At 49.4% G+C, this 71,762-nt stretch overlaps 2 protein-coding genes across 2 annotated transcripts in view; one reads left to right on the top strand and one right to left on the bottom strand.

The window, feature by feature from the left end:
- LOC144113865 (uncharacterized) overlaps positions 1–2,840 on the bottom strand; it is a 10,630-nt gene extending 7,790 nt beyond the window's left edge. The window contains 1 exon segment of the mRNA XM_077647223.1: positions 1–2,840. This exon segment is cut by the window's left edge and continues 4,481 nt beyond it. The gene's annotated coding sequence lies outside the window, so the exon portion shown is untranslated.
- Positions 2,841–17,558: 14,718 nt separating this feature from the next.
- On the top strand, positions 17,559–64,416 carry Msr-110 (DUF3736 domain-containing protein Msr-110). Its single transcript, XM_077647222.1, has 6 exons — positions 17,559–17,757; positions 37,933–38,103; positions 39,009–39,104; positions 43,693–43,782; positions 61,853–62,009; positions 64,145–64,416. The coding sequence occupies exons 1-6, from the start codon at positions 17,662–17,664 to the stop codon at positions 64,213–64,215; spliced, it is 681 nt and encodes a 226-aa protein (XP_077503348.1). The 5' UTR covers positions 17,559–17,661; the 3' UTR covers positions 64,216–64,416.
- Positions 64,417–71,762: the final 7,346 nt, after the last annotated feature.

Below are 71,762 nucleotides of genomic sequence, written 5' to 3'. Positions count from 1 at the left end.
CAACAGACAAGAGAAAGTCATTGATCATGTAATCTTTAATGATTAGTGAACCTTGTCACACTGCACTTAGAGATGTAAACTTTCATGTTCCACGTGCTGCACCGCGATAGGACAGAAATGAGGTCATCCTGCTAGCAGTTGTGATCAGTTTCGGAGCCGTTTTGATAAATAACGGCAATAATCAGCGTAAAGTCTGACTGGGCTAGTAACACTTTAAGTGAGATCATTTGTAAACAGCAGAAAAAGAAGTGGGCCCAAAACAGAACCTTGCATGATGCCAGACAAGACATTCTTGTAAGATTACAATACGCCAACTAGAACCACTCTCTGTCTTCTATCTCATAGATGAGGTTGAGTGCACTTCATAAGTTTAGTAGGTATGTTAAGTACATGCTCCTTATATGCATTTGCTTTCCTTAATAGCAGTTGACTCTTGCAGTTTGACTAGCTGCATAGGTACGTGCTATGTGCAGCTGGAGAAAGCTGTAGGCACGGTTCTGGTGCACTATGTTTAGTAAGCGTCTCCGAGGCTTGAGGAGCACAACTTCAGTAAACAGTTAGGTCAAGTCAAACTCAAACTCTGTCTACCTTACTGTCATTTATTTACTTGGCAGGTTCAAAATGTGTAAAAACATTTTTTGTGCTTGCTACCATGTGAAAGAAGTTGAATTTCTTTTCATTATGTCAGCAGGATTTTATTACACATCTATTCTGCTTGAGGAAACCAACTGTCCCAACTATCATGACAGGTCAAGGTTTTCCCTTTATTATTGGAAGTATTTGTTCAAGAAGATATTTTTATTTCTTGCTCCCATATTTACGGGGATTGTCCACTCACAACTTCAAAACACTTAATCAGAATGCATGACCTGCTTGAGACAGGAATAGCAGTTGGAGCATTCAGTGTAATTGAAAGGTTAAAAAATTTATATTTTAACAGCTCAAATCTTCTGGTCAGTGACAAAATCTATAGCGAAGGAAGATATGTGGACTTTATGATAAAAATAAACCAGGTCATAAAGTTGTAAGGCCTAAAACACTATAGGCACCTAATTTATTTGAGTCTTTTTTCTTTTAAATGATGCATTTGAAATTAGAATACATGGATCACTGCGTGGTGTTCGTCTACAGCTGCTATATAATTTAGAATAGATTTTCTAGACTAATAAGGGAGTAATTACTCATTGGCATCCACCAAAGTGCAGCCATACGGCTACAAACTTTGTGATGTTCTTTTACTTTTGGTTTTGTCAACAGGATGGTGGCTGTGACATGCAGTTGGTGTTAAGGTCACATGAGGTATGAAAAAAACAGCAGCATAATTGCTCATGCATAGTTTTGATTCTCTGCAATGGTCAAGCTATCCTGCTTCAAGTGGTAGAGTGACAACAGACAACATATGGTTAACCATACTGCAATTTTTTTTGCATGCCTCACGGTACCTATAAACATCAATTTCATGCGACTGCCTTCGTTCAGTTTGTGAAACTACAACAGCACCGGGAAGAAAATCAGTTATAAATTTAATGGTGTTAGTGAATATAATGGGGTAATCCCTGTATGCTAATGTCTAATGCGACATTTTAAAGAAGAAAACATGAAAGCAAAACTGAGGTGTCCATAGATATTTAAAGAAACTACTTTTTGAAGTGGAGATGGAAAATGGTAACGCCGTAGCAATTCAATAGCATCTTGACATTGCACGACAACTCTGCAACAAAAATGAGAAGAGACAAGCGCATGTGCTCTGTATGGATTGCAGTCAATTTCGTTTCTGGAAGTAACATATGCATAAAAAATTTACTGCAATTTGGCAGAGTCAGGAGTCTCAGCATTCTTGTTTCTTTTTCAAAGAGGCCACAGCCATCAGGGACAGACAGACAGAAAAACTTTATTCAGCAAGTGAGTTTTAGACCCAGCTGGGTCCCTGGGCCAATGCGCGGTCCCGCACTGCATCAAGTAGGTCATGCCGGGACATGACGTCGGCAGCCCGAGTCACCGCAGCAAGCTGCGATGTCGGGTCTGCAGACATAAGCAGGACCTCCCAGTCCTCCCAGGTCGAGATGGCGTGCTGTCCATCAGGGAAGACAGTCACTGCCTTCGCTCATACAGCACAACTGAGCTCACTACATGTGACATGACATGCCAACGGTGTGGACTCGGATCCCACTGGCTACTTTGTTGTCTTTGCTTCCTGTTTGTGAAATTATTATTTTCAGTCTTAACAATTATGCAGCCAATTCCCCACCAAGATAAACACTACACCCTAAGAAAAAAATTTTCCAATGCGTTCTTGGTTGCGGTGACATGGCGTCCTTTGTATGTATTAACGACTGTTAAAGGCCCTGTTTTTCACAAAATCCGGCGTCAGTGTCATTGGCATTTTCGGTGAGGCCGGCTCCCACGCATTGATCACCAACTGAAAGTCGAACCCGTCTTTGCTAGAACTAATCTCTTCTTTCATTCACCTCTCCTCCTCGTCATCCGTCAATGGAATCTACTCCCTGGCACTATTGCATCTGCCAATGATTACGAAGCATTTGTAACCACCCTAAAATGCCACTTTGAGCTGTAACCTTTTTATTCTTGTTGAAGCACTGCTGTCCAAAAAAAACTTGAATGTTTGTTGCCATGTGTCTTTATATTTTGAGTGTTTGATGTGGTTTTCAACATGGTGTTCCCGGCCAACGAATTTTGTACTTACTGCAGTTTTTTTGTTGCTTTGTTTTTACTGTTGTCCCCCCTATGTAATGCCCGCTCGGGCCTTTAGGGTATTTGAATAAATAAATTAAAGTGTTCCTGTATTCAAGTAGCATGCATAATAAAGTTACACGGTTGTTACATGTTTTGAAATTGAGATGTCTTGATTCCTATATGTCTTCCATTACTTTTCCAGCAATAGATTACACTTTGAAAACAACTTTCGGTGTTTATTTGACCCTTTGGGTTGGCATACAATTTTTGAACGTTGTCTTTTACTTGTATCTCGTACAATGCTTTTGTGCACCCTACAAATCGGTTATAAACCCGAGTTATACTTAAGTGTTAAGCCTTTTTTAACAATTTAGTCAGTACATCTCTCCTGCATTAACGATTCGCATGCACTTCCTTGCATTAAGTTATCATTCTTAATTGTTAGTTTCCTGTTGTACCCGTAATTGTTAGTTTTCTGATGTACCCGTAACGTTATGAACGTTTGAGATTAAACATGTTACCAGTTAAATTATAATGCACACCAATGTTCCCATTTCTAATGCTACACTATAGTTAGGCCTCATACGTTAACGTTGTTCGAACAACTAATATGTTGTATGTTGAATTTTAACGATATTAACTACGTTCACTCATAACATTCAGCGTTAATGTAACATGCGCAACGAATATAAAACGTTATAACATTTTGTGCTACCTGGGGTGCACTGACATCGCACAGTACACTGGCCGCTAGAATTTCGCCTCCCTCGAAATTCGACCGCCGCGGCCGGTATCGACGGTCGAATTTCGAGGGAGACAAAATCCTGGAGGTCCGTGTACTGTGTAAAACAAGCAAGACAAGGACTCCGAGGCGTCTGCTCCCAACTTGGGCGACAGTACGATGCCGCAATAATTTGGTGAAACTAGTTTGACCGGGGTCCTTTATCTCTCGCCATTTTTTAACGCGATAGCGTTGTCGCAGAAAATCCGGCGTCGTCGTTGACCGTGAGCGGAAAGTCCACGAAAAATCCCCCGAGAAGCGACCTAGGGGGAAGGTGAGCCACCGAGGTCACATGACCTTGCGGCGTCATCACAATCTGCCCACCGGATAGTGAGAGAACTGCCCACCGTGGCAGGCGGCAGCCAAATTAATGATTGGTCGCTCGTGAAGAGCAACCTGGGTCGCACAAGGCCCACCGGTGGCAGCACCTGCCATCGCAGGGCAGTACAGAACGATCAATTCAATAAGTTGGGCATTCACCAATTAACCTGTCGCGTCATAGTCTTAAGGCGTAGCTTAAGTGTCCCCTCAAGTTTTGTTCAGTGCGCTAGCAGTTATATTTAATGGCCATTCCACACTTTTATTTTTGTGCTGTGATGCACAATGAACCACGTGCACCTACTCGCCCAGATTTCAGGTTTAATATATTGCTCCTCCTCATCCTTTTTTTTTTTTCTGCGGTGGAGGTAGTTTAAGAAGAGCGGGGAAGGCGGATTGGAGTTGCGATGCTTACTCGCGAAATGCGTACGCAGGCCGACTCCCCGCTCAGCAGAATTCCGGCGAGTCAGCTGCTCGTGTTTTCGCACCGCTGACGGCCCTAGAGCTAGACGGCCCGTTTCCGCAGCGATGAAGCAACTGCCTGCGTGGCCAATGGCAAACAGCTCGGCGCTTTGGCCACGTCGGCCCGACCCGCAGCATCGCCGAGGCCTTCTCCAGCATATGTTTCACGTAGAGGCTTTGTCTGGAAACAACGCCGTCACATCGACGCCGTACGTGCCTAAACTCTTGTTTCCAAGCGGTGCTTTTGATAGCTTTCAAGCAAGAAGTTCGCCCAGTACTACTTCCATACTTGGTGCCTGAGTGTGTCGCGCACATTTTTTGAGGAGCGCCTTATGTGGTGTAGCATGTGTACACAGCAACGGTCATTGGATGCAATATCGAGGTGCCGTGCCAGAGTATAGTGGCCTAGCTAGAAATATTTTCCAGGGGGTGTTATACGGCACCGGTAAAAAAAATAAAAAGAGACACTTCCTTGAGGGTATGACACGATAGCGTAGTGGGTTAGGCTTTCCATTCTGAGCAGTTTGAATGCGTTTTTGTTTTTCAATTGTTTCAATTCATTGATCAAATACACACTCTAAATTTTCATGATCAGCATTATCAAGCATTGGCTTTTCATCCTGAGCATTTTGGCACCTTTGAACCCCATTTTCTTCATTTTTTTTCATTTCTTTATTTAATAAATTAATTTGAATTATTTCATTAACTCGTCATCGCCTATCACACACCAGACAAATCATCAATCACTAGGACCACACATTACCATGATCCGATTTTCTTTTATACAGCCCCCGATTATTTCCGACACGTGGTGCCGACTATAGTATATACGCCGACGGCTTTTCGACCGAACGAGCTATCAAAGAAAGCTTGCGCCCAAACAATGTCTCAGACGTTTTTCTGCTTTAATAAAGCCGAAGGTTGTTTCGTTCTCTGTAATGTCTGCATAACAATACGAGTACACACAGGACTCTGAGGACTTTATTCGTAAAGAACATTTATTTTCTCACAAAAAACACTGATACAGAAAATCGCGGCTTACTACAATAGTTGCTATTTACAAGCTTTTCCTCTGCAACAAACTCAGCAAGTGCGAACGAATGGCATTTGTAAAAACTTCTACCCCATGCATGTGGACCTGCGCCTGGCCGCAGAGGCGCTTTAAAAAAAGCACTTTTTATTTTTGCGGAAGTTTGTGATCAATGCAAAGGATTACAAACTAAGCTGACGTCAGAAGGTTTGTTCAACTGGGTGAACTGCGCCTGCAATTAAAAGGAGTGCCATTCGTCGTGCGATGGCGAAGAGAGGGACTATTCTGCAGTAACTTCCGCTTCCTATTATAGAGCCGCGACAGCGTACATCAGTCTTTTTCGAGAACAAACAACAGAGAACTCAAATGTACCGGAACATTCCTGAATAATTACTGAAACGCAAAAATGACGGCCACTGCTTGAAATTCAACGCGGAACTGTCGGGTGAGGAAAAAGAGCGCTATTAAAATATGGCCGCGGCAGGATGTTCCGGCTGTAATTAACAGGGAATACCTTCAGCAATTTTTAAAAATAGGATTTTTGATGTAAAAATATGGCTTTCGCGGCATGGTATTGCCAGCGTTGGCGGACACCAGAAAACCGGTGAACCATCTTACCAGTAAGCTGGTTAACTAATTTCTAATAATTAACTTTTTAACTATTAGAGTTAGGCGCCTGGTTGCAATTGGAGATCTGTAGCCGGTCGCTAGTAACCGCCATACCAGTTTTTAGAGTTAGAAGAAAACGCGATTGTATACCCTTGCCGCTGTGGCTCGACAAAGTTTGGCTATTTCGACTAGTTACGTGCACTGGAAGGGTTGCTTTACCTTCGTGGTCTTCAAATGCGCATGTACTTTGGCACGATGTAGCCAAGTAGCTGGTATGACTGTCATCAGGCTCACAAGCAGCTCTGAAACACCTTCTGTAGAGAGTACATAAACTCGCTCAATTCCTACATTGGGCCATCATAACACCTGAGCTAATTAAATGAGACACTTCTACACGCAACAGAGAGAGGGAGATAAAACATTTATTATTTCATTGAAGTGTTCTACGAGTCAAGTAGGCGGACTCCTCAGTTCAGGACTCCGGTGGCTTGGGCGGATGCTTGGACCAGTCTGATGATGCGACACTGGTCCTCCAGACCATTGCTGGTCAGGGCTGCCTCCCACTGCTCGTATGATGTTTGTAATGTTTTTAGATGAGCTGGTTTTTGGGGACAATTCCAGGAAATGTGAAACAGCGTAGACTTTTCGCCGCACCGTGGACAGAAGGGGCGGTATTTGGAAGGGTGAATGAAGCTGTACAAGTACAGGTTAGGAAAGGTATTCGTCTGTATTCGCCTCCAAAATGTGGCTTCTTCTGTGGTGAGTTTAATATGAGGAGGTGGATATATTCTACGATCTAATCTAAGCATCTCCAGCCGTTCCCCATAGTTTGATGGTAGAGGGGGGTGAGGTACGGGCAAGGATCCGCTCGGTTTGTTAGCTCACGAGCTAGATCGTTTGCCGCCTCGTTGCCTTCAAGACCTGAATGGCCCGGGGTCCAAGTAATGTTATGGGGGCGTTGAAGTGTACCTGAGAGGCCCGACGGTATGAGTAGAGCCGCTGTCATTTTTTGGACTCTCCCTGAAACGTAATATTGACAGGCTCGCTTCGAGTCAATTATTATGTGAGCTGATTTGTCCGCCAGATCACAATGCCTTATGGCAAGGGCGATGGCGGAGGCTTCCGCCGCGGCAGGATCCTCAGCCCGGAGTGAAACACTCGTCAGTAGTTGAAAATTGTGGTCAAGGGCGACTGCAACAAAGATGCTCGGTTCAGTGTACGCCGCCACGTCTACATAGACTGCTTTGCGATCTGACTAGACGCCGGCGTAAATGAGTGACCCTAGCCTCCCGTCTGCCTTTGTGGATTTCTGGATGCATATGTTCTGGGAGCGGAGCCACCGAGATCTGTCTTCTTATGTTTGCAGGTAGGGAAGTGTGTCGCCAGAGCTCTTGTAGATCTCGTGGTGTACCAGTTCGCTGAAGAATGGCTCTTCCGGTGGTGGTCTGTTGGAGTCAGGCTCTCTGCGATGCTAAGACCGCATCTCTGATCTCCTCAAAGGTGTTGTGGACTCCAAGCTTGATTAGACGTTCGGTCGAGGTGCTTGGAGGAAGGCCGAGAGCTGTTTCGTACGCGCTGCGAATGACAGTGTCGGCCTGCCTAAGTTCTCTCTTTGTGAGATGATGATACGGAAGGCAGTATACTATTCTGCAGATAACCAAGGACTGTACAAGACGAAGAGTGTTTTCCTCGCGCATGCCTTTCTTGTGGTGTGTTATACGACGAATCATACGTGTAATTTGGTGGGTGGTTGTTTTGAGAGTTTTTATGGTATGTCCTGCGCGTAGGTTACTTTGAATCCAAAGCCCGAGAATTCTAGTGACCGAGACCTCTCGAATCTGTTGGCCTTCTACATAGAGATCTATTGGTCCAGAATTTTTTTAATTTTGACCGTGCACCCTGATTACTTCTGACTTCTCCGGTGCACAGCGAAGGCCACTACTAGCGGCAAATGTTTCGACAATCGATGCCGCTTCCTGTAGGGCTTGCTCCTTCTGTGCAAGGGATCCCTTAGTCGTCCAGATAGTTATATCGTCTGCATACAGTGTAAATCCTATATCGAGTAATTCCTGCAGCCGACGAGCCAATCCTATCATGGCAATATTGAATAAGAGGGGAGAGATTATTGATCCCTGCGGAGTGCCCTTGTTTGGCATTGGTATGGTATCTGATCTGGTATTTCCAATTCCAATTGTTGCAGCGCGGTCCGTGAGGAAAGCTCTAATGTAGTTGAAGATCTTCTGTCCACATCCCAGGGAGTTCAGTTCGCGGAGGATAGCTTCGTGTGAGACATTGTCCAAAGCTCCCTTAAGGTCAAGCGCCAGGATCAGATGCTCGCTTCCTCTTGGGATGCCTGTAAGAACTTCCTCCTTAAGCAAGAGAAAGGCGTCCTGGGTTGAGAGACCGCGCCTGAAGCCAATCATGGACTGTGGAAAGAGATCCCTGTCCTCAATGAAATTCACGAGGCGGTTTTGGATAACTCGCTCATAGAGCTTCCCGAGACAGGATGTAAGGGAGATCGGTCTTAATGTTTCAAGCGTGGGCCGCTTTCCGACCTTAGGAATTGTGATAATCTCTGTATGTCGCCACTCGTTTGGGACTCGTCCTTCCTCCCACAGGCCATTAAGGTAGTCGGTCATTTGCTCAATATGTTTTGAGCTAAGGTTTCTTATCATTGCGTTGGTCACTTTGTCTGCTCCTGCGGCTGTGCGTTTGGCAGCTCTTGCTGCCGCATATACTTCAGCCACCGTGATGGGCTCGTCTAGATCAGTGTTCAGAGCTCCTGTGTATTGAAGATTGCATGGTGGGATTCTTTGAGTGCCAATGTACTGGTCTTGTAGGGCTTGTTTCAATTCCTCATCTGTTCCTTGAAATTTGTAAGCAATTTCTTGCAACGTGCGATTGACTGTGGTTTTGGTTTTGCTCGGATCAATTAAGCTTCTTAGTATGGTCCAAGTTTGAGAGGTGCTGAGTGTGCCTTTGAGGGAGGCACAAAAATCTATCCAGTTTTGCTGAGCGAGTTGCGTTGCGTACTCCTGGGCTTGTTCGGAAAGTGCTGATATCCTAAGTCGGAGTCTGCGGCTTAACTTTTGCTTCTTCCATCTGCGGACGAGACTACGACGAGCCTCCGACAAGTGTAGGAGGTGACGATCTACTTCCGGGTTTTTCGTTGTGCGCGGTATACTCTGTGTGCTAGCTTTGTGAGCTTCCCTGATGTGTTCACTCCATGTTGTTATGTCTTCGATGCCTTCCTCGGATGCGGGAGGCCTGCGATAAGCTTCCCAATCCGTAATATTTACTTCACCGAGCGTTCGGCGAAGTTTAGAGGTTGGCATTGATGTACTAAGGATGTAGTGGTCACTGCCTAGTTGTTCCCCCAGGTTTGTCCAAGTAGCTGCTGTAATGTTTTTCGAGAACGTTAGGTCTGGGCAGGTGTCCCTACTGACGCTGTTTCCAATTCTTGTTGGGATTGCAACATCGGTAAGGAGGTCTAATCCTTCTTGATCCACCGCTTCCAGGAGAAGTTTGTCCTTTTGGGAGTCTACCGCATATCCCCAAGTACTGTGGGGAGCGTTCAGATCTCCGAGTATGACCAGTTGGTTTGAGCCTGCTATATGAATAGTTTCATGTATAATTGGTCTGAAGTCTTCCCACAATCGCGCGCGAAAGTTGGCGAGTCCTTTCTGGCGACTTTTTCATACTCGCGCCCTCCTCCGTCGCACGCTGTTTGTTGCTTAGATTCTTTCAGGCGTCATGCAGCTGCCATGGCAGCGGCCAGTCAGCAGCATCACACCTGCGGGTCAGGAAGCTCCGCCCTACGAGGAATTCCCGTGATGGGGCAGGCGGAGCAGTGCGGACCTTTGAGCGTGCAGAAATTAAGTGTCGAGAGAAAAGGAAACGGCGCGAAGACACTGAAATTCAAAACTTGACTACAAATAACTAATGCAGCTTCTACGAAACGCATTAAAAAAAGTTCTTGCTGGAGGATATTCGCAGAGCGATGTCCTTTGAGATCCAAGGAATACCGCACCTTTTTTGGGAGCCCCTAGCTTTCAGAAGCCCTGAAGCTGAAAATTTGATCGCGCCACAGTCAAAGCTGTCTTCTTTTATTGTCAATTAGATGCGCATCAAAGAAAAGCTGCAGTACCATAAGCAGCCGGACTGCTTTGTTCGGCACTCTGAAGTTGGCACGGGCGATGCAAAACTGCAGTTTCAGCCAACTACTTGCTTTGCCTTGTCAATAATTAACTGTCCACTTAATACCGAATTCCAGAGGGGGACTACTTCACCAAGGGCCCCACTGGTGCTTAACTTCATGAGCTCATACTATTCATTATAAAAAAGGGCAGAAGCTTGCGTTTTCCACATCTGCTTCTGAGTCACTCCGTATGGCTCGTATCGTAATGCATCCACAGTATCCCAAATCTCTTGAAGATAGCAGGAGAGCTACGGTTCCCCCTTTCGAAGATCAGGACTTTCACGGCTGCTACAGGAGCCCCACTACAAGTTTAGAAGCTATCCCCCCCCCCCCCCCCCCCCGAATCTAAACTTCAGACAAAGGCTGTACATGCCACGACGACGATTCATGTCAGCGGTACTTTGACATACAAAACTGAACATCCAAAGTGATCCTAGAAGGCCTCTGTTCCTGACTTTTCGAGCCCGTGGCAGGGCCAAGTCCCTGCCACGGGCTCGCTATCTAAGTCCTAAGCTCGCTATCCTAAGTCCTCGCTATCTAACTAAGCTATCTAAGTCCTAAGCTCGTGTACCCGAACAAAATTTTTAAAAATGAATATGGCAAGAGCCATTCAGGTACTATTCCCAGCTGTAATTGCTGCCTTGCAACATTTCAAAGAACAAGTTGGTCACACCTGCAGTAGATCTTCTGCAACGGCGGGCTCAACCGCCCAACCATCATATTTATGAGGAGCCTTTATCGCTGGTTTTTCCTCCTCGATACATAAGCAACACAACGCAGCATCTGTGCCAAAAGTTCCCAAATGCTCAGCATTATTGTGACGATGCCAGTGATGACCGGCTAGACTGGCTTGAAGTGGCAGTTTCAATATCCTTGGAGGAGATAAAAAGCAGGTGTGCACGTCCCCGTGAACTCTTAACAATTAAGACTTATGAGGCGTTTTTTATTATTATTATTGCGACTGCGTGCTTTCTGGCATAAGGTATTAATTTACAAATAAAGATACGCGCCGTATTCCCGAAGGAAGTCCGGCGAGGTCCGGTGGTGTGACCCCAAGCTCCAAGCGTTTTTTATCCGAACGCACTCTACCCTGTGGCTTTTGTGAGATATATTTTGAGAGTTGAGAATTTCTCATTCGTGCTTACTCGCAAGTGCACCAGCGACCCGACAGATCACTGTTCGGGACGCTGCGCATGTCATCAGGATTCAACGACACCTTGGATGTTAGTGCTGCCCTTTCGGGGATTTAAAAAGTAATGCATGCTGTCGAGCGTTGCCCACACTGAAAAAGCAATACTTTCTCACATACAGTCTCTTGAGACAACCCCTGCGCAGGCAGGCCCAGATTTGCAACTTTCAAAAGCTGCTCATGTGCATAAAAGGCTACATACAACTTCATGCATTCAGTACAGATCGCTCTGGGAATGCATGTAACGCGAAAAGGGCGACAAAAGACAGCAAATGGACGGGACAATTAAGCGCTGTTGCGTGCAGTTGGTATAGGGGTCGATTGTGTATGGAATACCGCTCTCGTGTGGGTAAAGTGTACATTGGTTAGTCCGGACATTGTCTTAACCGGCGCCTTCGTGAGCATGAAAAATGCTTGGAAAATGGGACTGCATAAACCACAGTTAACAGAAGTAATGGAAATATCTCTCCCGTGGGGCCTGATTACTACAGGCAAAGCTTCGGTGCGCAGATTACAGAAAACCAGTTTGGTCCAAAAGAATCGACGTTTTCATCTTTTGGCACATCAAGCACCGTCTTGGCCAAAAGTAACCAAGCAACGGGGTTTGCTTCTCAGCAGCGGCAAATCGATTTCTCTCTCTTTTTTTTTTTCGTAACTCGCTCACCTTCATCTTTATCATGGCGAAAATTTATGGGGAAATATGCAGTACAAATTTAGAAAAAAACTTTTTTTTTTTATGTGTGGTGGTCGAAAACTAAGCGAATAATCGCAGATTCCACAGGCTTCCGACGACGGAGCCCCACCATCTTTGTATCATCTTGAATAGGAGAGATCAGAGCTTCCGCTGGTTGTAGTGTCGCATTTCTCTGGACAAAAGCAAAATCGTACGAGGTGATAAACGCGGGAACGAACTTTAGGGTTTATTTTCTCAGCTTTCATTGTTTATGCTATTGGTATCAGTATAACGAATGACAGTAATATTATAGTGCTTGTTGGGAATGAATCCCGAGACGGCGAGGAATGCAATAAAGTTACATAGCAATTTTTCTGTGTACACGTGCAATATTTTTTAATTTATTTTTCTAAAAAACGTATTCATGTAAATATGCATGCTGAAATTCAACTTTTATTTCCATAAGTATAGTAACCATCTAACAAAAGAACTAATATTTTTATTGCGAGCAGGGCTTTGTGAACATGCTACCATAGAAAACTTGTGCACTTACTAATTATTTAACACCTGGAGGATGACTTCGCGAAGGTGTTAATTGTAATACTTAGCAACTATAACAGCAAGTTTAAATTAAAATTCAGTAATGAAATTAACATGCATAGTTACATATCTGGACCAAATTGATTACAGCTATTGAGCAGTCTGCTCAATAGCTAAGGAGAGCCTCGATTATGGCAGTTTTCATGTCATAGGTAGCATACGAGGGTTCTGCACAGCTTCCGCCCTCACCGTTCAGTCACATTCCTACATGGCACTCGCGGTAATACAGGACGTACTACGTCCGCCGCTATGGACGCGGGTGGCGCTGGTGAACGCTCTAAAAGTTCGGTTACACTACTCATAAATACACCCGAAAGCAGATTGGGCAGCCGTCGCCATAGCTCAGTTGGTAGAGCTCTGAAGCGAAATTCGGAGGTCGTGGGTTTGGATCCCGCCGGCGGCATGTGTTTGTTTTTCTTCTGCTTTCTAAGCAATTATCTTTAAAAATAATTACCCTGTTAAGCTATCATGGATGAGCTCCACTAATTATATATATATATATATATATATATATATATATATATATATATATATATATATATATATATATATATATATATATATATATATATATATTGTATAAGAACTTCTTGCTATGAAAGCTATGCACCAACTCGCCCAGCAAGAAGTTCTTCTACAATACTTGACTAGCACTGAGGGCCCTTTTCTTAATGTTTCTCCTTCACCTGTCCAAGTCAACGCCTGCGTGGACCTCATCGTCAGCTCAACGTGTCGTGCCAGGTACATCGCCTTCTGTTTGTGGAAGGGTCTCATTCCTGAAGATGTAAGTTTGCGCTCTTTCTGTCGACCTACTCTTTCCCGTGTTCGTCTCGTCGTGTGCGCAACGCCATACCAAGAAAATAGTGTGTCCCTGATAGATCCCTGTGAGGTCCCGTGCAGACATGGAAAGGAATCTCCCTGGGCGGCTACGGCTCAGTGGGTGGCGTTCGGCTGAGTGGGCTTGGCGGTACGGAAACGATGAGCCACACTTACCTGAGAAATTTTCCCGTCTTGCTTGTGCAGCTCCTTGGCATGTGGTGCGTGGACATCGGGGCTCCTCCCCGCAAGCCATGCCATGTCCCGCTGCCCTTCGTTGAGCCTAGCTGACATGCTGCTATTCCAGTCTTCGAAAGTCTTCACTTCGAATCGCCGCTGCAATCCTCCCAAGATCGTTGAGTCGAATCTCAGCTCGGGAGGCCGCATTACGTTGGGAGCAAAATTCGAACTCGCCCGTGTGCTGCGCGGTAAAGAACCCCAGCATGTCGAAATCACAACCTTCTCTACGCCGCCCCTCACAGTAGAGCACTGCACAGAGCCGGGCCGGCAAATGTGCGCTTAAACATGGCTTGGCCCGGAAGTCTCGGTCGTGGCTCATGCCCGAGCTTTAAGTTGCGGGCTTGGGCCGAGCTCTGGCCTGTACACAGAGAGGCTGCATACGGCTTTTGTGATACGTTCTAACGATGACATAAATGAAATAGAGTAATAGGGTGGGTTCAGAAAAAAATTACTTAGTGCTCATTTTCTTATTTTGGTGTCTAGCATTTGTAGACTGAGTTTAATCAGCGCCACTAACAGTGCAGTATTTAAGTAACTTCGTATGCGCACGTCTGGCCGCATATGAAGTCTCATAAGAACCGCTAGAGAAGGACCTTCATTAGACTGCTCGACGGGCAGGCGTCTGTTCCAAGATCACGAAGTCTTTGAACGCCGGCCCTCGCCTCCCCCCCCCCCCCCCAGAAAAAAAAAAAAAGAAACGCATCTCTACGCTACGAGAAACACCATTGGAGAAGAGCTTAATTATTGGTTTAGGACCCATCGGGTCTTCAAATACGCACGCAATAAGCACGCGTTTGCAGGCAGCGTCTTTTCCTCCACAGGGCAGCATAGCGTATAGGTTAGAATGTCGTTCTCTACTTTACATTCATAGATCCCTGGGAGCCATCATACTCCTCCTGGTGCAATGGGTGCTGCGCCACTGCCCTGCGATGCCAGGCGCTCCCAGCGGTGGGCATTTTGCGGCTCAGGTCGATCTTCCCGAGCGACCAGTGATTAATTTAGCTGCCACCTCCTGCGGTGGGCAGTTTGCTCGCTATCCGGTGGCCAGGTTGTGATGACGCCGCAAGGTCACGTGACCTAGGTGGCCCACCTGCCTCCTAGGTTGCTCTCTGGACACCACCTGCCACGGTCATGCTGGTGATTCTTCGCTCTACGCCGACGCTGGATTTTCTGGACAACGGGGACCCGCCGCGGTGGCTCAGTGGTTAGGGCGCTCGACTACTGATCCGGAGTTCCCGGGCTCGAACCCGACCGCGGCGGCTGCGTTTTTCTGGAGGAAAAACGCTAAGGCGCCCGTGTGCTGTGCGATGTCAGTGCACGTTAAAGATCCCCAGGTGGTCGAAATTATTCCGGAGCCCTCCACTACGGCGCCTATTACTTCCTTTCTTCTTTCACTCCCTCCTTTATCCCTTTCCTTACGGCGCGGTTCAGGTGTCCAACGATATATGAGACAGATACTGCGCCATTTCCTTTCCCCCAAAACCAATTATTATTATTATTATTATTAACGGGGTTTTTGACACTATCGCGTTAAAAGGGCCACGCGCCTGGTGCCAACCAGTTCGCACTCTCTCCCCTCGCCTCTTGCTCTCTTTCCTCACCGCTCGCCTTCCTTTGCCCTTCGTTTCTCCGCAGACGCCGACAGGGCTACGACTCAATCTTGGGAAACGAGGGATTAACAGCTGCCGCTGTAAAAGAAACTTTGGGCACCTTTGTTTAGATCATGAGGTGCTTGGCTGGAAACAATGTTGGTTGGAATGGCATATGCAACTCCGTCAGAAGTTGTACGCCTCTCTGCTGTTAACGCTCTGGCTCGTGAACTAAGGGTGCACGTGCATGCTTGCGTGCCTCGTGCTCTACATCGACATGGGGTTCAATTCATGACACCCGTGCCGTCCCAGCGAGAGTTTACTTTCGCCCGGTACCACGTCAAGTGCAACTGTCACTCATGACGAGGAAATGGTACAACCCTCTCGCTAAAGTCCGCGCTGAGAGTTTGGGTTAGCTGTACTCAAACAAACGCTATTACGATTCAGCACCCAATAATTATAAAGGACTCGTATAATGTTGCAGAGGTGCCATTGTGGGTCATTCCACGTCCGAGGCCACTCGCACGTTGCTTCATTCCGGGAAAAGCCAAAAAATTGATAGTCAATCTCGCCGTCGATAATAGAATTAAGCACGCGCCCCATTTTGGTGTGTAGCGTCAGAATGCGGTACTAAACCGGACTCCAGGACCTTCAACACGGCCGCCGGGCAGCGGGTGCTGGCGCCGCCTACTCTTATTCGGCACATGTTCCTCTCTTTTCTCACGGCGCGGTTGAGGGATCCACCGAGAAGTCAGATATAGTTACATACTGCGCTTTTCTTTTCCTCAAAACCAATTTGCATGCATGTGTGTGCGTGTGAGTGAGTGAGTGGACACGCATGCATGCACGCGCGGACACACACGCTCGCGCGCGCGATTTTTTTTTTTTGTAAGTTTAAGCACAATGTATTTTTTCTCTGTTACTCCATGAATGCCCCACCGACCCTCCCTCCCTTCGCGGGGCCCGGAGCTCCTGACCACTAGTGCTCGACAGACCCGGCCAGGCAGATCGCCACTGACCGGGCCGCCCACGTCACGGAACTTCATGAACGTATAGTGCAGTGTTGTCGTGCGTAGAACCCAGGGACCTACGTGTCCCAAATCCCCTGCTCACTGAAGTTATTACTCTCTCTCTACGGATATAAATAATCGCTGTTTCGAGAGGCGCCTAATAAGTGTGTTTTTATTGGACTACGGCGCCCACCTGTAGGCCCAGAGGCACCGCGTAAGTACAGACACGGTCCGCATTACATCTATATCTCGAGGCATACACGCACACTGTACCGCCCGGCGTCAAGTATATTGGGCACTTCCGGCAAAGAAGAAGTGCGCCGCTCGCCCCGTCGGAACGTGCCATGTATACACTCGACTCAAAAGCTTCCGGATGGAGGCAGCTGCCTGCTGCTATTGCCGTCTCATTATTACCATTAGAAGTGTACTTTCCAGCTGTTCAGCTGTGCACCATTTAGTGCAGAAATCTTACTCCTGTACTCAGAAGAGAATCTGTTCAGCTCGTCTGTTCGTGGATTTTGAATTCGTGCTGCGCGGTGTCCCCAGACGTTCCGAATGCAATGAATGGAACCGAAGATGGCTTCATTTACGAGGGCGGTGAGGATCCCGGCCCGAGCAGCGGGTGACAACGATAGCGATGAAGAGCTGTACCTGCAACTAGGAGCCAAATGTAGTGTCGGAGTGTAGGTATAGATGCAAACCGATCCGCTACGGGAAGCGGCGGCAGTGTTGTACGCGTTCGTCGCAGAAAATGGGAGGCACCGGAGGCTGCAAGCAGGTGATCTCCGGACCGACGCAGCCATTTCAAGGTGTGCATGAGAACTTTGCAGCCAATCCGTTCCACCCTGGCAGAGCTCCTGGGTGCCTAAAGGCTGCTTCCCATGCAAGAACGTCTTTAGGAAAGGAATGAGTTACGCAATAGCGCGATTTCGCCTCCTCCCGCTACAAAAAGAAAACGCGCAGCATTGCACGAATGAGACTGCCGCATCCGGCCGCGTGTGTCGGGACAAGCCCAGCAGCGTGGGACACGGATTTCAGCGCTCTTATTCTTGCGACACTGAAAACTCGGCGCACGCGTTCTGTTGTGCCGCCAAGTGTTTTCGGAAGTGCATGGCATGCTGCGGCAGCTCGCGAGGTGCGTGCAGCGGTGGCGGCGGGGTTTCTCGGGGCTTCCTCGGGGAGTTGTGGCGCGTCGGCGTGCCCGCTGCGTGTCCACGCGAGGCGAAGCCGGACATTCGGCGTTGTGGGCCACAAAGGCGCCGAGGCGCGCCGCGGTGAGGGAAGGCACAAAATGGGGCTTTCCTCGGGTCGCGCTCTCGCGGGCGGCGTTCAACCTGGTTGGCTGGCTGCGAGTGCACTGTCCTACTTCGGACGGCGTCACGGGGCCTCGCCGCTTGGCCGGCTCCAGTCGGCTCGCTGCAGGTGCTCCCGCTAAACACGCCCGCTGCTGCCATGGACAAGGCCCAGGAAGCCGCCGCCGCCGCCGCTGGCATGGACTACCCGGCCAGTGAGCTGGGCTCCATCGGCAGGGACCTCCTGCCTCCTCCGGTGAGTCCTTTGGCTCGGACCACGAACACGTTTAGCGCACTCCCCACGTTACTCCTTTTCGAGCCTCGGAGATGGCGTGACTGACATAGCTGTCAGCGCATCACCAGGTTGAATGGAAATGTATGAATAGGTTGGCTTTATAATTCACAGCACACTTCTTGAGCAAAAATATTACTCTGGCCAAGGAACAGGGAATGTGTCTTTATGTTGTTTTTACAAGGTGAGTGCTGACGCCGAGTTTTTCTTCGAAAGTTTTGTCGAATCGATCTACCCAGTGGCACTCTTCTTGAAACGCGGCTTCCTCGTTGCCGAGGCAGTGTCCACTAACCTGGCGCCGTACCCTTGCTCACATAATTTCGAGGGGAAGAGCACATCGACAGGCGAATACCACGATCTCGTCCACCACAACCCTAGTTATGTTCCGCGAGGTGACGTACTACAGGGGGACGTGGCGCCGCAGAAGGACAAGGGCTCGCTGACCGGCCCGGTTCTTCCTGCGTGCTGAGCTCTTCGGGGAACAGCACTGCAGTCGGCGGACGAGAGTGCACCATGCGTAGACATTGAGCAGATTCGCTGCCATTTCGCACTGCAGTGGGCTTGTTTGCAATCGTCGCCTGTGTCGTCGGCCTGCATTTAAAATATACGTAATGAACTCTTTTCGGGAAAAAGAGTTTGTTGTCCTTGATTTATTAATGCGCAGTACACATAAAAATATGACAAAAACTAACTTTGGCTTTTCTGAAAAGTTAGCGGATACAAGGCTCGTCCTGTTGGTTTGTCGTATCAGCGACCCTCAGTACAATGGACGGCACATCGAAGGGGAACTTTGATTTATTTATCCATGGCACGCAGCCCAAAAATGAATCTATCCGTGCTACGTGAGTGCAGGCATGACCAGTAATTTCTCGATCAGTGATTTCGTTCTTTGTTTTTGGCGTGAGCTGTCCAATATAGGCATAGCCAACGCACTCTTTCAGGGTATGCCCCATTGTGCTACATCTTGTTGCTCACATCTTGCTTCTACAAAGGTAATGACGAAAACGTCAGTCTTGAAGTTACCGAAACATCGCAATTGTCTCTTACTAAATTCTGCACTGGCCAAGTGTATTGTACTATACGTATTGCTTGCAAATCATACCAGTATTGTATGGTTGCTGTCAATGTGTTGTGCCCACTCTTGGCTGCTACAACGCGAGAAAGGTCAGGTTAAGCCCCAATCAATGAAAAATGGCAAGTACATCCAAGATTGGCCAAGACAAGGGTGTGGCAACTGCACACCCTCTCTCCCTCCTCATTTTCTCCGTATTGGGCACCGTTGAAAGATGTTGCTCTTGCGCCATTATTCCTCCCCAAGAAACCGTTCCGTGAATATTCTCTTCAGGTCCAATCGTCAACTGCAGCGGTCAGCGATTTTCCATTCAGAGTCAGGTAGGCCTCAGCATTCACCCCTGTTTCGAAAAACCAGCTCTTCCGTTCACAATCGGTTATACAAGCACGTCCCAAGATCAACTCGCTTCTCTGAGATGCCTACAATCCGTCATCTTTCCCGAGATGCACAATGGCGCATCGAATTCTCGTTTATTTTTTTTATTTTTTTTTGGGGGGGGGGGGTCATTGTGCTAGCAAATATGCGTGCCCGAAATGGCAGAACACCGAAGAGATTTTAGTGGGCCCGCGCACATGAAGGCTACCTTATACAAATATTATTTGCCCGTACACGTCCAGCCTTCTCGGGCAAAAATTTTGAAAATTAGAAAATCGTAAGACACTGTTAGGAAAATATTGAAGGTAATTGGTTGAAGGTGATGATTGAAGGTGAAGGTAATTGGTAATGGTCCATTATTCTCATATGTGGCAACATCTTTCTTAAGATGTAAAAGATGGTCTATATCTCTCAAGGTACCCGGGCGTGGTATACAAGATACCGTGTCAAGTCCGTAACACCGCTTACATTGGCGAAACCGGAAACTTCAGACGCAGGCTCAGAGAGCATCAGAATGACGTCACGAACGGCCGCTCCACATCTAATGCTTTGGCGGAACACAGCGTATCAACGGGACACACCATCAGTTGGGACGAAGCATAAGTCATTGCCACAGAGAAAAACTTATCGCGCCTTCTTTTAGAACCCTTTCATATACATAACACGAAGCATATGCTCTTAACAGGACACGTGTAAATCTTCCAGAGATCTACAATCAGACATTACGCAGTTTTAACCGTACTTAAGCCACCCTCGTTCCATGCGGCGCTCTATGTGAGCAAGGGACCCGTACGGGCACCGAAACGTCGTGCTTCCTTTTCGTCGAAACTTTTGGCGAGTGTATCTTTATTTCTACAATGTTCACCCCTCGCCAGACGGTATTCCATCAAACTCTGGACTATATTGATTGTTATAGTGAAATCTTACATTATATTTTAAAAAAATGCGTTCAAAAACAGTTTCCCGCTCAAAAATTCTTTTGTCCAGAATTGTTGAGTATGAGCCGCCAAGTAGTCTTGGTACGTATGCATTTGTATGGCTGCAAATAGGTATATAGGCAATTTTTTTTTACCCGGGCTCTATAAAGACGTTAGCCGCCGCGGTGGCTCAGTGGTTATGGCGCTCGGCTGCTGACCCGAAAGACGCGTGTTCGATTCCGGCCGCGGCGGTCGAATTTCTATGGAGGCGAAATTCTAGAGGCCCGTGTACTGTGCGACGTCAGTGCACGTTAAAGAACCCCAGGTGGTCGAAATTTGCGGAGCCCTTCACTACGGCGTCCCTCATAGCCTGAGTCGCTTTGGGACGTTAAACCCCTATAAATCTAAAAAAAATCTATAAAGACGTTAGCTGGAGAAAATAAAACCACTCCCTGCAAGTCCATGGGTTTGTACAGATCGACGAAGCTTGATCTCTGGTTAGTTGATGGGCCACGCATGCGGGGTGCAGTGCTGCGCAGCAGATGTGTGCGCTAGACAGTTACACAGCGCTTGCTTTTGCAGCGTGGTGTTGCTTCTCAGCGTGAGATCAAATTTCGCTCCGCTCGCGCACGGGAGTCGCGGATGGTCTCGCAACTGCTGATAGAGACGTGCTGGGTTCGCTGCGTTTCACAGAGATGTCGCTGGCCCCTTACGTGGAGGAAACTATGTGCACGCGGTTCGCGCGCGTGTGTGGCGTATGCCGTATACGTCCTCGAACGTGACTCGGTGAGAGCGGCGCCGATTTTATCATCATCAGTCGCATTTAATAAAACGACAAAGTGAGCACCATTTCCCTCTACGTAGATACAAAGTTGTTTGAACCACGCTGCAGGTTTCCTCCCTGTTTCCGAAGCTGAATTCCAGGGCCATGATCTACATGGGTGGAAAGCAAGAATATAGAAAGCAGTCCACTACCCGCTCCATCAAACCAGTGTAAACTTTGTTTGCGGCATAAGAAGCCACGTGTCCTTTGTTTGTCAAACATTTCATTCCAGAAGGAACAGCAGTTAACAACTGGGAATAATAATAATAATAATAATAATAATAATAATAATAATAATAATAATAATAATAATAATAATAATAATAATATAATAATAATGGCCAGCACATGTGGGCGAAGCAAGGTGCATTAAGGTTTGGTTGTCATTACTTTAATTGTATACGTGCCACATCTTTGATCTCGCGTTGGAATAAAGAAGAACGATGCCTCGCGCGGGAGCAAGTTGTTGTTTGCTCTAAAGAGTGCCTACGCAAGCTGTTGGTGCTGGCATGGCTTTCTCACGATTCATCCTACGAGCAGTTTGACAATGTACTTACGTCTTCCTTGCTCAGCATAATTTTAAATCATTCAACATAATTCTACGTTATATAGACATTTTCACTGTTTACAACTTGACTGAGCCATCTGCATTCTGGACTGTTCCGGTGGCCTCCGGCAGGCACCCTATATTATCCGCCAGTCGGAACGCTACTGTCACAGGCCAGTGAAAATATGACTGCGTCCATACGGGGTAAATCTGAAACGAAGGAAAAAAATGACGCGTCATTTTCGTGTCATCTAAAATTGTTTAGGGTTGTCGCAGACGGACAACTATAGGCAGGAGTGCTACTGTTGATCAGGATTTTAGAACACCGCCAGGGCAGAAATCGGAATACGAAGTAATTAGGGAGCACGAGCGAATTGTTTTTTCCTTTTTTCTGCCTTCTTAGCACTCCTCGAACGCACAAAGCGGAGAAGGGACTGAACGCGATACCCTAGCTCCGCCTCCCTTTCTCCTCTTCGCACCCCATAGACGCTCTTCCCGACAGGAACCGAGAAGCATTCCTTCTTACGTCCTCTGTACGACGGAACGGGCTAAAATCGCTGAGGCCTCATGTAGTTGCAATTGCAGGTAGATCAACTTAAGAAGCGGGCGTCAATATTCCAACGCCGTGTGGGAAAACAGAAGCGAAGCAGAGCGAACGATGTTAGAACCAGCCCTGGTCGGAGCAATGTCCTCGGTGGCGCGCTTGCTAGCAAGCATCGCGTGATGGGCTCCCTGGCGAGCGGTTCACGCCAGCGCCATGTCGCGCACTTTGCCTTCCCCGACGGGCGGATTTGCAGCGGCCTGTCCGCTTGGCCTCCAGAGCGTATAGGGGTCGCTTAGCGCGCGCGCCACGCTCGCCCGTGGGCGTCGCCCCGCGCTGGGGCATCCGCAGGCGCGAGCTCAGACACTGCCGAGCCAGCCGCGTTGATGGCCGCCGATTCGGTTCCTGCTTCGAAGAGGCGCCGGCCTCGGTTCGCTGCCATCAATCTCGCGGGGAAACATGCACGCACACCTAGCTAAACACAAAGACCAGGCACGCAGTGCGCGAACGACTGGCTTCTGCTGCGTACATTTATGCGTAGTATGAGGCCTTGCTCTGGCAGGACTCCTGTCGATTCTCCCCGGCCGAGCGAGTTGACGCTGAACGAGCTCTATGGCTCCGAACCTTTGTCAGTGCACGGGAACAATATCCTACCATAAGTGGCCGGAAGTAATTTTTATGACACTGTACAGAGCTTTAGCTCCATCGTACGGTAAGCACGGTAACTACGGCAACTGCTTCCGTACGGCAAATGTGGCTTCGCAAGCCTGGCAACGGTAGAAACTGAAACGTGTTACCGTATTTACCGTACAGCTGTCCGGCTATGCTAAAACTCCCTAGTGTCAGTGTCTTCGGTGTCCGTTGCGGCCAAATAAAGGGATGGGTTATTTCAGAGAACGAGCGAAGGCTACGAACGCGACGGCCGTAGGAGGCTCGCTCTGCCCACTGGGCGTAACGCCCAGAATGTGCGCTGGCGCCACTACACGCTCAGCGAGCTCTAAGAACGATTCGAAATTTAGTGAGAGAGAATGCATGAACGGAAAGGCAGGAAGGTTAACCAGGCGACGCCCAGTATCGCAGCGAACACCACGCCTGGCATGGTAGACAAGCCAAAATCAGATGGCAAGTCTGTTGTGTAATACACTTTTTTTTTGTTCTTCTTTGTCAAGCACGTTCCCCCGGACGTAGAACTCTGCCTCACCCCTTTCTTATTTCGTGCTGCTGCTTTTTCATTACATCGTCTCATCGTCTGGATGTTCGAATACGCCCCTCGTTTTTCGAGCAGCAGCAAACGACGGAACGGGTCCGGGAGCACTCCCCGCCGCCGCTACTCAGCCAAGCTCCGCGTATCGGTGTATCACTTCCGGCCGCTTGCACGGCAGAGCCGTATTTCCTGGGAAAAATACAGAGCGCGGAGAGAAGGGTGCGGTGGGGCACCAGAAAGGGGCAAACCGCTTGAGCCCACACTCAGCGATTTCGCCGATCTTTGAAGCCTGCTTGACCTTGAAGCAACCTATGTGGGTCACCTAGGTCACGTGGCTTTGTGACGTCATCACAACTTGTCCATCGGATTGTGAGCAAACTGCCCATCGTGGCAGGTGGCAGTTGAATTAATGATCGGTCGCTCGGGAATACCAACCAGGGTCGCACAAGCCCCACCGGTGGTGGCAGCACCTGCCATCGCGGGTAGTGACGCATCGCTTAACCGCTGCACCACTACTGCACCAGGAGTGGTGTGAGCACTCCCAGCGATCTGTGAATGTAGAGAATGACCAATTCCGCATATGTGGGCATTAACCCATTAACGCTATCACGTCATACCGTTAAGGCGGAGCTTAAGTGTGCCCTCCAGTTTTAGTGCACTGGCACTAAGGCCACCACCCACCGATTTCGGCGACCTTTGTCTGAAGTCTGCTTGACCTTGAAACCCGAGCCTCGAAACGAAACCGAAGTGAGAACCGAAGTGCTAGTGCACCTAATTTGCATTTGCCTAAGCACACTAAATCGTCCGTCATATTTTGTTTTTTCAGCGTTTCTCTCCCGACGCAGCTGGCTTACTCGCGTTGGCATATCGAGCAGAAGAGAGCAAAAAAGAAAAAAAACATTTATTCTCCAGCTTTATATATATCGCGTTTGACTGCTTGTTCGCGGCAAACAACGTCGAATATACCACCGCGAGGCGGAAAAAGTGTCTACCTGCGAGAGAATTTACACCAACGGGAGCAATATCTCACTGAATAATAGCCATGATGGATGTGACTTCGTACCGTGCTATGGTAAACAGGATAAGCTTTAGCATCGTAAATCCAGCTAAAATGTATGCATTTTTGTGCGCAGGACAGAGGAGCAATGAAGCAGGAACAAAAAAAAAACTTACTTAAAGGGAAACTTAAGCGCTGGCTTAAGGATATGACGCGATAACGTTAATGGGTCCCTTCCTGCGGCCATCTTCGCGCATCACTTCGCAGACGCGGACATTGTTCTTTCTTTCACCATCACACAATGCTTAACCTAAGTTAAGAGTATACAATGCAACGGCATTATAGATCCCTCCCACTCCTTCTCTGCCGTCTTTCTGCCTACATGCCCATGTATTCGGAATTGGTCACGCTTTATTCCACGTTCATAGATCGCCCAGAGTCCTCGTGATACAACTCCTGGTGCAGCGGTTATGCCACGCGCCACTATACCCCGGCAGGTGGCTGTTTCAAACACAGCCGCGCCGGGGGTGAGTGATGACGTCACAAGGTCACGTGACTTAGGCGGCATGTATCCGCCTGCTTTTCTCTACACGCCGCTGAACGGGAGCCTTGGAGCTATACCGTTAATTAATGAGCTGGTCGCGAGAGGTCGCTCGGGTACATCAACCTGAGTTTCACACGTCCCAGATTCCCTGGGGATTTTTCGCTCACGGCGCCGCCGAAGACGCCGACGACGACTCCGGGTTTTCCGCTGAACGGGACCCCTAACGTTATCGCGTTAACGTGCCCCCTTCTCTCCTAAGACGGCAATCACGAAGTTTCCGCGTGCAATGCCCGAACTGTTGCGCGTGGTACTGGACGGGAAGAAGGAAGCACAACTGCCTCAGGCACCGCCAGCGCCTCCTAGAAGCATTGGTGTCGCGGCAGCCCCGCTTGAGGCAGACGTCTCGCGACAGAAAAAATAAAAAAATAATAAGACGGTCGATTTGCGTGGCCAGGCCAAGTGCGAATTAGGTGAGCTAGCAGTGTGTGGCGATTGTTTTGCATTGTTTTTCGTGGTTATGCTTCGTTAATCACGACATTGCTTTGTGATTAAAGCGATATGTCACGTGTGTTGTGTGTGTTTGCATGGCGTGGATAAAGCACACTATACTATACATGACATAATTTTTATTACAATCGTTCGATGCATGCATGTCACCCACGGGTCCCGTTGTGCAGAAAATCGAACGTCTTCGGCGGCGTTGTGAGCAGAAAAGCAGCTGCCCACCTGCCACCTAGGTCATGTGGCCTCGTGACGTCATCACAACCTGCCCACCGTGGTGGCCAACGCCTAATAACTGCGTAGTAACCCTATTATCGGGTGTAACCAGATGCGAAAAACACATGGCGACCTATATATCCAGGTGTTTCAGGGAAGACTAAAAAATTTTCAGAAATAGGCTTTTTTGGGGTAAAAATATGGTTTCTTCAGCGTAGTATTACCAGAGTTGGCGGACGTCAGAAAACCGGTGAATCTTCTCAAGTATTAAGCCGGCTAACTAATTTTTAATGATTAACTTTTTAACTATTTGAGTTGGGCGCCTAGTTGCAATTAGAGACTGGTAGCCAGTCGTTAGTAATAGCCCTATCAGTTTTTGAATTTCGAAAACGCTATTATCCTCGGCGCTGTGGTTCAACAAAATCTCGCTAAATTGTGCCAAAATATATGCGCTTTCGAAAAGCATGCAGGCAAAGCAACCTTTCGAACGCACGTAACTAGTTAAAAAAAACACACAATTTTGTCGAGCCACAACGCCGAGGATAATCGCGTTTTCGAAATTATAAAAATTGATGTGGCTATTACTAACGACCGGCTGCAAAGCTCTAATTGCAACTAGGCGCCTAACTCTACTAGTTAAGAAGTTCATTATTAAAAATTAGTCACCCAGCTTACTACTTGAGACGGTTCACTGGTTTTCTGTTGTCCGCCAACACTGGTAATACTATGCCGCAAAAGCCATATTTTTACCCCAAAAAGCCTATCTTTGAAAATTTTTTCAAAGGCTTTCCGTGCCTTGTATACTTGAGCTGACGGCTACGAGAACCGTTCAGACTAAAATTAATCGCTAAATCACCCAAAACTGAACACTTTTCTCGAGCCATGAGATGAAACAATGAACCTCTCAATCCTTCGTTTATTCGCTGTTTTCTTCCTTTGCTTAATTTTTTTTTCTTTCTGCACATCCGCGAAAATCGCTCTTCACGCCACTCTCTCCTTCCTCAAATTGGTATCTTTTTTTTTCTTACTTCCAGTAGGCGAATCAAAAGCTGACCCAAGTTGCGCGCAGTATACTGCCGCATGGATGCCTGAAGGACAACTCACGGCGTCAGATGTTGGTCGTCGGCAAATAACGCGCCAGAATTCGCTGCACCGAGAACGTTTTGGCGGGGCGGGTACGTGTAGCGCCTCGCGATGTTACTTCCGCCCAAGATTCAGGCGTTCCCCGTATTTAAAGAATCATTTTGCTCGCAGACGCTGTGCACGTTCGCGCGCGGTGATGTTCATTCTGGTGGCCCTCGTGCAAAAGCAATTCGTACAAAAGCAAGCAAGAAAAGTCTGGGAGTCTGCATGTGCTCTCTCTCTCTGCCTCATGCGCGTTGGCGTGAGCTTATGCTCTAGGCTACGGCGACCGCACTTCGATGGGTTCGAAATGATAGACCTAGCCCGAGTGCATAGGCCCGGACTTTGTGGTGCCCTATCCGAGACCTCTAGTATCTCTGCTCGCTTTGTATACGGTGTATCCTCCGGTTCTGGTGCCCGTCGTATAAATGGGTGCACTGAAGCCTCCCGAATCTGTTTGTATACGGTGAAATTGCGACACAGTGAAAGTGTTGATGCAAAGGTGAACTATTCTCTTTGTTTCAGCTACTATTTCGTGTACACCTCACAGACGGTCTTGTTGAATGTTTCTTCAGCTCCGACTTCATTACAGCCCTTCTCGCTATAGAATGGCTCCTTCTCTTTCGTGTTATTGTTTCTGTTGTAGTCAGCTAGAGTTTTTAGTGTTTTATAAACAGGCTTTACGATATGGCTGGCAGAAACGGACGAAGAGCCGTCTGAGAGGTTCGTGGATAGGCCGACACAGCGCTGCGCCGGGCTCGCTGCAAAACGCGGAAAAAAAGAGAATTAACTGCAGAGAACCGGGAGAAAAGAAAAGCGTAGGGCATATTGTGCAGACGCTCCACTTTCCAGGATCCCGGGCGGACCTACTTTGGCCCGGCCCGGCTAACCAGTTCTGCCGTGGCGTACGCTTCTTCCGCTTCGATACGTTTTACTGGCGGACCCCGTTGCACGGAAAGGCGCTGCGTCATCGGGCAGCGCGTGCTGCGCCGTCTCGGCGGGAAAAAAGAAAAAAAGAAGCGAGATAAAAGAGGACGCCTTCCCTTCCTGCAACGGCTACAGATGTCCCGCAGCTCGCACGGCAGTTCTGAGCGGCGAGCCAGCCGGCAACAGGCATTGCGGAGGCTGTCCCGGCGTCCCGCTGTAGAACAGACGAAGATAAGACTTTCTTCTTTTGTTGGCGCAAGTACGCGCCGTACCGGCTTCTGTGCCGGGAAGAGTTCCCCAGATTCTCTGTCTTGCCGCACGCTCTGTCGCGTTTGCTGGTTCTCAAAAGAAAAAAAAAATTCGGTCCAGGTCCCAGCGCGTGAGTAATTGTAAACTATCTTGACTCGCGCAGTCGATTGCACGACTTCTGACTCGCAGCATCTGCCAACGGAGTAAAAATTAAGCGTGGAACTTGAAATCAAGATGTTCCACGTTCGCTCCGAGAAAAAACTGGCGTCAGGCTTTTGACGCACAATCAGATCTCGGTTCAATGCGCCTCCCAACAGCAGCACCGTAGTAGGCTAGTCCTCACCATTGTTCGGAAACATGTTCTTAAACACAGCCGTGTTGCTTGTGTTGGATCGTTCGTGTTTTACAGGGCTGGAGTCCTTCTCCTTGGTAATAAACGCCAGGGTCGGACAGTAGCTGGGTGTGTGCGCACCAAGGCGTGCTCGGTGTGATCAGTATCAATTGCCCGTATGTGCCGCCTCCAGTGAAGCTATCCGCACGGAGGAACGGTCCGTGTATGGCTCGCTCAGACACTGCGCCCTCGACAATCCCAGCGATGCGACAACTAAGGCGCCTGGACCATTCTAATAAATGAGAAGTGCAGGCAAACGGCTTCTTATCTGCTGAATGTAGTAGTAGTAGTAGTAAGTGTTTAATCAAAAATCAAAAATTTAAAAAAGGAAGTTAAAATATTTTTGCTCACCCCGGCATCTGCCATCACTTTATCGGCGGCACCTGAGCTGGGGCAGCGGAAATAAAGGATAGAAGGCAGTATGAAGAAGAGAAACGAAAGAGGTAAGGGGATAGCAAGAAAGGACATAGGGAGTATTCATATTTACACTATTTACAGAGTTCAAATATAATTGTCCAGATCGTGCGCGTGTACAGTCAAAGAGGAAAAAATAAAAAAAAAGAATGAAGAATTTCAGTGAGAACGAGTATAGTGCGGAGAACGTGAACCTAACACTTTCAGGCACACAAATCAATATGTCCTTTTCCAACCCAGATATAATATAGCGTCAGTCATCCCTTAGCCTCCGTCTCCTCTAATTTCTTCGCAGACGCGTATATTTCGCGATACTCTCGAGCACCTCATTAGAGTTGACAAGAGATTTTTGGGAGCAGGCAAGGTAGAGCGGCACCAAATCGGGTCAGCGAGCCGCCACACGCGTATCCCGCTCGGGCAGGATCCGTCACACTGGCTTCGCACGAACAAAGAGCCCTGCGGGTTCAACGACCGCAGCGGAGCTAGAAAGCGCGCTTCCCGGGCGGTAATTAAACGAGCAGAACAAAAGCAGCCGCACGACCATCGTGCCAAGGGTGCCTGCGCTCACGTTTCAATGAGGGCAACCGCATATGCAGACGCAACGATCGTGTTCTTCGCGGTGTCTGGGATTGAGAGTCACAATGCGTGTGGTATACCCGCTCAGTGTTCCCTCGTCATCGAGACTAGTCTGGCAGATGCTTTTAACAACACGGTCGGCGCGCAAAACTTCGTACCGCCTCCCAAGTCGCTTTCGGCCTGATGAGGCCTTCATCACGACACCCCGGTGCAGGGAAAGAATATAGAGAATGAATAAAAACAATTTCTCATTTCGTATGCGTGTCGAGCGCAATGGCTGTATCCAGTAATGCATGATTACTTGGGCAGGTCGGCGTATTCTTGCGGGACGAAGTGTAAAAGGAGCGCTCTGTTGATTAGACAACCGACGTACAAATCGGAAGACTTGGTGAGCTTCAGACGCAACAGTAGCGGGACGGAGATACATGCAACCACCGGCACATATCCAAGGGGAGGATCGAGGGGGCCCGGGCCACCCTCGAAATTAGACTCAACCCCCTCCCCTCCCTCAATCCGCCCGGAGGTTCTCTCGTTGGACATGCACCTGCCCCAACCGGGCCCCCTTTCTCGAGACAGTTACCTTGGGCGTGCAAGCACAACGTAATACGTTGGGATTTTTTCCCCCCATTGGGCCGCACGTGAATGCAGCTAGAAGGTGTTCCGCGTGTTCCGCTCACGTTTCGTGCCGACTGTGCAGCGAAACTTGGCGACGACGTGCCAGCTAGCCGTTCAAAATGTAGTTAATTTTGACGCTGTATTCAGCCTTCGTCATTTCTTCTGCTGCGTATCGTGCCGGGCAGGGACACTTTCTTTTTCGTTCTCTTTATGGTCCCACAGTAATTTTTGTCTCATCCGGCGGTGCCAGGCGCAGGGCGTTTGTCAAGGCGCTTTTGGCACACGGCTCTCGCGACAACCACGCGGCGTGCTCGTCGCGGGACACCACGTGTCTGCTCCGCAGGGAACTCGTAGCCAGAGGATAGTGCAGGCCCCAGTACATTGCCCGCCAGATAACGAATGAAAGCTAATGCTGATGGTGTCCATGTTCGACGCCACGACCGCATTATATTAGCGGTTGAAGGCGAGAGTTAGTATTTACGTGACTGCGATTGAACCGAACTACAAAGGCGAAGCAACTGGGTGCATATCTGAACCGCGCGCAAGCAGCGAGGATTTCAAGAGGACGCATTCGTGTCACGTACTACGCGCAGCGGCATCGCGAAGAGGCCGACGCTGGCAGTCGCGTGTGGACGCACCCCGTGCCACCACGCCTTGCGTCCACCCTGCGGTAGTGACAGCGACGAATGAGCGTTAGCGCCGTGTCCAGAGGCCTGCGTCGCACGCGTGGCTCCGCTGTGCGGTGTTGGCCAACTTCCGTCGTCGCAACCGATTTGCGGGCGCTCGCTCGAGCTGATGGTGCTGTGGGAGCACCGCTGTCCCGGAGCGGGCGGCGTCCCACACAAAGGGAACAGTTCCGACCTCGAAGACTAGCGCTGCCCCCGCGACGTTCCGGCCTGGCGGCCTGTCAGGGTCTAAATATAGCGTCTGGCTTAGTCCACCCCAGTGGCCGCCGCGAGGAAAGAGTGCCAATGGGCGATGCGTGCCCTGTCCGGCCGACGAAAAAGGGTTCCCGCCGTCCGCCCCGCGACGCCGGGCGGCCTTGGGGTCTTCGGTCCAGCGGCCTGCCGCGAGAAAGCCCACGCCCGGCCTCCAGACGTCTCTTTCTCAGTCATTTCTTTTACTCCCCTTATTTCGTTAAGCAGAGAGGAGGTAGTATCTAGCCCTTTGCGGCTGGAGAAACATCTAGACCAGCAGGAAACTGGCCGAAACGGACGAACGCGGTGGCCGCCGCCGTAATCTCGCACGCGAGGGGGAGGCTCGCTATATTTCTCTCCCTCTCTACCCCCGCAGTATTAGGAGGCAGAGAATATATATATATATATATATATATATATATAAAGCGAATAAAAGTGGGCGCGTTCTCAATGCACTACGTCGGCCGCAAAAATATAGGAAGTGGCGGCCCTGGTCGGGGCTGATTGTTCTCTGCCACTTTGGGGCCCATTGTTTGCGCCGTCGGCGGCAGCCGGGCGTGGTGACGCGGGTTATTTCGCCTGGAAGGGGGTCAGCCGGCCATCAAAGCGGCGAGTTGCGCACGATGAGACGATGGGGCCGCGTCTCGATAGTCGGAGGCCTTGCAGCGCCGCAGTCTCGGGCCCGGGGTTCGCGACGCCATCATCCCGTAAGTAGCCGGCGCACTTCGCTCGCGCCGTGCTGAATAGGAGGGCGTTAAAGGGCCCTTTTATGAAGGTAGGCGTATATATGAGCCACTCGGCGCCGCCTTCGTCGTGCGTCATCGACAGGATATGAAGAGCCGGGCTTTTCTCGCTCGCCCCGCGCACATCCTGCATCGACAGCGACACTTCACTCCGCTCCTTGGCCACCGTCAGCGCATAATTAAAGCTGCAGACAGAGCGCGTCGTCCTGGAGCTGTCCTCGTGGCGACCGCCGTAACAGAGCTCGTTCGTGGATGGATGGATGGATGGATGGATGGATGGATGGATGGATGGATGGATGGATGGATGGATGGATGGATGGATGGATGGATGGATGGATGGATGGATGGATGGATGGATGGATGGATGGATGGATGGATGGATGGATACGGCTGAACCCTTTAAATCGGCCGGTGGCTCAAGCCACCTAGCCATGTCTTGTGAAATTTTACTCCTGTCTTGCTTTTAGCCACCGATCAGATAACCTTCGCTTTGTTACTTCTAACCTCTTAAAATCCACTTTCCCTTCACTATCCCTAAACCCCAATGCCTTGGGTAAGTCAGCCCCGCTGCCTTCCACTGTAGGGTGAAGCCCTTTAAAGAGAAATATCAAGTGTTCAGCCGTTTCCTCCTCCTCTCCGCACGCAATGCACAAAGTGTCTTATCTCCTGGTACCTGACTCTATACGTCTTAGTACGCAAAACTCCAGTCCTGGCCTCAAACAACGAAGAGCTTCCCCTACAATTATCGTAGATATTTTCTTTGGCAATTTCCTGCTTAAAGATCCGCTATATTCCCAGTGCCGAGTTCGTCTCGTCGCTTGCAGCGCCGCGCTGGGGGAGAATGCAGGCACCGTCCGCGCAGCGGTGCTTTGGCGCCCACGGTGCGACGACCTTCTACAAAGCAGGGAGGCTTGAGACGTTTCCCCGCGTCCGGTCGCTCGCTGGGCTCGCCCATTTGGCTCGCTTCTCGGCGCTCCATGGTCAGCACTCAAGGATGAAATTCCAGCCGACCTTACACAAGCGCTTGCGGAATCGCCTTATGAAAAAAATGGCTCTCTGCTGAGGTCTCGCACATTGAGTACACTTGCTGCGGCACCGCTCCTCACTCAGGGTAGGAAAGAGGGAGAGAGAGAGAGAGAGGCGAACAATAACCAAGCAGGATCTCCACCGGACTGAACGAAATTGCGCACCTTCACTCGTCTCATTCTTGTGTCGTCATGTATTTCCTCATAAAAATATGCCCCATCTCTATCTCTAGTTATATTGTGTAAATAGTTTGTGTATATTACTTCTCCCCCTATCCTCTCTTCTTTTCCCCTCACCTCTTTCATTTCATTTCTCCATTCTGCCTGCTATCCTTTATTTCCGCTGCCCCAGCTCAGGTGCTTCAGCATCGATGGCAGATGCCGGGGCTAGAAAAAATATTTTCCTTCCTTTTTTTATTATTATTTTAATAAAACCACTTACTACTACTACTATCTCTAGCCGGCTGCTTCGTGACCATTGTCTCAGAAGGTGTGACATCGTCCCTTTGCTTAGAAATTCAGGCGCTGCGTTACAGCGCGGTGTGAAGGACCACTGGGCAACTAATTCACTGAAACTAAAGTTCTGCGCCTCCAAAACACGTTCGCTCTCTTTTACGCGCGTTTAAACACATCTTCGTTTCTCGTTTCTTCAGTTATTTTATTCTGCAAGGAAGCGCCTTGAGCCAAACCTCTGCGTTTATCACGCCCTTAGCGCCAATTATAAAGGAAACCTGATGAGCTGCTATTTAAGACAATGTGCACAAGGCAAGGTGAACAAAGTTTCGTGCGCTATAAAATTACTTCACACGCAGTAGCTAATCCGAGTAACGGCGATGCCTTAATTCAGTGCTTTCATATACTGACCTTCACTTTATAAACAAAATGAAGCTCTGGATTATGGTCTAATAGTCTAGGAGTATCTGAAAGACCTTGTAACACAGCATACATACAAAATTAATAATTAATGTTCACTTTTTCGCCCTGTGAAGGTTCCGCTCCTGAAAATCTATACAGAAGCTGTTCCCAACCGCTTCATTGCTTTAGCTTTCCTACAAACCTTTATTAGCTAACCGCACGGACACTGGGGGGGGGGATTAAATGCTAATGTGATTAGAGCGCCAACGTCCGAACATCTCGCAGGTCTGCAAAGCTTGATGCCTCCATTTGGATTAAGCAGCGCACAGAAAAAAGACTGTCTGGACTCGCACAATTTTTCGTTCGCTACACTGCAGCACACATGGCAGGATATGCATTCGTATAGAGCGTCGAAGACTATAGTTACCTCATGTTAGACTATAGAGCATGCCAGCATTAGTGCCCACCGTATGAAATTCTCGCCCACTCACCAAGCAAAGAATGCCAGTCGTCAATTAAACCTACTTCTTAAGAGGAAATCACTTCCCTCGATCCGCACCTGTCTAGCAAATCGTACCACACACAAAACATCCTCTCTCGCGTTTATATCGCGCACTTTAGCGCTCGTTTGGTGCGGTGTGAACATGAGCCGTGGCGCACGAAATCAGTCGCGCGTACTCTGCTGTGTGCAGGCAGCTCTGTCAGATGTGAGCGACGCGTAGCGCTTTATACCTCCACGCCTTCGTTATTTCGCCAAGGCCTTGCCTATAGCTCATCATCAGCGCAAAACATGCCACCGAGGAACACGCGGCTCGCACCCTGCATTCCTGGGCGTGCCTGCATCACAGCAGAAGCCGGCAAACAGCTTCGCGCATCCGCTTGAGTATTTGCACTATAGCAGTTCCGCAAAAAGAAAAAGAAAAGAAAAACCGAAAACTATGCGGCCTGAAAAGGTCGCAGTCATCGATTCAATAGGGCGCTTAAGAAAAAAAAAAGCAAATATTATTTCGCGCTTGTTGGTCTCGGCCAGAGGACATTTATCCTCTTTAGTGCGGAGTTTGGCCGCTTTCCAATTCTTTGGCGTTGCGCAAAAAAAAAAGAACATAATGTTCCATCGCGGTGGTTCGCACCAAAATGCTTGTTTCCACGCGTGTGATGGAAGGTTTATTAGAGACATACCCCCGCTGACCTGCGCGGGGAGGAATGGCGGCCGAGCGCAATGCATGCAGCGGTGCGTGTCGCTCTGGTGACGAGACGCCAGCTCAGACGACGGCCCGGGCGCTGTTGCGTGCTGGCCCCGTCGTGTGGACGCATGACTGGTCGTCGGCAATCAAAGCCGCGGCTGCAGCTTGGGGGCAGTAGCCCAATGTCTCAATCACTGCTGCTGCAGTGCGCCCGGGTGCACACAGATGTGTGGTCACGGATTGACTCCTCACTTCTTTTTTTTCTTTCTTTCTTTCTTTTTCTTTCTTTAATTCACCTTCTTTTTCGGCCAGTGCTAAACAGAAGTTGCGCGTTTGCAGCTGCTACTGTAGATGAAGCCGCTTATATAGGTATAGTGTTTGGCCAACGTAAGCTTGATGGTCAACGAACCGTGAGATATATTTTCCGCTGCATCTCGTGGAGGCTGGCAGCTACGAGCACCCCGCCAGAGGTCCTCGATCCCAACCTACGGACTATAGTCCGCGGTGACAGCGTTAACGTTGGCGCGCGCGGAGTACTGACGCCTGATTTCGACTCAACTGACATCTAGTGACTGAAATCGCACGCATCCTTCTAAAACAGCATGGCGCGCGCAGCCGTTAAGCATGTCCTTAACAGATTCTCAAGGTTAGTTTTCGCTCCAACAACCAATTTTTTGTTCCTGTCCTGGTTTTTTTTTTTTTTTTCGGTCGAGAACACGCAGAAAGTTAGCGTTCACCTCGGCAGCTGGCGGCGCTGGCCGAAGCGAAAAGAAGCTGTCTGCGCGTATTCCCCCCCCCCCCCCCCCCCACACACTCCTTTCCCCCCAATCTCTGCTCCCCTCGTTGCTTGAGGCGCGCTTCCGTCTAGGAGGCACCGCGAATCGAAACATTCGTAACAGTCCTTGAGAAACTAGGTGCCCATCTTCCTAACACCAACTGGTGACGGACAATAGTGCTAATCTGCACAGCTGGCATGCAGCACAAATGGGCGAACATATATCTTCGTGCCTGTATAGAACGACTCTGAAGCCAGGCGGGAGAGGAAATGTATGGCAATTTCTATCCGCAGCTTGTCAAAGCACACGAGGCGCTCAAACGCTCCATATAATTGTAAGCAATGCCGGGAAACAATTATTGCTGCTTTTTCGAAAGAATTAACAAGAGCACAGAATGTGAATGAGGATAGAGCTGGAGTGTGTTTTTGAGTGAGTGAGTCAGTCAGTCAGTCAGTGAGCGCGTGCAAGAGAGAGAAGAGAGAGAGAGAGAGAGAGTGTGTGTGTGTGTGTGTGTGTGTGTGTGTGTGTGTGTGTGTGTGTGTGTGTGTGTGTGTGTGTGTGTGTGTGTGTGCGTGCGTGCGTGTGTGCGTGAGTGAGTGTGTGCGTGCGTGCGTGTGTGTGTGCGTGTGTGTGTGTGCGTGCGCGCGCGTGCGTGTGTGTGTGTGTGTGTGTGTGTGTGTGTGTGTGTGTGTGTGTGTGTGTGTGTGTGTGTGTGTGTGTGTGTGTGTGTGTGTGTGTGTGTGTGTGTGTGTGTGTGTGTGTGTGTGTGTGTTTGCGATAACTGAAGCAAATAAACGACATAATTTCAGGTTGTTGAATAACGTAAGGTTAAACTTGTTCGTTATATAGTGAAAACATCCGCTGGCCACTCAGCTTGTATAGCTGTCAATGTTGAAGCCAGCGTTCAGGTAACGTTGGCATTATTTCCGCGGCAGATCCACGCACGGCGCTGGCTAAAGCGGTTATCCTCGAACATCTCAAACTCCCGGCCGGCTCCAGCGTAAAATAGTAGCCAGTCATTCTTCTGTCCCGCCCCATCGTTGGTCCTCTCAGCTCGAAGCTGCGCTGTGAGTTTCAACTCATGGCGCGGGATATTTTAGGGTGGTCCATGTCATGCACTCACAAAGGCGAAACTCCTGCGAAGGTTTCGTACGTGTAGTGTTAACGTGATGCGCCCATAATGACACAATCCTGTGCAATACCAGTGGAAAAAAATTCGGCAGAGACACTTCAGACTGCTTACGCGTGGGAGTGCGAAAACATTATTGTCCCTGGGTGCATTGACACCTCGCTACACGCACATGCGTGTGCATGACACCACGCGGAACGCTGTACGACGAACGGTGGCATCACAATTTGGATACAAAAATCAGTTTTATCGGTTCTTGAGGGTTACCCGCCGCGGTGGCTCAGTGGTTAGGACGCTCGGCTACTGATCCGGAGTACCCGGGTTCGAACCCGACCGCGGCGGCTGCGTTTTTATGGAGACAAAACGCTGCTAAGGCGCCCGTGTGCTGTGCGATGTCAGTGCACGTTAAAGATCACCAGGTGGTCGAAATTATTCTGGAGCCCTCCACTACGGCGCCTCTCTCTTCCTTTTCTTCTTTCACTCCCTCCTTTATCCCTTCCCTTACGGCGCGGTTCAGGTGTCCAGCGATATATGAGACAGATACTGCGCCATTTCCTTTCCCCAAAAACCAATTATTATTATTCGGTTTTTGAGGGAAGGAGATGCCACACTAACTGTCTCGCATCTCGGTGAACACCTCAACCGCGCCTTAAGGGAAGGGGTGAAGAAACTGCGAAGGCATACAATTGAAGGTGCATATGTCGTCGGTTCGAATCCCCGTCGCAAGCTAGCCTCCAACTTGACTAGAACATGTAAGCTATGCAACCAGAAATCGTATGACACCACCCGGAACGCTGTATACGACAAACTTGCGTCACAATTTTGGTACGCACGAATGTTGCTGGGAAAACTGGCGCCGTGCACACTGAGGTCGGCCAGTGGGTAGTGTATTTAGTAGAATGAATAGTATAGGACTGTCTGAAGTGGCGGTGCCCGGCTTGCCGCGTGCGTCCTACGGCCGCTTAATGACGTCAGCCTGTTTTTCTTTTCATCGCTGGAATTTTCTGTGCCGTCTGCGAGTGCACTAACAGACACCGCTGGCTTTTCTCGTAATGCGACTAGTAACGCTTGCGAATTTAAAAAAAACGCAAATGGTGGCGGCCTAGTGACTGCCCCCTCATGTTCATTCTTTCGCGCTTTCGCCCCGTTGAATATGGCTAGGACTTTTATCGGTAGAGAGCTAGGCGCAGAAGACGTTCTGTGTTTAAGAAAACAGCAAAAAAACTTCAATCACTCATGCTGGCGAGGTCGCTGCTCTATTGCTACACTCTGTAAAGGTTGCGGCTTCGATCCCCAGCCACTGCATGCCTTTGGGTTGAAGACATCAGAGAATCCCATCTCTGACGCGAAATGATGCGGACTTACGCAACCCAGCTTCGCCTCTGCCTTTCTTCTGCAATTGCTCGCTGTCGGCAGCGTACGCGCACGCCCTGTACGCGTGTGCGAGCGCCTGATTCCATGACGCGCTCGGTTACGCAGGCCTACCAACGGCCGGGCTCGGAGCGGCTCAAGGTGAGCGTGGTGGTCGCCAGCGCCCTGGTCGCCATCAGCCTCGTCGTCGGAGTCGTGGTCGTCCTCGTGGTGCACCTGCGCGCGCAGCAGCAGCTGCACTGCGCCTGCGCACCTCCTCCCCAGGCCGCTGCACTCAAGGTACGCGCGGCGTCGCTTTTGAAAAGCTGGGCAGCCGCTTGGCCACGGGCGAAATGACCCTATCACGCACGTCGAGGAGCAGGCATCGTGCAAAAAGCCTCCATCTAAAAACTGCATCCCAGAAATGAAGGGGTCGGCTTTTTTTCTTTTTTTGCGCGACACGCCTGAATATCACCGCGTTCCTCTCCGTCCGAGATTTGTGCGGGCAGACAAAGCGCCCAACGGCCCCAGCATGCGGGCCGCCTCCGCGCGGCACTCGCTCTACACCTGGCAACTACCGGACGCAGACAGTCTCGTGTGCGACCTCGGAGCGCGGCCTCCTCTCAGCCTGGGCCGCGCACTGCAACCGGCGGCCGGTTTCTGCAGTGCGTGCCGAAGAGCGGGGCCACCGTGATCCAGAGGCCACTCGGCCGTGGCGCGTGAATAACGGCCGTCTCCTGTGTGGGCCCTGTAAATAGCCCCGGCGCCGCCACGGGTCCGATCGAAAGTAGGGCCCTGCCGTATACCGCCGCAGTGATCGTCTATGGCGGTCACCTGGAACCGGGCCTGTTTTGCTGGATATCCCTTGCTGGCGACTGCTGCAGAGCTCGTGCATAACGTTGCAGTATTCGGCGACCAAGTGGCGCCTCATTCTCAGGACGGCGTGTATCTGGCGCTGCCACACGTGCCGCGCGCTATCCCTGCGCGCGTACACGGTCTAGTTCGCGTGCAGAGCGGTGAACGCCAAACAATTTTTTGAAATTAAATGAATTCTGCGCACACTATTTTGTTACGAGCAGAACAGCCGCTATTATTACAGCGCCGCTCAGCGTAGTGGAAACAACTGCGCAGATCCGTTCCAGCCGCTGAGAAGGCGACTCCTCGTTTGCGGTCTTCTCCCCTGTACTCACTGTGCGCTCTCGCAGACGCGGGCCGGCGGGGAGCTGTCGTCGGCGGCCAGCGGCAGCGTCATCTCCAAGCTGCCCATGCCACTCAAGCTGCAGCTGGACCCGCTCGCCGGGGTGAGTGAATGCATGGAGCACGTGGCGGTGACCTTCCGGGCACACCTCTCCTGGCGCTGTCATAGGAGCCGCAGAATGTGTGCCATCGGTGGGACCAGTGGTGACGGCACGGCTAAACCGCTACTGTCATTTAATTTCCACTTCGAAAATTGCCACTGATTTAACCGCCTCATTCAGCCGTGTGCGTACAGGTGTACGTTCTACCTGCATTACGTTGATCTGATCTCTCCGCGTAATTCTCCATAATTTGGTCCAGTAGACTTTTGTCAATTAGCGCAAGTCGGCTGAAAAGACGCAGTCTGAAGCCGCCGGGTTCATAAAGCTTCTCGTAAGTCTCCGTTCGATGATTGCTTCATGGCTGGCCGCATCCCCCCTCACCTCGTGCGCTGATAGCACAACGAGCCGGCAAAGAGACCTATCAAGAAAATGGCTACAAGGCTTCGGCCACATGATCACGAACCAATCTTACGAGGAAAATATGCCCTCCTGATTTTTGCTAAAAAAAAAGAGAAAGTGAAGTACTGAACATATAATAACGTTACTGTTCTGCGCCACTTGGTCCAGCCTTTGGAGAAACGAACTGGGCGCTGATATTCGCGTTAATACGATATATCCGCCTAAAAGCGATTAAGCGCCGAGGCCGCGGCGGATTCCGCGGCCGTTGCCAACTTCCAATTACCCACAAATGCAGGCTAACAAGCCACGCCAAGTACTGCTGCCGGACGGAGTGCCACAAAACTTGTGCAATATATCACGTTTCGCGGCCAAATCCGAGCCGAAATGAGCCAGCGGTTTTAACGTACACTCCTATTCTCTGATGGGACTCCAGCACTCATGCGGAGCCTTCGAGTGCGCGCTGTAGTATACATTCGACCCATAGTAGCCAGCAGCTCGCCTTTGGGTATCGGCAGAGGAGCCGACATTTGCCTGCGACGTAGTACCACGCCCCCCTGATCGAAAGTGTCCGTTCCGAGGGCCGACGTGGCGGACAGGTTGAAGGGGCCTCGCGAAAGCACCTGCTGCTTCCTTATGGAAACAGATCGAAGTGTAAGGTGGCTACGAACTGAGGCAAAAGCCCGTTAGCAACGCAGAGGCGGAGACTAGACTCCGTTACGCGCGCAAACAGCCGCTTTTTTTTTTGTCTGCGAAATTATTTTTTTTTCTTTTGCCTCCATACGGTCACTTTATTCCTGTGCCCTTCCTATTTTTATTTTTTTTTAGCGCAAGGAAAGCAGGTTAAACGATATAGACTGGAAATCTGGGGCCAGTCATTTGGGCGGGGAATTGTTTTTCCTTCGTGCATGACATGGCTGGACAGAGCCTGCGATCGCGAAGCTGCGGTTTGCGCGGAGAGTAGAAAATCTCGGGTCATCGCGCGGCCATTAGGCGTTCCCCTCGACTGCAGGCTTGTGAAATGGCGATGCAAAAGTTGCACTCGTAAAAATGCGATGGTCGTGTTTTGTCCTTTCCTAATTCGCTTACTGCCTCATTTTGGTGAGCTTAATAATGCTCGTTGCTGTTTAAACACGCGGTTTAATTAACGTCTCAACCACCAAATATGGTGGCGGTGGGGAACGTCTATTAGAAAAAGAAAAAAAAAAGACTCCAATCCCGCACCCTAGGGCAAGGTCTTGCTCTGGTCACGTTGCAGGCTGACCAGGCGTGTCATCATAAAGGTTCGAATAAAGGTTCGAGGCTTTGCCTCCACGTCTGGTCGTTAAATTCTAGACACGAATTAGCCTATGTACGAGTGAGGAGGAAGTATAGCTGTCCCCTAGGGGCAGGGTGTGCTGCCGTAGCCCTGCAGGGTAGATTATTTCCATCGCTAAAAATACCACTTAGTGAGGTTGGTGTTCAGCATGTCTGCGGCGGGAAGAATGACGAAAAGCAAAAAGCACGATCCAATGTTTCGAACGCAGGGAGCAACAACTAATAACTGCCCATGCCACTAAATGTTTCGCAATATTATCACTGAGAAGGACCAGCGAAGACATCGATCACGATCAGTACAGCACCTCAAAAAACGCGCGATGGAGTGTCAAGCGCAGTCTCGTCACAGCCTCGGTATAGTCTCTTGAAAACTACGGGCCTTTCTTCCGCGCATGCGAAGACAATAATAATAACAATAATAATAATTGGTTTTTGGGGAAAGGAAATGGCGCAGTATCTGTCTAATATATCGTTGGACACCCGAACCGCGCTGTAAGAGAAGGGATAAAGGAGGGACTGAAAGAAGAAAGAGGCTCCGGCATAATTTCGACCGCCTGGGGATCTTTAACGTGCATCGCACAGCACACGGGCGCCTTAGCGCCCGTGTGCTGTGCGATGTCAGTGCACGTTAAAGATCCCCAGGCGGTCGAAATTATTCCGGAGCCTCTTTCTTCTTTCAGTCCCTCCTTTATCCCTTCTCTTACGGCGCGGTTCGGGTGTCCAACGATATATGAGACAGATACTGCGCCATTTCCTTTCCCCAAAAACAATTAAGGCGCCCGTGTGCTGTGCGATGTCAGTGCACGTTAAAGATCCCCAGGCGGTCGAAATTATTCCGGAGCCTCTTTCTTCTTTCAGTCCCTCCTTTATCCCTTCTCTTACGGCGCGGTTCGGGTGTCCAACGATATATGAGACAGATACTGCGCCATTTCCTTTCCCCAAAAACCAATTATTATTATTGTTATTCAAGGCATCGCGCCGAACGGTCGATGGCTTTCCGTGGACCCCTTGGCAACGCTGTAACACGCTGTCGCATCCCACTCTTAATAATAATAATAATTGTTTTTTTGGGAAAAGGAAATGGCGCAGTATCTGTCTCATATATCGTTGGACACCTGAATCGCACTGTAAGGGGAAGGGATAAAGGAGGGACTGAAAGAAGAAAGAGGTGCCGTAATGGAGGGCTCCGGAATAATTTCGACCACCTGGGGATCTTTAACGTGCACAGACATAGCACAGCATATATAAGTGCCACTTCCAGACGGAACGCACTTTACGTTAAATGAATTAAACCGTAGTTAACTTTCTTTCTTTTTATTTTTGTGGAGCCCCATGCAGGGGCAAACATCCGGTTCGCACGTAGACGTAGTCTACGGCACTATTAAACAATTTTAGCCCTTCGAGGCTACCAGACTACAGATACATAGCACGAAGCCCTGGTGGCGACTGCCCACAGAATCCGCCCAGAGCAAGCTTTGCCTGGCAAGTCGAGAAAAAAAGACTAACAATATGCGCCAGTTGTTCTTAGCCATAACTGAAAGTTTTCCAAGCCAATTCGACAGAAAATTCTTATGCAATAGATCATATAACTAACACTGTGAAAAGGCATGATCCGTTAATGCAAGAGCGCGCAATAATGGCGAATAATAATAATAATAATTGGTTTTGGGGGACACTGTGAAAAGGCATGATCCGTTAATGCAAGAGCGCGCAATAATGGCGAATAATAATAATAATAATTGGTTTTTGGAGGAAAGGAAATGGCGCAGTATGTGTCTCATATATCGTTGGACACCTGAACCGCGCCGTAAGGGAAGGGATAAAGGAGGGAGTGAAAGAAGAAAGGAAGAAGGAGGTGCCGCAGTGGAGGGCTCCGGAATAATTTCGACCACCTGGGGATCTTTAACGTGCACTGACATCGCACAGCACACGGGCGCCTTAGCGTTTTTCCTCCATAAAAACGCAGCCGCCGCGGTCGGGTTCGAAGCTTTGGCTGTGCTTTTTGCAGTAAAAAAAAAAAGCGAGAAAAAGAAAACATCAGAGCTATTTCCTTGAAAATTCCAGGGTCTCGTGGAAACGGCCATCGCAAATCGCATAACCACTGTTCCAGAGTGATTTCAGTAACAGCAGGGAGGAAATGAAAGCCTCCGACGGTGCACCAATGCCAGACTCGCAGCGTTTGGCGTTTCGAGAGGGGCGGAGGGCCGTGCAGGACGAATTTCGTTGCGCCATGCCGTCTGCACGGGCTGCACAAGGAAGTGGCGCTCCGTCTGTCCGGGGGGAAGGGGGGCGGGGGGGGGGGGGGGGGTAATAGGCCGGCTCGTCATTATGTACCCGTCTGCCAGCACACACGGCGGCCACGTTGTGACGCGCATGCAAGGCATTGCTGCGCCCCGATTACTGCGCGCCGAGACACGTGGTGCGCTTGTACCGCCACAAGCATCAGCCAGGCGCGTGCACATTAGCACCCAGTGCGATTGCGACAACAATGCTCCCCTGTAACGGGAGTGCAGTCGCGTACACTGCAAGAAAGCAAGAGGCATCATATCCATGCATTCTGTTCCACACGCTTTGCTCCTTTTCTGCGTGGTACTCTGCTTTGAATTAAAAAAAAAAGAAACAAAGAAATGTTTGATGTACGAGACCATTACGATATGAGTTTCCGTTCTAGGCGTGTAAGCGTCAAGTGGCGTAGTCGAAAATGCAGGCTGGTCCTCCGCCTAAGCGGCTTTTAAACGTTTGAAGTGGGTGCAGTTGACCGGAAGCTTTGTCAGATGTTACTAACGCTTCCCACGAAGCAGTGCATTTCTGCGTGCTTGATCAAGTTGGTGGGGTTGCCGTGTGCTGACCAGCGTCTCTCTGCCCTTGGCTGCCGCAGCAACTGCTGAAGAAGAACCAGCGGGCCCAGGTGAGCTGCGTGGTGGAGAAGAAGAAGGCCAGCGAGGTGATCGCCCACGAGCCCCGCACGGTGCGTACACACAGCGACGCCGCGGTGACCCGGTGACCCCCCTGGAGCGACGCTTCCTCGATGCGGGCACCCCTCTCTTCCGGGCGCCCGATTTCACTCGCGTCGGGCGACCCGTCCGTCCCGCGTGGCGGATGGCTGCTCCCTTTCCTACGGCTCATTTTCGCGTTTGCTAGTCGGGCAGTTTTCTCTGCCTTTGGTGCAATGCGTTCGCGGCAGAGGTCTTCCGTGGGAGCAAGCCACTGACGCGACCTGTCTACACGAATGGAACACGTACTACGCGTCGTCGTTTCCGCGTCGGCTGTTGCAGTGGTACTTCGTCTGCTTTCCTTTTGGTGTAATTTCTCGAACGCGAAGTATTTATGGAGCTAACATTAGCGCCTTTTCTGATGCCCGCCGCAGCGATGTGAGAATGCAGTCTTATCCAAGCTGGCCGGAGAGACGAAGATATACAGGGTGTCCCAGCTAACTTTAGCCGGGGTTTAAAGATATGCCACGGCACTCTAAGACAGCGCGACCAAATGCACGTTGCTGGCTATTGTATACATCAACTCGCACTAATTTTTGTATTGGGCTTAACTGCATGATTAGCCGAGATTAATTAACCAACTTCGCAAGCAACGAAGATAGGCGAAAAATTCCGATGAGAAAGTTGTAGGACGGCCCGCAAAACAACCGATTGAACAGTTTCTAACTTTACATCTATGACGCATTAGGTTTTTCTCGCTCACTGCAGATGCCCGCGAAATACAAATACCACGTGACATGCACGCTTGCGCGCCACGACTGCAGTGCTCTCAGACGTTCCGCGCAGGAACGAACAGATCATTTAGCCCGGCGTGTTGTTGCTCAAAAGGCGACAAGGCGGCGAGGCGGCAGCTGGCTGTGCGATTTACGCCAGCGGTATGCTTCCCTCGCGGCGGTTCGTTGGTGACAGCGATAAGCAGACGCACCCCTTATCGCTTCCGCTCGCGTAAATCGCACAGCCTGCGTCACAGCCCTGTCACATTCTAAGCGGCAGCACACCGGGCTGAATGATGTGTTTGTTCCTACACGGAACGTTTGAAAGCACTGCAATCGCGGCGCGCATGCCACGTGGTATTTTTTTTTTTGTATTTCGCGGGCATCTCCAGTGAGCGGAAAAAAAATAGTAGGTAGTTGATGGAAAGCTAGAAACTGTTTAGTCGGACGTTTTGCGGACCTTTCTACAACTTCATCATTGAGATTTTTCGCCTATCTTCGTTGCTTGCGAACTTGGTTAGTTAATCTCGACTAATCATGCAATTAAGCCCAATACAAAAAAAAAAAACAGTAAGTTTCTGTATACAATAGCCAGCAACATGCATTTGGCCGCGTCGCCTTAGGTGCCGCGGCATATTTTTAAATCCTGGCTAAAGTTAGCTGGGACACACTGTGTAGCCTCGACAATATACATGGAGTTTTTATGAGAGCTGCCGTTGTCCATGCGTTCTTGCATAATGCTCAGAATACTCATCTTGCGTACAGTGCCTATCCTACAGTTTCCTGTATAACTCCAAGGAACCCTGAGAATGCTGAGCGCTTAGGATACCTTCAAGACGTGCCAAAAAGACAGCCAGCTTTTTCTTTGTGATTAGACCGGTAACAAAAACGTGCATTTTACTAATTCTTTCAGCGTACTAGAGTGAGTCGTTAGCCAATCATTTCCTCTAGCATCAAAAGTTCTAAAACCTATGTTGTTGTTGACCTCACACAATGGACGTAGCTAGGAGCTTTCTTCTTCTTCTGTCAATTAATTGCTCACCAGTTATTTTCTTTTCATTGCGAGACCGCGCAATCGGTGTCGGAAGAGTCTATTTTATCAAATGAAAAGTATTTTGTTTTTTATTCAAGACTGAGACATCTATGTAGGTATTTTTTTTTAGTGCTTGTTACGAATGCATGTGGTGCGACAGTGGCACCAAGTGGACGGTGCAAGCCGAACAGCAAGTGTTACTAAGCAGTGCAGTGTAAATACGACACAGGACACGTCAATGTTCCACTTTCAGGTGCGCCCGATCACGAACGAAAGGCTGGAGATACCTGTCTCATTAGGTCTTTTTCCTTCGAGTGTTTGAACAAGACCGGTGCCGTGAGTAAAGCGCTAATGGTACCAAGGTCCTACAGGCACACAACAATTTCTATTCTTCTCTGCGAGACGTCTCCGCGGAAGGACCGATCATCCCAAGCGGCGCATCCTGCTCAGCATGCCACGTCTTGGGGGCTAGGGTGATAGCGTATACTAGTCTAGGCTTGTCACGACCAACTTAAGTAAGGTCGCGAGCGGTAATGGTTAATCGAAAATCGCCGCCGCCTTCACGTGCACGGACTTCTCCAGAGAAATTCTTGGCGTACGCTCGTCGCCTGTTCGCGAGCAGCCGACGAGATCGGAGAACTCAGCGCACGGATTTTCATTTTATTTTTTTATCTGCCGACGCACCTTGGCAGAGCTCAGCGTTTGTTCCATTTCCAGCTGTCTTCATCCTCGACTATACTTGGTATTCATCATTCTGCGTGTACCTGGGAGGAGCGGTGACGATGCGGCGCTAAAATTGTGCAGCCGTTTCATATCCTCACTGCGTAAAGTGGGTGGAGTATACGTGCACGTGTCCTCATACTTGCGGGCGATTGGCGTCCGTGACTGCGCCGAAATAATTATTTTCCCGCCCACCCGTATCCCGTGAACCGCACATAAACGAAAATGGTTTTCTGCAAAAAAATATTGTTGGCGTCACGATTCTTTTTTCGTATTGGTTTTTTGTGGAAAGGAAATGGCGCAGTATCTGTCTCATATATCGTTGGACACCTGAACCGCGCCGTAAGGGAAGGCATAAAGGAGGGAGTGAACGAAGAAAGAAAGAAGAGGTGCCGTAGTGGAGAGGGCTCCGGAATAATTTCGACCAGCTGGGGTTCTTTAATGTGCACTGACATCGCACAGCACACGGGCGCCTTAGCGTTTTGCCTCCATAAAAACGCAGCCGCCGCGGTCGGGTTCGAACCCGGGAACTCCGGATCAGTAGTCGAGCGCCCTCACCACTGAGCCACCGCGGCGGGGTTGAACCGCACATAAACGAAAATGGTTTTCTGCAAAAAGAAAATATTGTTGGCGTCACGATTCTTGCTTTTTTTTTAATTGTTTTTTTGGGGAAAGGAAATGGCGCAGTATCTTGGACACCTGAACCGCGCCGTAAGGGAAGGGATAAAGGAGGGAGTGAAAAAGAAAGGAAGAGAGAGGTGCCGTAGTGGAGGGCTCCGGAATAATTTCGACCACCTGGGGATCCTTAACGTGCACTGACATCGCACAGCACTCGGGCGCCTTAGCGTTTTGCCTCCATAAAAACGCAGCCGCCGCGGTCGGGTTCGAACCCGAGAACTCCGGATCAGTAGCCGAGCGCCCTAACCACTGACACCTTCATTAACACAAGTGATTGCTGTTTGTTCTGATGCGAACCCAGTATGCGTTTGTGAGCCATTAAAATTATGACGCGATAGCGTTTATGGTTATTTGCTACTCTATTTCTTAATTAGTACCTGTTTCTGATTGCACACACTCATTAGTATACATGCCGCCGCGGTGGCTCAGTGGTTATGGTGCTCGGCTGCTGACCCGAAAGACGCGCCGGGTTCGATCCCGGCCGCGGCGGTTGAATTTCGATGGAGGCGAAATTATAGAGGCCCGTGTACTGTGCCATGTCAGTGCACGTGCCCAGGTGGCCGAAATTTCGGGAGCCCTTCACTACGGCGTCTCTCATAGCCTGAGTCGCTTTGGGACGTTAAACCCCCATAAACCATAAGCCATCATTAGCATACATCAGGAGGCATGCTAGACCGCGTGATGGGCCCAAGACACTCAACACCAAGTCGAACTAACGTGCTTCAGTGACCTATGCAGGCCAGGAAGGAAGCTGTGTGGTGACGAATTGATCTGTTCGATGGAGCCGCTGTGTTTCTTGAAACCGTGTTCTGAGTTTCTGCTGTGAGCGAAACGCATGTCCGCTCCTGATTTTGAAAATCGAGTGCCGAACTTAATTTGCTTGTGACCTGTTGTTGTAAACTGTAGAAACAGGTAATAAAGAAAAAAAAAGTGCCTCAATGACCTAGGGTTAGCATATGTCTGTCTCACAACCCATGCATGCGTCATGGGTTCGATTCCCAGCTGATCAGCCCAATTTTCTTTCCAGCGTAATTCATTCACTTTGCATCCTTATATGTCATAATGGCATTTCAGTCATTATATAACCCCCTGATCACGGTTTAACTGGAGTTGTACTAATTTTTCATTCCACAGCTCAACCTGTGACGTCACAACCCGCTGGACCAATCCTGAATTAGGGTGACAACGCCGCACAGCTTTTCCTCCTAACGTCCGCCCTAACGCTGTCGCGTTTATAAGTTTACTTGCTAGCAGCGCTGTGACGAACCGGTTTCATAAACCGGTCCTCTGCCCACAGTGGGCATAAGCAACACCCTCTAAATACTTTCTTCAGGCCTCTCCAGGCCCTCCTTTCCACACGCGCTACGTCACGCCAAGTGTCCGGTCAGGCTGCTCACCAAGCGCGGCTCCGCTCCGCTCGGTTGTCTCCCTCGATGTGCTCGCGCTTGCCCGGGCAAGCACAGACACGAACGCAGTCTTGCAGTGAGCGTCTAGCTGCTGCTTGAGTCTTTCAGCCTGGCGTTGGGTGCATTTCCGTTCGCTCCTCGCACGGCTGTGTCTGTTTCGTGTGGCCGTTTCTTGTGTGGCGTGCGTACCTGTGCTAGCGCACGAATGGGAAACTGATTGCCTGCCGTGTAGCGAGTGCAACTTCGTGAAACATGGGCCGGTGCTGTGTTCCCGGGTGCCGCGGGAACTACCAGAATGGTCCCAAAGTACGTGTTTATTGCTTCCCAAGAGACGAAGTACGAAGAAAAGCCTGGTTGCGAGCCATTCCACGGAAGGATTTCACACCTACAGAGCATTCGAGGGTAAGACTCTGAAATATTGCTTAATAGGCGCTGGTAATTATCTTAGTTGTGAGCTGTCGCTCCCGGAAAGGCATGCTGTCTTTGTAGGCAATGATATCACTTCTTACACTTATGTATGAATTGTCCAGGAAGCATTTAGTTCTGTGGATGTGCATAAGGCTTGTGTAAAAGCTGTGTAAATATGTAAAAGCTGTTCACTATTCAGACTCTTTTTACTTAGTGTTTTAGGCAATGGAGAGTCATGGCGAATGGCCTTGCTTCATTTTCTCGTGCAGGTGTGTGAACTGCACTTCCACGCAGGCGACTTCATTACGACGTTGTCACACCAAGATGAACTGACAGGGAAAATAATAGAGGTGAAGCGTGACAGGCTACAGTTGAAGATTGATGCTGCGCCTTCTGTTTTTCCAAACTGCCCAAAATACTTGTCCTCAACGCCTGGACGGAGTGAATCGCCAGAGACGAAAAAAGCAAGAAGGGAAAACGCTGCTTTGCAGGAGGCTATGAGGAAGTCACTTCAGTCTAATGAGCTTGAACAGAAAAGAAACAAAGTTTCATCTTACGAGGAGTTCAAATCTAAGTTGCCTGGAATCTGCAACACGAAATTCTGGACCGTTTCTGTCGATGAGCAGTGCGTTAGGTTCCTTCTCATCGAGAATGATCCTTCACCTAATGTGAAATGCGCCTTGGTAGTTCTCCCTGATCTGTCACTTTCTGTTTTCTTGAATGGAGTGAAGCTTCTGTCGCTTCCTTCAGGCAGGATTCTGCCAGCTCAAGTATGCGACACCTCCAGCCTGTCCTTGCTGCTAGAAGAACTCGAGATAGGCTTGCATAATATACCTGAGGTGACGAAAGAGTCGAAACATACTAAAGTATTGCAGTTTGTCGGTTCACTGCTTGCAGACCTCATTGAGGACAGTGATACGACGAAAGAACAGTCTTCTTTGCTGAAATTTCTGGTTGAGCAGATAGAGCTTCTCCTCGCGAAACAGCATGTGTATAGCGCAGAGCTGCTGGTATTCGCCAGTATTTTGAATTCAATTTCTCCTCACGCATATCACTTCACAAGAGCTGCATCAAGAATCATTCTGCCCCATCCTTCCACACTGCGCCGTGTTTGCTCAAATTACAAAGCTGACCCTCTTGTGGAGCAAAATCAACCGCACTGTCTCTCCTACATCCGAGAACGAGTCAAATCAATGAAAGACCACGAGAAGACAGTGACCCTGATGATCGATGAGATCCACATAAAACCATACTTCGACTACAAAGGGGGCACAATAGTAGGATCGTCGGTTCATTCAACGGAACCAGCAACAACAGCCCATGTGTTCATGGTACAATCACTCCTTTCTGCAAACAAGGACGTCATTCACATATTACCTGTGAGCAAACTGAGCGCAGAAATTTTGCACGAGCATGCTAAGAACATAATCATTAATGTTGAGAAAATGGGGCTCAAAATTATCGCTGTGATAACGGACAACAATGCTCTGAACCGCAAGATGATGTCGTTATTTGCTACAAGTCCTCAGGTGAGCATTGTCTATCCCCATCCAGCCGATAACGCTCGCCCTCTTTTCTACGTGGTCGATCCTGTGCATCTCTTGAAGTGCATTAGGAACAATTGGATTAACCAGAAAAACCCTGGAACATGCCTCTATTTCCCTGAAATGGACTTGAGTGGAGCAATGCCCGAAGGGCCTCCTCGTATGAAAGCTGCTTCTTTCGCAGCTGTGCGGCAGCTTTATTCTTCAGAGAAGACGTCGCTTGTGAAGGCTGCTTACAGACTGAACGCAAAAGCCGTGAATCCAACCTCAATGGAGCGGCAAAATGTAAAGCTCGCTCTCGACGTCATTAATCAGTTTGTTTCAAATGCCCTCAGGACACATGGTTCCGCGTTCAAGATTCCTCAAGCTGAGTCGACTGCTCTTTTCATTGACGTTATCCTCACATGGTGGCAAATAGTCAATGTTAAGACCCCTTGCAAAGGCCAGAGGCTAAGGGACAGCATGCAAGACCCTGTAAGGTCTGTTGATGACACACAGTTAGCTTTCCTGAGCGGCGTTGTGGACTGGTTGGACGCTTGGGCAAGAATAAACATCACCAGTGGCTCGCTGACGAAAGAGACTCACAGTGCTTTGCGACTGACATGCTATTCTCTGGTAGAACTCTCGCGCTACTGCTTAGAAGAACTTCACTTCAAGTACGTACTGCTGGGCAAATTTCAGACGGATGCGCTAGAAGACCGGTTCGGCCGTTACCGCCAGCTGGCAGGATCACAGTACCACATTTCCGTGCGTCAGCTCTACGAATGTGAGAAGAAGCTTCGTCTTCAAAAACTTTTGACATTTCCACGCGAGGAAACAGAGTTTGAAGACGTAAGTGAGGATCTTGTCCCATGCAACTTTTCTGTGGCTGTCAGCGACGACGATATTACACACGCCCACTCTGACATGGATGCTATTGTCTACATTGCAGGATACGCTGCTCATGCTGCTTTAAAGAAGCTTTCATGTTCTGCTTGCTTCAGCACATTGGTGATTGAAAATCGAGAGATCGAAGCGGAAAATACTGCCATGATAGCTAACCTGTCGAGAGGAGGGCTGAAGTTTCCCCAGCCATGCACAGTTCACATGGTACTGATGACTAAACTAGTTGCAGAGAAGTTGTCTTTTGGAGCAACCGCGGAAGATTTTCTCTCCTGTAGAAATCAACGTGGTGTCGTGATTTCACAGACGATTTCCCTCCTGGACGAACACGACATTGAGACATGTGAAAATGGCCACACTGCACAAACTCTCCTGCGCTTGGTAGTACGCGTTGCAACCAACGTTGTTCTAAACAACTTTTGCAAACTAAGAAATGATGCCATACAAGACAATGCGCAGCAGAAGGCCGCAGCCCGGAAAGCAGCAACGCTTAAGAAGAAGTAAGTTTTATTCCCAAGCAATAAAAATGCTTTGCGCACACTTCATTGCTGGTGTCTCGTCGTTTTTTATTGCAAGGGTCAGATTAGCTGTACAAATACTCAACAGCGCAACATTATTGTGAGTGTCATTATTGCTGTGTGTGAAAGCTTTAAGCAAAACACAATACAGAATAAAACTAACACAATGCGCAGTAGACGGTGTTTTTTTTTTCAATGTTCACGAACTTCTACTTTAACAACTAGATATACGCATGTGCGGTCTGTGCGGATGGATTTTACCGCACGGCAGACATCATGTACGTGATAGAACCTAATAATTAGATGATTAATTGAAATTAACTAATCAATTTTTTATTATAATGACCAATAATGCGAAATTGGCGGCCGTATGCTAAATTGTTTATTATAAAAAACTGTATTAGCAGCTCGAACTTTCTTGACAATAAGGTGTTCTGCAATAAAAAAAATATATAAAGCAGATAAAATGATAGCCTAAGGCGCGCACAAACTAGCGAATTTCTTTTCTGCAGCAACGACAAAAATGAAAATGAAGGAATCACTTATAAGGCAGCTACGTACGGCAGTACCCGAATAGTGCAGACGGGCGCGGCGCGCTGAAATCGCGGAGCGCGGGGCCTGCACGGTCCCTTGGCGTGACGTCACGCGGCCGGTGGAGAGGCCTTAGCATTGAGAGGGTGTTGGCATAAGGAGGTGGAGGCACTGACTCGAGCACGAGCCGTCACAGTTCTTGTGTTCCCGTTGTCGCGCTACTTTTATCGCTCCTCCGTTGCTCCGAAAGGAGCAAAAAAAATAAAGGAAGAAGCAAGGCATAGCGCAAGGTGCTCCGCTTTGCGCGGAGAAATACTGTCGACGCTGAAATCGGCGCAGTCGCAGAGGATCGCACGCGACGCGGAAGAAACGCGTGGAAGAGTTTCGGCTGCGAGGAACCCGCTTGGCCGACGCGGAGCGAGGTCGGTTGCACGAGTTCGCAGACCGGTCGCGTCTCCCACCGCGAGGGCTTTGAATGAAACTATACATAGAGCACACACAGGCGCTCACTATCAGAGAATTGTCCGCGTACGCACCGTCGGCTTTATACTACGTGTAGCAGAATTATCGATAACCGAACCAGTGTCACGCTTTTTTTAGACCAGGAAAAGGAGCAAAGCATTTTGCTTCACCGTGTTGAGTCGCGCTTGTCGCGGAACTGTCGCGATACAAAGAAAAGCGAACAGCGCGGTCACGTATACGGGCTCCGCTGTTTGCATTTATTTTCTTCGCGCTTGTGCCTGGGTGCTAAGAAAAAGATTGAGTCGTCCATAATAGAATCATTGAAGACTGCAGCTCATTTTTCTTACCAGCAAGGTACATGCACGGAGGAAATGAATGCAAACAGCGGAGTCCGTATAGGCGCCGCGCTGGTGGCATTTCTTTGTATCGCGACAGTATACGTCTTTGTGTGCTGTCTCTCCTATTTTAGAGCGTGAAGCCATAGCACGCACAGCAACAGGAGGAATTCCGTACGGAGAAAAGTACTTATGCGACGAGCTCATTTTCTGCACCATTCAGCGAGTTCTTTTTGGCCATCAATTGGCGTCACTGGTGCACACGAGGTCGATAAGAGCTTGCGTACAGGTACGCGGCCTCTGCATCGGTGCTGCCGTACCCATTGTGCCACGAGCATTGGGTTTCGGAGGAGCCTCTTTAAAAGCGGCAGCTAATTGGTGATAAGGGGGCATTCACGAGAATCCGCCGTGTTATCGCCCCCCTCGTACTTCGGACCCATGCAGGGCGGCCGAGGCGCCTTTCGTGTGACGCAATCGCGCTCCACGGATGCCCGGAAAAAGCGCGCAGCAGGTGTTCAGTGCACGGGAGCGACAGTGCCTGAGGAAACAAATTATCGTGAGGCTTTGTAAAATAATAATAATAATAATAATAATAATAATAATAATAATAATAATAATAATAATAATAATAATAATAATAATAATAATAATAAATAAAGTGCCTCTGCCTGCGCCATTTGTGCCTGAGGAAACAGAGAGAGCCCAGGATTTTCCGGAGCAGGGAGTGACGGCGTCGGAAGTTTTACGAATTACCCGTTTTTACGCGGATGCACGCAAGTAGCACGATTGTGTTTCGTTGCGTCGTTTGCCTACCGCATGTGGCCCCTTTGTGCAGGCACAGCAGTGCACGTACGCATAATTCGAATGAGTGAGAACTGTGTTAAAACGCACACGGTAGACAGAAGGCAGGAAGATAGGAATGCTGACTACACAAATCAAAATCGTAATGGGTCGAGACAGAGACCCCCCTCCCTCGTTGATTGCGCACAGCACAGAGAAGGCACGATGCATGCCACACCCGTAGAATGACTTCTCACGCCGTCTAGGTTCCGTGCACTGCTGAGAACGCCGTGTCCTCGAGCGCTACTTTCAGCTGGTCGCGCACGGTAACGGAAAAAAAAAATGAGGGGGGGGGGGGGGGGGAACGAAATCGTAAAGCGTCGCGTATGTATGAACAGTTAAACTCAGTTTCGTATCAGCCACTTCGGCGATTGTGAAAGCCCGGCACGGGATATCAGAGGTGCTGGACATTCACGCACCGTTCCAACGAGCGAACAGCCTTGAGAATAGTAGTAGTAGTAGTAGTAGTAGTAGTAGTAGTAGTAGTAGTAGTAGTAGTAGTAGTAGTGGTTTATTAAAAAATAATAAAGAGGAAGGAAAATATTTTTGCTAGCCCCGGGCATCTGCCATCGATGCCGAAGCACCTGAGTAGGGGCAGCGGAAATAAAGGATAGCAGGCGGAATGGAGAAATGAAAATCCAATCCTTGATTTCCGAACGTTGACTAACCTTCCTTTCAGCGGCAACAAATTCGGCGGTCGTAAGCGCACAGACAACGATGCTCGGCTGCAAGATACGGAGTGTTTCTAAATTTATTTTTTTTTTTCTGTAGTGAAACGGAAGGTTGAGCTAGTTGGTGCGTCTGATTCGTTGAAAAAACACGGACAAGCAAGTAGACGGGACGAGCACTGATGAAATCATACGGCACACCCTTCTGGCGGTACCAGTCGTCTACCGCCAAACTTGCTTGTCCGTGTCTTTCGCGTTGTTTTGTACTGATATTCCCATTTCAAATTACTGCTCTTAAGTAGCGAACAAACACGCCTCAAAATGAGGGAACTAAAACAATTAAGGCCGCGTTAGACGAGCTATACAATTCATATGTGGCACATCCACAGAGGTGCACTAAGCTGAGCAATGTGCGTAACGGAAAAGCAAATAAAAAAAAAGGAAAAATGCCGCTTCTCTGGACAAGTGGGGAGAAGAGAAGCATTGTCAACACTCTTTCGGTGTTTTGAAGTGTCAAAGTTCTATGCCTGCGCTTCACGGCTCATCATCCTGGCAGACTTCTGAAAAAAGTTGGTGCACAAGTGCACGTGCTTTTGACGAGGACAGCAGCCTCCTTTCTTCGCAGTACAAAAAAAAAATGTATGCAGCCTCTCGTCCGGACTTGTGAACATTTAGATCTGCACTGGAGCCGCATTAGGTGACTGCGTTGTTGCCGGAGCACAGGGCCAATCAATGCTCGTCGCAGAAACTGAGATGCAGGCCGAGTACCCTTGCTGCACCGACCAAAAGAGGAACGCACTCGGAGATTGTTGCGAAGTGATTCCAAGTTGCAGGGGCAGCCCATAACTGCGCTTTTCGCGCGCCCTCGAAAGCAGAGGCCTCTCGGGGCTTCCGCTCAGGCGCAAAGGGGTCTTATCTGGCGAGACGCTACAAAAGGCGATGGTCGCGCCTCTCCCTCGTTTGGTGCGCGGACCGCGTCGGCACTCGACAGCTGCCATTTCTCCAAGATAAGGCGTGCAGCTGGCGCCCTTTGTTCGGCAGCGAGCGCGGGTACGGTCTTTCCGCGCGCCGGCCGCGGAATGCCGCAACCGCTCGTCAGGCAGCGCATGACCCGAGGCCGGGCTCTTCGGCCGCCGCTCGCACGGGACGAGAAAAAGAGCTGACGGCACAGAGTCGATCCGCTCGCTGCAGCCGCAAGGCGCGTGCCGGTACGGCCCCAGTCACGGCTGGCGGCAGTCGTGCAGTCTGCTCTCACGTTGCGGTGTGGCGGTCAGAGAGGTGCCGAACGAGGGCGCCTGGCTGTTACTTTGGGAACGGTAACGCCGCACAGCAAACAAAAACGACTGAGGTTTAGAACAAGACCTCCCGGTCGCCGCGGTACCATCTGGCTATCGCGTTTGTAGCGACGTGTAGAATAGCCATTACAGCACCCTGGGCTCGCTGTGTGTGCTTCTCTTCTAGTGTAATAATAATAATAATAATTGTTTTGGGGGGAAAGGAAATGGCGCAGTATGTCTGTCTCACATATCGTTGGACACCTGAACCGCGCCGTAAGGGAAGGGATAAAGGAGGGAGTGAAAGAAAAAAGCAAGAGAGAGGTGCCGTAGTGGAGGGCTCCGGAATAATTTCGACCACCCGGGGATCTTTAACGTGCACTGACATCGCGCAGCACACGGGCGCCTTAGCGTTTTTCCTCCATAAAAACGCAGCCGTCGCGGTCGGATTCGAACCCGGGAGCTCCGGATCAGTAGCCGAGCGCCCTAACCACTGAGCCACCGCGGTGGGTCTCTTCTCGTGTCCCGTCTACGTTATGCGTTGTTAACATCAGCCTGTAGCATAGGGCGGGCCAGAATTTAGCGAGTGATTCGCGTGAACGATTGCATAGGTCCACAAAATCATGAGCAAGTAGCACTTTGGTTTGGGATAGTTCGTTCATAACTCAAATTGACTCTAAGGACGGCGCAAACGAGACAGGGACAAAGGAGGCGCATTACAGCAGCGGGACCGGTGCCGCTTACAGCTGAGGTTTATTCACCCAAACTCTCCCATTCTTCTGATAGAACCGAGCTGCATCACAGAGGTCATTCGCCAAAACTTAAAAACCACCAATCACAATACACATTCGTGGCGTCACTGCAAGACGGGTTAAAACAATTCCACGCATGAAAGCACATCACTAGAGACGAAAAAAAAATCAGATCAAAGGACTGAGTCCCAAGACTATCCAAGTGTACCAAAACAAAAATCAACAACACCAGGAACGCGAAGCCATGCACACACGCGTACTTGTCCAAAGCGAACAAGACGCTAAAAAATTCGAACACTATATACGTGAGATAAAATAGTATGACTTTTGTGCAAAGTAGCCTTGTGATGCCAGCTGCCCAAAGCTAGCGTCATTGCGAAGATATTCCGTTTGTATCCTGAAATGCAAGTGTTCGGGCGAATAAACCTCAGTATAGTAAGCGGCACCGGTCGCATTGCTCTCACCTGCCTTCTTTGCCCCAGTCTATTTCGCGCCGTCCTTCCAATCAGTTTCAGTCATGAACAAGCCTACACCACAGCTCAGTTGGTATACGTGCCATTCTGTGGCTGAGCACGAAATCCCGGCTTCGATTCCCGACAGCGGCCGCAACGTTTACATGCATAGCCGAAATGAAGAAGCGTTCGAGAACGGAGCCCTCCAATGAGACGTCCTTCGTAGTCTAGGTATAACTACGACGTGCGTCAAAATTCATTCATTTATTAGGCGTGCACGGCCCACTTCAGCGCACATATGTATATTGAGGCGGGCGCTTCATTACACTGACTCACAACTCGCATCCCGAAATTGTGAACATAACTGCACAGCTTGGTTTGGTTTGGTTTATGGGGGTTTAACGTCCCAAAGCGACTCAGGCTATGAGAGACGCCGTAGTGAAGGGCTCCGGGAATTTCGACCACCTGGGGTTCTTTAACGTGCACTGACCTCGCACAGTACACGCGGGCCTCTGGAATTTCGCCTCCATCGAAATTCGACCGCCGCGGCCGGGATCCAACCCGCGTCTTTCGGGCCAGCAGCCGAGAGCGCCATAACCGCTGAGCCACTGCGGCGGCTAACTGTACAGCTTCCGTGTCAAGTAGCCTTGTGCTGTCTCCTGTACGCGCAAGTGCAAGTGCTCTTGATGTGGACAAGCTACTTATGACGACGAGCCTTTGTGCCCGCGGTGACGATAAACGCTGCGCACGAGGCCGTTGAACGAAGCCGTGTAAGGAAAACCGGCGAATGCAAACACTTGACTACAATCGGAGCTTCCGGCTGCATCTCTCTTGCCGTTATTGCCGCTTGCAGGGAGAGTGAAAAAGCGCGACCACGGTCACCACCGGCTATTGAATTGCGTGTAATGTCCAACACCAACGATGGCCAGTCCCTTTCTTCTTTTCTGAGCGCGAGGCTCGTGTATACGCGAACCTATAGAGGCACGATTAAAACAGGCCACACTTTCCTTGGCCAAGTTGCGTGAAACGCTTCATTGAGGCCTTCATTGTATCTGTCACATCTTGCCGTTGCCGCACTGCCACATAGCACCCCAAAAACTGGGCCTGCGCTGGGATATCGGAGCTTCGTCTCTGTGACAGCACGTGAAACGTGGCCACTGCATGCACACGTGGCGCTATCGCGCTTGTTTACGCCTAAAATCGCTGTTGCAGAAAAAAAAGCATCTGTATGCGTTCTGGTTTTGAATACAGCAGCTATGCAAAAGCAGCCAAAGAGATCAATACCATAGTGCGCTGTGAGGTTTTTGGGTGTTCGCTATTTGAATAGGTGCAGCAGGCATCATTGATTCAAGCATCCGCCGTCACTGACATCGACAGGTTATTTCATTTCACAACAGTGAGTGTTAAGGTAGACCGTTCTTCACGATAATGATGTCGACTTAATTTTTTTATTTTGCATGTGCGTGTAAACTATTTTAGTTCGACCGACGGTTATTTTTATTTTTCAAATCGGTAAACGGCCTTTTCAAGATGGCACGGGCCAGCGCGCAGCCATAACGCGCGCACACCACACACACTTTAAGACTGACGAAATTCCCGCGGTGGGGTCTGTATGGATGAAATTGAATAGCCCACCGACTGTGTTGAGACTCTGACTACAAAGAAAAGGTTTTTTCTTTTATTCGTTTTCTTTCCTACAAACCAGTCGCTCATTGCCGTCCCGACTTCGCAGGAGGCGATATTTCACCGACCTGTTCTCTCCTAACATTATGCAAGATATGTTTGCTTGCATAACAGTAAATTATCTAGTTTAAGCAAAGAATAGACCGTTATAAAATAATGGAAGAGGGGGGCGCCACACATACCGGACTTTACGGTTAAATTTTAGACGAGTTAGTGTTCTTTGTTCCTTTTATTACTACGATAACCACGCACTAAAGCCAGAACCTAGGCCACACTGGGGAAGTAGAGAAGCCTTCGGGGCCGAGGCCGCGGTCTCGCACTTGGCAACAGAACAGAGCGGCATTGAACGGCGCTGCAGACGACGATCTCGATTGCAAAGAGGGCGTGCCATGCACACCCGTCCACGTGGTTTTTGGCATGGCGCAGCCAAAGCAGAGGCCGTTTTCACTAGGCAAATATCCACAGATAAAAACTGCGCCCCGAAGATAGTAAGGGACGCCACGTACGACTCCTGAAGTGCCGTACGCGAGACCTGCAAGGTATACCTAAAGCTGCTGCTGAGCGATATCCGGCACTGCGACAGTGTGTGGCAACGAATTATTCCGTGGAGGAAAGGGGAGGGAATCCCGGACTCCTGGCTTGTTGCCTGACCAACAAACACAATCCTCACTTCTTGTCTGAAGAATGATCGAGGCCAAGCCCGTCCCCTGAATTCTTCCTTCCGACCCAAATCCCCCCCACTCCCAACTCCCGCCGGAGTAAATTAAGTTCTCCATTGAGCGCTCGTGTTGACTGCTGTTCCCTCTCGTGTTATGTTTCTGCGCTAAATTCGCTTCAACGGAAAACCAACTAAGGCCAACTCCATGCGCTTACGAATTTCAGTTCTATATGGAGCACCGTGTCGCAGCGACCGCCGGCTTAGGGCCCAAGCGTCCTTTCTTATTCTCGGAATAAACTTTTATCCGCGATCATTTGCCTTTAGAGGATGGCCCCATGAGATGGATCGGATTGAGGCTCATCTTGTGACAACGCGCTTTCTCGTTGAACAAGTGAGTTATTAAATGCTCGCTTCTGGAACGGCGCCATCTCCAATAAGCGCTGTGCGCCAGCTGTCCACGGCCGCTGCAGAAGAGCATAGGAGGATGCGTTGTTCAGTAGTGCGAAAAAGAAAAAAATGAATGAACGAGCTGTAACTGCCGCGCTAGAGGAAATGACGCACGCAAGCTCCGGTTCCAAAAGAAAAAAGAAAACCAAGAATATGAGATGATAATGAGTAGTAACAGGAAGCGAGGAAAACAAGCCGAGAGGGACAGTGTTGTCACTGCGCAAAGGCGCCAAAAGGAACGTTCAAAGGGCTTTTTCAAGGTTTGTGCGGTGTTTGAAAAATACCTGAGAGATAAAGTATGCTCCGCTTTGGTGTGCCCACAGCGAAGAGCCGGCCTCCAAAGCGTTAATTGCGCATAATGTCACTCCTTTCTTGTAAATGTAGACGACGTCATTTTAACGCCCCCAACGGCTCTACGAAATTATCTCAGCGACACGTATACACCATGGGCCTACTAATGATTGAGTGATGGGATTCTGCCACCCCAAGTGGCTGTAAAGGATGAGACGGCAAAATCGTTCGCTCTAGAGCGAATCGCGCAACGCATGATCCACATCGAAGACTGCATCATATCCTTTGGCGTAAGTCGTGTGGATGGCATTCTGGGCGTCGGCACCCTCTAGCGTTGGTGCCGAATAGTGAGCCTGACTGACCCCACGGAGAAAAGCCCGCCCAGCACAGGCGCAGCCTTGTTGAAAAAGTTTCGGGCCCCAGAGGGGTTTGCTTTTCAGCAGCACCCGGCCCTACGAACGAAGCGTTCGGAAGGGCGGCGACGAGTGTTCCCCCTCCCGTCCGGTGATTTGTAACTTCTGGTGTGCCGTAACTATAGTTAAAACTCGATATAACGAAACCCGATTTTACGAAGTTCCCGATCTAACGAAGAAATTTTGATTCCCTAGGAATTGCCCTTACGGTTCAGTGTGCTCAGTAATCCGATATAACGAAACAAACGACCAGTAAACCTTATTTAACGAAGTTTTTCCGGGAATATATGAGCAAAAAAAAAAAAGGCGATTTCTCAGTTATTTTTCCCACGATGCCTCGCAGCTTGTTGGCAGCGTGCCAGCAGTAACATCTAGGCGCCCAAGTCAGGGCCCTGGTTTTGTTTTCGACGAGGCTGCAAGCCGAGCCGCTGCGCGGAACAAAGGACTCGGCAGTCGGCGGCGCTTGCCACCTTGACTTCGAATCCGTTTTACCATATGGCACTTTCACGCTCCAGTGATTCGGGCTGCTTTCATGGACTTTTCATACGCGCAGCTGCGGGTTGTCGGCAAATGCGATGCCGCGGTAGCTTTTTGGGTGCCGCCGTATTGATTTTAGATTTCGAAGGGCAAAAAATTCCTACCTCGATTTTACGAATTTCTCGATTTAACGAACTAATTCGTGGTTGCTCTTCACTTCGTTAAATCGAGTTTTAACTGTACATGGGCCAAACGGAATCTCTGTGGCCCGAAAACTTTTGATTGATTGATTGATTGATTGATTCAATTTTATTTCTCAACATTCATACAAGGCATGCTTGTGAAGACATCTAGATCCCTAGCTAAAAGCTAGTTGGGATCCATGAAATTCAGTTTCAAAGAAAATTGCAGGCATAACTAAAATTAATTACATACATATAAAAGCTCATGAAATTAGAAATACATAAATGGGTACATAGAGCAACAATATTCAGAGCACCAAGCCTCTTTTACATACGCATACAAACACAAAAATACATGAAAAGAAAAAACGCTGGCTTCACTCATTGTTTATAATATTTCTTCAATGACTCAGGAAGAGTTTTACTATGTTTGAGTTCACTTGGAAGCTTGTTCCACCAAGGCTATACACGCTTATTTGCATACCATTTTGTCGGTCACTGAAAAGCTGTAACACCCGCTTCTCCTGGCTTCGGCATCAGCAGAAGAGGGCGTTCAAGAAGGTGCCCGAAAGACCCAGCCGCCTGGATGCTTGCGGCGACTTCAACCGTGGCAGTGTGCCATTTGAGGCGCCAATGTTCCGTGCCGTTGCGTCCTCACAGACGCGTTTCTCCGCGCAGCTGATGACGCCGTTCGGCAACATGACCACCGAGCCGCGCATGGTGCACCTGACGGGCGAGCGGATGATCTTCTCCTGCCTGACCGGCACACGCGACGAGCCACGCGGGGGCAGCACCACGCCGCGTGCCCCGCTGGGCGCCACCGCTCCGGGGCAAGGTACGTGCAGGGGCTGCTGCCGGCCACACTCCGTCACTGCCCGGTGTGAATTGCGCATCTGTGCTTGCACTGCGAGGTAAACACAACATAAGCGCAATGCAGCGACACGCATTAATGAATGCGCTTGTGCGAAGCTGTGGTGGGTTGCAGCCCGACAGTCCGGCTCGTTCATGACGCGTACATCCACGCAAAAGATTGGCTTAAAAGCATTAATCCGAGCACATTTCTCAAGTTTGGGCGTTCCCAAGAATGTACCCCCCAAAAAATTTGCATGCGTAGGTCCAACAGTTCTTCCATTTGCGAGTTTCCCCCCGTGCTCTCTATTACGAGTCTCAGGGCCAACAGAAACACGCAAAAACGTCTTATGACGTATGTTTAGAGCTTTTAGTTTTCGGGTAAAATCCTGTTTCGCCCCCCCCCCCTTCTTGCGCACGCACGCACGCACGCACGCACGCACACACACACACACACACACACACACACACACACACACACACACACACACACACACACACACACACACACACACACACACACACACACACACACACACACACACACACACACACACACACACACACACACACACAAACGCGCGCGCGCGCGCACGTACGCACACACACTCCGTGGGGTATGACAATACAGTTTAGCTGATATATCTATCTATAGTGAACTACAATACAGTATTCTAGCTAGTCCACTATACTGATAGCAGAACATTTCTATGAGTTTCGAGACGACGCAGTTGTTGCTTTTGGGCAAGCCTTGTAACGGAGGTGGTTTCAGCCCGGTTGGTCGCCCCCTCCCTGTGCTCCTGGTCGAGATATAATAAGCTCCTCCGCTTTTATTGGTGCTACGGCATACTCTTAAGTGAACGCACGTCACAGGCGCGAAGCTTTAGCACGCGCTTGAGGAAGCACCCTGTCCAAAACGTAGCACACGACGTGCGCTGGCAGGGCTCTCAACGCCTAATCCGTTCGTGAGCCTTCGCTACCGAAGGCGGGCAGCTTTCGGCAGCAAGCGTTCGCAAAAGGCCGTTCTCCTCGCGCAAGCGGCCCTGTTCCGCCAGTGCAGCCACGTGCGCGCCGCTGGTCCAGCGCGCCTTCGTGGAAAACATCTGCTTCACCGCGCGACACACGGAAACAAACCCGCCGCCGTGCCTATTTGTCAACGCGACTAGCGAGCGTGTTGCTTCCTGAAACGACGGAGCCGCTTTGGTGATGTATGCGCCACTATCGCTTGCTTTTTTTTTTTTTGGTGAGGGCGGGGGGGGGGGGGGGGGGGTGCTTCAACGACGAGCCGCTGGCAACGGCTATGTGTGGCTGAGCGCAGCGAGAATTTCACTGTCGCTCGTTGATCTCAACTGCTGCGTATACTACTGAAGAAATAACGCAAAGTGTGCATTTATTTTTCAGTGTTCTACAGCCCTATACAGCAGGCTGTCGAAGGACAGGCTATCTCAGAGCAACCCCAATCAGCGTAACGTGCCGTAAAATCGACCTTTATGCTATTTGGGAACGCATGTAGCGCGACAGCTGATGGTCCCGTCCATCCGCCGTCTTTTGTCATCTCTGTCGCGCTACATGCATTTCCAAATAGCATACAATGAACGAACTCGCTCAGCAGAAAGTTTCACTGAATCAACCTTTCATACATCGCTGCCAACTGGCTGTTCGTCAGAATATAAGGCTCTCAGATAAGTTGCTGTTTCATTACGGTTTGCCAGAAATATATTCAGCGAACCGGGTTTGTTACTGGCCCATTCAGAGTGGCTTAGTTTGTGCCTCAGCGTTCCAGGCCTCTCGAAGGGGAGTGGAGCTCTTGTCCTCACTGCCACTAAGTTGAGTACTTCCAGGGCTTCCCCAAGAGCCCTCCTACACAACGCTTGTCATCCCCTGTCACGCTAACATTAGAGGGGATTAACCAGGACTAACCGCGACGTCATGAACATCGTTCGACGCCATTGACTGGTGGGCTTCCTTCGCGGGGCTTGTGTCCAACCGTAGCCAGATCAACTCAGTGTGTGTCCGTGAATACCGAGTTTCCTGTCTATAGCATGCTCGACTCGCAGTCAGCGCGACGAGAGCGAAAGGCGGCCCGAATGACGCTTGCCCACCCCGACGCCTTCTTCGCAGGAAACGGCCCCAGCCGCATGAAGCGGGGCATCGCCGAAGAGAAGGACTGCGCCTGCAACTGCTCCTGCTGATGAGCAGGCCTGACGCGCACCGCTGCGGAAGCTACCGGACCACGGCTTCCCGCGTGGCCAATATCCTATCGCAAAAAAAAAGGACAGACGAAGACATGGCCCAAAGAGACCCGAACAAATGAGAATATCAGCACTAGATCAGTGTGCACCATATACGACCAGATACGTACTCTTGGCAATAAAACAAAAGATCTGGCTAAATACTGCCCTTCGGAGGTGTACAAGTTATGCCTTTCTTTCTGATGTGCTCTTGCTTGACTAGCAAGAATTTTAGTGCCTATGTTCTTCCTGAAGAGGTGGACTCAATAACGCCCAGCACGAGTGCTCCACCAAGACGCCTCAGCGTCTTAATTGCAGGTTTCTAAACCAGCGGAAGTGACGCCATGAAAGGTATTGTAGGTTCGAAACACTGTTCTTTGAATATACAGGGCTTGATACAGGGTGTTTCACCCGAGACGTTGCACAATTTTTAAAAGTAGGATTTTTCAGTTAGAAGAGCGCTTTTTTCGGCATAGCGTTGCCAGCGGTGTAGCACACCAGAATACAGCTAAGACGTGCTAACTAGCACGCTGGTTAACTAATATTGAATAGTTAACTTTTTAACTGTTGCTGTTAGACTCCTTAATTACTCAGAGGCGTGTAGCCCACCGTAAGAAATATCCATATCAGCTTTTAGATTTTCGAAAACATGGTTAATCTCGGCGCTCTAATTCAAAAACCCTATTTTTAAAAATTGTGTCGTCTCAGGTGATACCGGTAATCGAGATCCCATGACCATTTTTTTGTTTTCAATTAAATTTTTATATGTGATGGGCAAATGTGTCAACACGAAGGAATGACATTTAGTTTAGCAAGAAAGGCTGTAGTTTCTGTGGGAAAAAAAAATCGTACATCGCAAGAGGTGCAAAACGCCGTTTTTGAGATTTCGCTAAATCGCTAGCTCGGACTCCAGCAGAAAGAAGGAAGATTTTGTGGAACCTAAATATTTTCCAGTAATTGCATGCAAACTTTTCTGTTGGCAGCAGTGCAAAAACAGCTCATTTAATCGTAAGAGGCTGGCCGGGACGAGCAACCTGGTTCGCAATCCAACCCAAGCACCACCGATGGCAGTGCCTGCCATAGAACAGCAGCGGCGCTTCTTATCTTGACCGCTGCGCCAGGAGTGGTAGGAATACAATCAGGGATCTACGAATGGAAAGAATGGCGAATTCCGCATATATGGACGTTAACCCATTATCGCTGTCCGAACAACTGCCATCTGTGAACACCGGAACCGAAGGGAAAACCTAACTGCTAGCGCACATAATTCGCATTTGGTTTAACTACGCAAATCGACCATCAGTTTTTTTTTTCTGGCATTAGCGAAACCTGGGGAGATTACGCAAAACAGAGGACTTATATTATAATGCTGAACGTAATTAAAACCGGGCTGACAAGCAGAACAATGCTGAAATGAAGTTCTAAGTCGAATTAGTGACCGTTACTCTTTTTAACGCGCAATATCCAGTAACGGTAATTGAACGAAATATGGTCTGCGTTAAACCTTTGAATTTAGAATTATAAACAATATAACGCAACAACTTTTCCTCGTTTTTTTTTTCTTGATCCAGAATGACCACGTACTAAATGTCTTTCAGGAAATTTTTTAAGGAAATCGGCTAGGTTGTTTGTTTAAAATCCTCGTCAAAGTTACCTTTTTTTTTCTCGAATTTTCCGAACTTCCAGATGATTTCAACGCCGCAATTAAACGTTACCTGAACGGTCGAGAGGTACAAATCTTGTTCGACGGTAGTAAAAGAAAAAAATTGTCTCAAGTTCTTATTCCTTGTCTCATTGCTGTCCTAGAACTGCCCTTATTGGACTGCATTACTTTTTTAACAATGTTCGCGCGATTTTTTTGTCGCGAAATCATACGAACCAAAAATCCTTTTGCACTGCTTCCAACAGAAAAGTTTGCATACAATCACTGAAAAAATATTCAGGTTGCACGTAATTTTATTTTTCTTCCTGCGAGGATCCGAACTAACGATTTTAATAATAATTAATAATTGGTTTTGGGGGAAAGGAAATGGCGCAGTATCTGTCTCATATATCGTTGGACACCTGAACCGCGCCGTAAGGGAAGGGATAAGGGAGGGAGTGAAAGAAGAAAGGAAGAAATAGGTGCCTTAGTGGAGGGCTCCGGAATAATTTCGACCACCTGGGGATCTTTAACGTGCACTGACATCGCACAGCACACGGGCGCCTTAGCGTTTTTCCTCCATAAAAACGCAGCCGCCGCGGTCGGGTTCGAACCCGGGAACTCCGGATCAGTAGCCGCGCGCCCTAACCACTGAGCCACCGCAGCGGGTCTATAAAGATATCGTTAAAATAAAAAAAAATGCTCATGGGACGTCGATTACCGTTGTATGTATACATGAAACGACACGACGCACAACTCGGAGACGTAGCACAGAACTGCTGCAGAAGAGTATAGCCTCTTCAAACGCGCTGTATGCATGAAACTGCAGCTTTCTCATCTTTTAAATAGCAACATTTTGCAACAATCCAACCCGCAGCGGCGGCTCAGTGGTTAGGGTGCTCGACTACTGATCCGGAGTTCCCGGGTTCGAACCCGACCGCGGCGGCTGCGTTTTTATGGAGGAAAAACGCTAAGGGGCCCTGTGCTGTGCGATGTCAGTGCACGTTAAAGAACCCCAGGTGGTCGAAATTATTCCGAAGCCCTCCACTACGGCACATCTTTATTCCTTTATTCTTTCACTCCCTCCTTTATCCCTTCCCTTACGGCGCGGTTCAGGTGTCCAACGATATATGAGACAGATACCGCGCCATTTCCTGTCCTCAAAAAAACAATTATTATTATTGTAACAATCCAGGGCGGCGTTTCTTGCTACGTACTTGCTTCGATGGACGCACTACTATTTTCTTTCCTTATTATTTCTGGATCATAGAACATGAATACATTGTTTCTGCCCCGCTTCACGCTGTGAAACCAGCTTGTTTGTTTTCCTTCTAACGACTAAGTCCCATGTGCGGACGTCATCTGAGGTTTGCGAGCATCAGCTGCACTCCGGCAACTGTCATTACACAGCGGAGATATGACGGCTAGATCCACACGACGTGGTACTTTCCAAACAGCGCCGTACAGTTGTATTCATTAGACTTTGCACACCAGACACTTTCACGCGCACTTTGTCGCCAGATTGACAGCTTGCATAATCAAAGCCCTATATCGTGCACGTTGCATCATCTTACAGATAATTATAGAACTCGCTATCTTCAGTAACCCCTGCCCTGCCATCAGCGAGCCGCATAAGCATTTTTCGCAACAAAGAAAAAAAAGTGCTGAATGCGGTAAGGTGATAGCGCACGGGAACGTTCGCACCGCGTTGCCCCCCATTGTGCAAGCTTCCTGCATGGTGACACGAGGAAGGTCGGGGAGCTGCAGGAACTCGAGGAGAGGATTCGTCGAACGCGCACTGCCTTCCACTGCCGCAGATTACCTTCGTGGGACGGAACACCGTATCTGCGGTCCTCGTGTGCACCTCAGGTTTCCGGGGGGCGTCGGCCGACGATAACAAGGGCGAAACTCCGTCCGGACCACCACCGGCTCTGCAAGGCCGGTCGCGTCACGAGGAAGATAAAATGGAGAAAATCAATCCAGCACTTATGAAGTAATCAGTTGAAATGCTCCGGTGAACCGACTGAATTAATGATAAAACGAAGAATGTGTGTACGGAGTATGCGACGACGGTAAGAGAGGAGAATTTGTCTCCACATCGATGCCCCTTCTAAGCATTTTCGCAGTATATTAAAAACGATGGTTCCACGCATCGACGAGTAAAACTCGCTACTCATGGCAAAAAAAAAAAAAAAAGCTTTCCTAGAATCGAGTCGGCTGTCTGTGCTCGGCCATGCTCACTACGTTCCTTGAAGGTAATAAAGGACCTGGGGGCGACATACTCCCGTCCAAGTGAGTTCAAAATATCGGAGATGTTGTTATGAGAGCCTACTCGGCACTTCTGTGCGCGAATTTCACAAGGAAAGGAGTAGGGGAGTTTCTCAGCGGAAACGGCCTGCCGGCTGGCCTCAACATGCCCTGAAACCGGTGCTTTTCGGTTTTAAACGATTCCATATACCGTCTACCGGGGGGGATTCGGTTAAAAGCGGAAACTACACGGCCTGCTGTCACAAGCGCCCGTTCCTATTTTGTTCGGGGTTCGCCCACGTGTCAAAGCTTTCAGCACACCAACGGGCGCCTCTGTGATGATGTGCAGGTGACCTTACGAATGTGTCATGCAGCGACTTCCGAGGCGCAGGTCAACAGTCGCCGACAGCTGCGCGCACTTGTTCCTATTTTTAGCTACTATGCAGCAGCCGCAGCCTAGTTAACGCAAGGACGCCATTATATGTCCCCTTTTCGGGTGCCATCAGGACGATATATAGGCAGCTCCACAAGTAATCGGCGCTTTTTTCTCAACACCGAGTTTCTATAGCAGACGCTGTTCCGGAGGAGGGCAACGTTTAGGTGCGAAGATGCATGCTAACTGCGCGTTTGTTTCTTTGTTCTCTCGCGAGTCGAGGAAATATGAGCAATGGAACCCTGCCCCGCGCGCAGCAGCTTTTCGTCAATCAGACGGGCGGCCGCAGTATAATAAAGAGACTTTACATTGCCCACCGCCGTTTCCAGACGTAACCAGGCAATGAGATCTGCTTCCTTACGGCATCCCCGAAGATCAAGGCGCCTCGAAAGGCGATAACAAGGGTCGTGCTCAAGGGAAGGGCGTTCCGCTACACGGCCGAGAAACACACCCTGCTTGCCTGGTTACGTTTGGCAAAGACGGCACATGTTTGCAATTTGCGCAAAGACGACTTTACGGAATGCTTAGAGCCACCGCCAAATTTCCGCACAGTTACTGCACCAACTGAGCTTGCCTTCCAAGCCTACATTTTGGTGCTGCTCTTCCCTGCAGGACCACTATGGTACAGTGGCGACGTGCCGTGCTCGTGCAATACGATCGTGCACGAGCACCACCACCATCGTACTCACTGTGTGATTTGGCAGCGCCACAATTTACCCCGCAGATAATTGCCAAAAAGTGCAGGTTCACGCCCAGCAGCCTGCCCAGCTGCATGCTGTTCGACCGCTGTAGTATTGATGTCATGTAACGAAGGGGAAGCGGACAGCGAAGGGGCTGGCAGCACCTCGAGTGGCCAAAAGGACAAATATGTCTGCCAATACTTGCATCATTTTTTTCGGAAATAAAAAAAAACATAAACCTGAGCTTATTTTGGTTGTTTATCAAGTTCACCCGCAGGCGCGGTTGCCTGGTTGACACACCGGACGTAATCGCCTATAATAAATGACAAAAATCGCGCAGACTAATATATCCGCCGAAGCTATAGCTTCGGATCGGCGGAACAGCTTTTTATACACAAGATGCGTTCAAAAACAAGAATCATGTTATATATCTGTAAAGTGATGGCGCACTAACACGTTGACTGCAGGGCGTCCCTAGGTCACAATTGGCGCGGAAATATGGGGCGGCCTTTCCCTACAGTTGACATATGCTACTAAAAAGCGAGACGAGCATCAGCTCCTCACGGGGGCCAGATGAGCGCTGTTCGCTCACAACGTCGAGACGGCCGCTCGTTGGACATTTGGGGAGCTCATTTTGCAGCGGCGGGGCCGTTCGAGGAAATGAAAGGCGCGGTAGCTCTCCAGCTCATTCCAGGACCAATGTTGTCACTTCTCCACGTGCGGATCTCAACTCCTTCGCATCATTATATGTCGCCCATACTCCATTCAGTTGACAATACAGTCGACCACGGATATATCAAATCCGCATATTTCGAATTATTGGCTGTATCGGAACAGATTCCAACTCCAATTTCGCCAGTCGTTCGATATATCGAACTGCGCGCGCCGTGCCCCTGCAAGTGGCGCCTTCCGATCACTTTTCGCGCGCGGAAACGGGTGGGACAACGTTAGCGCTGAGAAACTGTGTGACGAGGTGTGTTTGAGGGTGGCCTTCGGTCGCGCGTACTCATTTGCCACGCCACATCGCTGTAATCCGGTGAAGCCAACCTAACTGAAGCCTAGCGGCGGATCTTGCTTAGCTGCGGAATGAACTGTACCCTAATTTAAATGAGGGATTATTCTATTTATAGTCCACTCGTAACAGGATCAGAAATCTAGTGGATTGTTCTAAAGAACCGTCCGCTGCGGCTTCGATGCGAAGCGGGTTATAGTTACGCCTACCAACGCATTGCGAGCGGTGCGCTGCAAGAAGCGCGTCACTAGCGTGGATGCAACGTATTCCCATTTTTTTTATATATCGAATTATCGATAAATCAGACTACTTGGCGATCCCCTCCCAGCTCGATATATCCATTTTTTCGACTGTATATGAGGCAAAACAGCTCTAGGATCTATACCTCGCGCGCTATGCTGCGCACACGTGATCGGTTACATGCTTCCCTATCCACAGCTTCGTCGGGAAACTCGGCTGCGTTCCAGGTGCACTGGTGACCCCTAGTTTCATGAAAAGGAAGACTCTTCCGGGCGTTGCTCGGCATATTCGCTCTGCAACTATAGTTCCTAGAAATGCAGCGTCATGCTGGCCTGCCCGGTACGCCGCATTGGCACCACCGAGTGCGCTGCCGTAATGAGAAGTACAGGGTTTACTCGAATGTAACAAGTTTTCTTTTACCGAGAATAGAAGTGAAAAGCCACCCCTCGCGTTAAAATCAAATAATACACGGTGACAGAAGTACACTATGCCGTATTTACGCGCACATTGGTCGTGCAGAGAAACGCAAAAAAAAAAAAATAGAATGCCGCACTGGTCGACCAACCGAAGATCTGCGCTACAAATACCGATCAACACATATCGGAGCAGCGGCCGAGTTCGAGACGGCGCACTCGCGTACCGTGCGAGCATTTGACGCAACGTCCCGAGGAAATGCGATGGAATACGGGCGACTTTACGCATAGTAAAGGCCTCCGTTTCGTTCTCTGAAAGTTTCTCGCAAGCTAATATGACACCCCATTCGCCATATTTCGCGCCCCATGAATAATCGGACAAGGAGTTTGAGAAGATCGTTGTGAAACTGGTAGTATTATTGGCGTCGTGCAGAGTAAGCAGATCCAACAAAGGAGTAAGCTGGGCTAGTTGGTACATTCTTTGCATGGAAACAGCGCAGCAGACGGTCCCGTCTGCTGCGCTGTTTCCAAGCAGAGTAAGCAGGGATGTTAGACTTGTGATAATCTCAATTTAAATTTAAGCTCAATACAACTTTTAAACCATCGTATTTATGTGAAATCTGTACAGCCACAACTTGCCAAAACCACCGAAAATTCTGGAAATGCGGCTGTATATTTTTCTTTTAACCCTCCCGTGTTTTCTTGAGGAAGTGCGCTTGAGGTAGCACCCCCACTGCTTTCTAATTGAGCATTATACCACCCAAGCTCACAAGGCCAGGCCATCGCAGTTATCAGCACAAACTTTTTGCTCAAGCTTCATGTTTAGTCATTCCAAAGGTCC

Source organism: Amblyomma americanum, chromosome 1, assembly GCF_052857255.1.
Source record: "Amblyomma americanum isolate KBUSLIRL-KWMA chromosome 1, ASM5285725v1, whole genome shotgun sequence".
In the NCBI taxonomy this organism is placed as follows: domain Eukaryota; kingdom Metazoa; phylum Arthropoda; class Arachnida; order Ixodida; family Ixodidae; genus Amblyomma; species Amblyomma americanum.
Note: the sequence above shows the minus strand (reverse complement) of the source record. Positions and strands in the feature narration are given on the sequence as shown.

Coding starts and splice junctions, on each gene's coding strand:
- Msr-110 (XM_077647222.1), top strand. CDS start 17,662: ATGGACAAGGCCCAGGAAGCCGCCGCCGCCGCCGCTGGCATGGACTAC. Junction 38,104..39,008: donor CCCAGGCCGCTGCACTCAAG/GTACGCGCGGCG, acceptor GCGCTCTCGCAG/ACGCGGGCCGGCGGGGAGCT. Junction 62,010..64,144: donor CGCCACCGCTCCGGGGCAAG/GTACGTGCAGGG, acceptor CCTTCTTCGCAG/GAAACGGCCCCAGCCGCATG.